The 56,713-nt window shown below is 33.2% G+C and overlaps 2 protein-coding genes across 2 annotated transcripts; both read right to left on the bottom strand.

The window, feature by feature from the left end:
* Window positions 1-3,415: 3,415 nt before the first annotated feature.
* Window positions 3,416-15,671, bottom strand: LOC132737190 (band 4.1-like protein 4A; the record flags this gene model as incomplete). The annotated part of the gene is made up of 4 exons (XM_060724448.1): window positions 15,405-15,671; window positions 6,773-6,877; window positions 5,921-5,963; window positions 3,416-3,497 (listed from the first exon to the last, which is right to left on the bottom strand). Coding segments are annotated over exons 1-4 (359 nt in total), but the record flags the coding sequence as incomplete, so codon positions are not given.
* Window positions 15,672-17,752: 2,081 nt separating this feature from the next.
* LOC132737191 (polycystin family receptor for egg jelly-like) lies at window positions 17,753-56,540 on the bottom strand (the record flags this gene model as incomplete). Its single annotated transcript, XM_060724449.1, is given in 23 exon segments — window positions 17,753-17,790; window positions 20,998-21,561; window positions 23,368-23,637; window positions 24,509-24,662; window positions 26,315-26,500; window positions 26,782-26,891; window positions 27,587-27,668; window positions 30,644-30,818; window positions 32,795-32,936; window positions 33,453-34,066; window positions 34,528-34,687; window positions 36,100-36,220; window positions 36,716-36,946; window positions 37,519-38,078; window positions 40,312-40,462; window positions 40,864-41,121; window positions 46,755-46,857; window positions 48,249-48,340; window positions 49,382-49,507; window positions 50,822-50,913; window positions 52,050-52,173; window positions 55,028-55,176; window positions 56,331-56,540. Coding segments are annotated over 23 exon segments (4,712 nt in total), but the record flags the coding sequence as incomplete, so codon positions are not given.
* Window positions 56,541-56,713: the final 173 nt, after the last annotated feature.

The following is a 56,713-nucleotide window of genomic DNA, read 5'->3' as shown; positions in this document are numbered from 1 at the left end:
CTGACTTGTCTAGGCCGAAAATTATAACAATTCCTACTATTATTTCACTAATTACATGCACTATTTATGAATAATTTCAGTTGTCAAACCACCATATTTTAGCTCATGTCATATTAAAAAATATATACAATTATAGAATTATTCCTCATAGAAAATAAAAAGAAAACCATAATTTGACCAAACAGAACAAAGTATAAAATTCAAAAAAAAAATATCCTCGGTGGGGTTTGAATTAACAACCTCTCATTCTGACTGAAATCTCTGTTTCCCACTTAAATGTGTATCTAATAGTTTAAAAAAAAGATTTTTATATAAAATGTAGATATAAAACTAGAAATGTGTCCATAGGACACGGATGCCCCCACACACCACTGTTCTGTCAATCTTATGACTCTAGGTCAAATATTTTTTGGACTACATGTGCCACAAGTTGAAAACTAAAAATCAATAAAGGGCCATAATTCTGTTAAACTTGGTCGCAGCAAAAATTCCTACCTTTACTACCATCTACACATTAAGGTTGTTAATCCCTGGAAGTTTAAGCAAAATCTGCCATCCGGTTAAAGAGGAGTTGCAATCACAAAATTTCTACATAGTATATAATGAAAAAAACAACAAAGGGCCATAATTCTGTTAAATTTGGTTGCAGCGAAAATTCCTTCCTTTACTGCCATCTACACATAAAGGTTGTTCATCCTTGGAAGTTTAAGCAAAATCTGCCATCCGGTTAAAGAGGAGTTGCATTCACAAAATTTCTATATAGTATATAGTGAAAAAATCAACAAAGGGCCATAATTCTGTAAAGTTTGGTCGCAGCAAAAATTCCTTCCTTTACTACCATCTTCACCTTAAGGTTGTTCATCCCCTGTAAGTTTAAGCAAAATCTGCCATGCGGTTTAAGAGGAGTTGCATTCACAAAATTCTACATAGTATATAGTGAAAAAATCAACAAAGGGCCATAATTCTGTTAAATTTGGTCGCAGCAAAAATTCCTTCCTTTACTACCATCTACACATTAAGGTTGTTCATCCCTGTAAGTTTGAGCAAAATCTGCCATGCGGTTTAAGAGGAGTTGCGTTCACAAAATTTCTTCATAGTATCTAGTGAAAAAAATCAACAAAGGGCCATAATTCTGTTAAATTTGGTCGCAGCGAAAATTCCTTCCTTTACTACCATCTACACATTAAGGTTGTTCATCCCTGTAAGTTTAAGCAAAATCTGCCATCCGGTTTAAGAGGAGTTGCGTTCACAAGATTTCGGGACGTACGGACGGACTGACGGACTGACGGACTGACACTCGGACGGACAAGTGCAACGCTATATGCTCCCACTCTGTGGGGGCATAAAAATGGATCCCAACTCGGGCGCGAACTGACACTTAGTCCAGCATACATAGATGGACAACGCTTTAGCCCACTCGACTATCGAGGACACAGTTGTGTTGACAGTTACAAAACTATTAGATTTAAAAGTATTCTGTTGAAAATGTGTATAAATCGCATACAATATAGGGTTAACGCACGTTTTTCCGTGTTATAACGTCTGCAGAGTCCCGAGGAACGGTTGGTGCCCGAGCCCGGTAGGGCGAGGGCTCCAACAGTTCAGAGGGACTCTGCAGACTTTATAACACGAAATAAACGTGCGTTGACGCTATTATAGCGTAAAATTTTTAAAACAGATTCATGATGTATATTATATACAAAACACAACATAAAATCCTTGTGCTTGAACGGTATTTATCCAACTCTACATGTTTTACGTATGCGTTTTATTTTTTCCGGGGCCAACAACTTGAGAACCGAACGAAATTTCGAATTTTAATTGATTTAACAAAGTTTAACTTTGGGGATATATTAAGTAAAGAAAAACATAACATTACTCTCCCCAAGACAAAACAGACGCCTCAGAAATTCCTAGAGTGATTACAGATTGGCGGTAGGAAAAAGATCAGTGACATCAGATTCAAATTCAGAATCGTTTTTTTTTTAAGCACGCAAGTTTAAAAAAAATCAGGCATAAAACATTATTCTCTCAAAGAAACATACAGGACATTTATCAATATAAACGTCAATAAAACAACGTTTTCTTATATTCATTTTGTGCTTTCCATTTTTGTAAGTTAATCGGGGGATTAAAGTGAATGACAGATTCTATTTATTTACATTGACAACTGTCCGTTTCTAAGAAAGGGCGACAACCAAGATAAGCGGCGATGTCTATAAGCCGTATTGCCGCATAATTACTTGAATGCTGCTCGCCGTTATGCTACTGAGGCCTGGAATTAATAATTCCAATATAACAAGACTCTGGCAAGCAGGCCAAATCGTCATTTTTTTGTTTGTTTACTGGGCCCTGTATGTATTGCGCATAGGTAAAACCGGCCTATAACAAGAGCGCGTGACTATGTTAACGCATGGTTTTGGCCCCGTTATAACATGGGCAAAAGAGGGAAAAATAGCCGATTTTATGCTATAATATCTTAAATTAGAACTTCAAAATATTGTTAAATAAAATATACATTTCATGCAGTTAAAGTATATTTAAATTGTCTTCATAGATTAGTTCCATGAAATTTCATTACTAAGTTTAACTCGTCATTTAAATCATCATTTTTATGGGTCAGGTAAAACGGGTTTTTCACAATATGCTATTTATAGATGTAAAACAAGAACAAAACCAAACAAAATACATAACTATGAAAGAATGTAGAAGCAAAAGACTGGGAACGAGATAAAGAAATCATATATAACATAAAAAAAAAAGGTATGGTCTTGAACTATCAAAATCCAAAGCAAAAAAACTCACTGTCTGTCAAAAAGAAAGGGATAGATTTAAGCACATAGAGAAGAAAAGGCCAAAAAAAAAAAAGGATAAAAAGCGACGCGATCAGTTCCTTGTCCAGTTAGAGTGTCAATAGAGAGAAACTCCATAAAGAGCATTCTGTCCAAATAAAACAAAACCTCATCTAAACGGCAAGCAAAAAAACAAATCTGCTTTCTCAACAAAGAAACAAAAAAACAAACAAAAGACAAGAAAAAAGACAGCCAATAAACTATGAAAAATATGTATAATAATTATATCTCTTAAAAGATAAAAAAATCAAAACATATAAACAGATAATAAATATTTACATACAAAGAAGTTTATAAATAAAATATATTAAACAAACTGTAAACGAGTAGAAAGAAAAATAGAAAACAAACACTAATCTGAATAATAAACAAGACCAAAAATTAAATATAAATAGATTATATTATACAGTGGGGAAGAAAATATAAATTGATAATTTACACATTAAAATATATATGTATTTTTGTTGAAAAGTCTGCCAGAATTTTCAGTGGAGGCGATGACATAAATAAATAAAAATTAGTATTAATCATAGACATGAAAACATTAACTGATTAACCATTACCTTGTATTTCTTCTTTTTAACTTGCATGGATCAGCAGGGTAGAATTTCACACCAAAGTAAAATGTGTAAGGTATTGAACACCCTGTAAATCAAAAATTTAAAATGTATCATGTATTAACGGAACTCCACAAAGGTCTAATATAAACAAACTAAAACCATAATATTCTAATTTCCAGAAAGATATGCTAAAGATAATTAAGATAAATACTCGGAAATAATTGAAAATCGTATTGTACATGTATGCTATTCTAAAACAAATTTGAGTGATAAGCATTTCTATTTTTCTTTTCTATTTTAAGTCGTTTTTTCAGAAACTGAGTGAGTGACAATCTAAAATTAATTAAAAGTTATTGGTCTTGACCTACATCAAATGGAGTATTAATATCATTAATTATTTCCAGTCTCATCATGTAAAAAAACATAGCGGAGTCCCTTTAACATACATATCATTGAATGAATAACACAAAAACAGTTTCTTACATGAACATGAAACAAAACCTGTGTATACAGATAATGTTTAACATGTGACATACAAAACACTTCACACCAATTTATGTACAACATATTTAATATGGAGACTAAAAAATGTAGGATACATATATATGAATGTAATAATCACACGAAGATGGGGCGTATCCGCTTTCACATATTACAAGCTACTGTAGTAAGACCGGCAATTCATGCAAAAAAAAACTTAAATGTCAAGGATAGCATTCTTACAACAATGTTTAGGACAGCATTCTCAACAATGTTAGGACCCGCATTCTCAACAATGTTAGGACAGGCATTCTCAACAATGTCAGGGACAGCATTATCAACAATGTTTAGGACAGCATTCTCAACAATGTCAGGACGCATTCTCAACAATATTTGGATTAAGCATTTCTCAAACAAGGTTAGGACAGGCATTCTCAACAATGTCAGGAACAAATTTCAACAAGGTTTGGACAGCATTCTCAACTATGTTAGGACAGCATTCTCAACAATGTTAGGACAGCATTCTCAACAATGTTAGGATAGCATTCTCAACAATGTTAGGACAGCATTCTCAACAAGGTTAGGACAGCATTCTCAACAATGTCAGGACAGCATTCTCAGCAATGTTATGTGATTGACGGTGGAACAAAAGTAGGTCATCAAAAAATTCAAAATCAAGAGAAAGGGCATGATTGTGTCACATGTCATGACATACCTATGATTCCTTTAAAATGATGCTCATACACAAGTACACCAAGTTTCAAAATAGAAAAAATGGGTTTGGTACAAAAACAACTCAATCATAGTAGATGCTGGTGTGAAAGCGGATCAGAGGTAAAAGGTTACAAACAAAACTATCCCTATCCTTCAAACAGGCAATATAATAATCAATGAGGAGCAAAAAAGAATATTTGTAGAACTTGTATTTTGAAAATAAACTTTAGTTCAAATAAGTGTAATGTGAAGTGGACTTTATTTTTAATAGTTTGACAATAAACTCAAAATAAACCAGCATTAGATGAATGTAGGAATACATTACATTCTTATCTAAATAAAACAGCGCTATGTCAACATTTCATTTGAGAAAAAAAAATGCACAACCTTCCTTACTTATTCTTCAATCAAACTGATTTGAAAGCACAAAGCAAGAAGTGACAGTGTGCATTTATGTGTGACACGATCTCCTTTCAAGTGATATCTCCTGTACTTTATTTAAATGTCCTGCTCTATTTGATTAAAATCAAATTTGATGCTTAAAGACATTTTCTTATTTATCAAAATCCAATCAGATTTTAATGAAAAAAGCATAGATATACAAGATTATCATACAGGTGTTTCAGAAATGGACTTTTTCCCCTTTTTTATTCAATAACACCTGCCTCAACTGACCTTTACATATCTTGAAATCTATGTTCAGTACATGTTTACACTACAGTGATTTTCAAGATAAAATGCTAATATAATGTATATTAAATTGTTGTACTTTTTCACAAGGTGATAAAAGGAAAGTTTTCCTATAAATCAGTTTTTAAAAAGGAAGGAAACAGTCAAATGTGAGCTAAAGATAACCATCATAGAAGTTAGAACAAAATCTTATTGTTTACACCATTTCTTTTTCACCATTTTACCATAATTATAAAAAAATCAAAATTAAACATACTATGGCCAGTTTTTTTCGGTTTATTTATTTATTTTTAGAGTAAACTTTCACAGTAAAGGTTATAAATTATGACAATACAATGTATTACTGAATGGGAGGAAGACCATAGGTTCCCTACATTATTTCATGCACCTGAGTAGAACAACCAGCTAGCTAGGTAGCTTCATGACATGGAAAAATTCAAAGACCCTGCAGGATTTGAACCCACATAGCTGTGAGGGTGAGGGGCAAGTTGTGATTGCCAGTCAACAATGATTTTATATAACCAACATCTAATATCAAAGGCAATTTTTATTAACAAAAAATGGCTTGTACAGATAGGTTTCACTGTACATGTATACCAAATTAATTTTAATTAACAGACATACCTTTTAATTGAGCTGACAATGTCTTATTGCAATCCAGCCAATGCTGAAAAAAGATTCATAGTAATTAATATCACATCAATTAAGGTAAGAACATGTAAGAATCAATTAAAGAGACATTTTTATTTTTTCACAATTCTAGGGCAGCAAATACTCAACAAAATACCTTGATCTCAAAGTGCTAGGGATCAATGAATTTTATAAGAATCAAACACTGCCTTCTCATATAGACCAATTCAATGTTTATATATTTTTAGCCAGCCTGCATAGCTCAATCGGTTAGAGCACAAGACTTTTAATCTCAACATTGTGGGTTTGATTCCTGGGCTGGCCAATTAAAATTACTAATCAGTCTTTCAGATGAGAATTTAAATTGAGTTCCCATGTACAAGTGCTTAAACACTTGGCACGTTAAAGAACCAGAAAAAGCTTCTGGATTGGGGCATCTTTCTGTATCTGTTATTGCACTATCCTCCAAAAATCTAAAATGACTAATACTCTCCTGGTCCGGACTCGCCAAATTGGGCAACCAGTGGCAAGTATAAATTAACTCATATACACACACAAAAGTTTGAATCTTTGTCTTCCACAGATCACAGTTCAAAAAGAAATCATATAAGGTACAGTAATAGTTTAATTTAGCAACATAGCAAAATGTCCAGGGTCCATACCCGACAGCAAAAGCAGCATACTGTGCCTCAACAGACAGATGGACCCTCACACATGTATAGGGCTTGAATACTTGGTTCTTAAATAAAGTCAACAGCATTTCATAATATATGCTTTACAATTAATTTTCTTTAAGGTCAGCCATATAATTATGTATAATCATAACTAGAATTCCACATAACTTACTGTTTGCCCTGAAGTATCAATGTATCGCAACCCAAAATAATCTTTCTCAAACAAATTGAGCTGCTCAAATGTTTTATCAAGGGCAAACTGGCCTTTGAATCCGCCCTGAAATTAAAATTGGAAATCAAATATATGTTTGAACTAGGTAAACATTTTCAAAAAGGAAAAATATGTTAAGTGTTTAAAAAGATTAACTGTATCGGATAAGTACCCCTTTCTACATGTCATAAACATTAAAGTTTTTTTAACCATTGGCTTTTATCTTTATTTTTTTTAACAGATGATATGGCGTATTATAACAAGATGTAAGCTTTCAAAAATTTTAAATGTGGAGGTAATATACTGCAAACAACCTTCTATATATGGCCATTCAATTTCATAATACAGATTTTTATGTTATATGGTAGTATATAAACATTTGTTTGCAGCTGAACCTGAAAAAATTTGTAATACAAATTTATAAAACTTTAAAAATTTCTTAATTTGAAGTAAAATTACTTATAATCATATAATGTGATTTGATCGATTTTATGTGGCAGCATGGCCAAGTGGTTAGCATGTCGGACCAGTCACCAGTAATCTAATGACCTCAACCTGCATGGGGCAAGTTGTTGTTTCCTTTAGCAAGAAATTTTACACTTATTGCGCAGTACTGGTTGGTTCCAGGAACGGATATTATCTTATAGCTTCCTAAACAATCAAACTAAAATGAAATCTGTATAAACCAAATGAAGTGATTCTGTACATTGTACATAGTAAACATGATGATATTGACCCCAACAAAGCAATAATTAACATACATGGAAAAATGTTGATTATTTTCTTAAAACAAAGCTCGCCATACTCGTGCTTAGTATGTTTCATTTTCACCCAAAATGGTGAAAGGTTTTGTCCAGATTGAAAGATGGAAAAGTCCATTTAAGATAATGTAAAGGGTTCAATTAGTAATTCGATATTAAATCGCTTACTATTGAAACTGACATATAGATATAGTAAGTATACAAGTAAAAATAAAATAATGAAATTTTATAAAGAAAAAGCATTAAAATCATCTACTTTAATCTATATTAAAAATCTTGGTGGGAAAATTATAGGGGCATAGAGCAGGTGCTCCTTCAATGAATAGACTTTGTATACAGTAATAAACAGTAATAATAATGTCGTCAATATATACACTGAAAATCTGTTACTGTTTGGTAAATTGGTAAATATTTGATCATTTTATAATCGATAAACTCCTATCCACATCATGCTGTTAACACCTCATTCAAAACTGCCCACTTTGATTAAATAGATAAACTAACATTAAACTTAACAAAATTGGATACACACAGTGACACTTTAAAGCTACTTTATCATACACAAGGTGCAAATTTTATAATACTTTCTCAAATGTTTCTTAAAGGCCCAAGTCAATGGAAGATTTGCAAATAAATTGTGTAGCCTCAATACTTACTTACTTATAAATCTTATATGTAATAGTAACTGTTTTGTATAATATTATTATGTTCAAAAATATATAAAGCAACCAAGAAAGGTCAGAAAAAGGAAATTTAAGATTGATTTCTGAAATGTTATTATTCTTTAAAAAATATCAAAGCTCTTGGAGAACTGTCAGAAGGAAAGGAAAGAATTTAATTGATTTCTGAATCTTTTTATTCTTTAAAAAATATCAAAGGTCTAGGAGTACTGTCAGAAGCTTAAATAGAAACATCTTTAATTAAGTCAAGGCCTGTATGACATAAATTAGCAAGGAGGTTTTCACTGTCAGTAAAGTTTGAGCAATGTGACACTGACAATAAGTGGTCATATATGACAACATTATTGTTCTTTGATGTCGTAATACCTGTAAACAAACAATAAAGTATAACATTATTAATTTAATAACAACTAATAGGAAACATAGAGGAATGAATGTCAAACAGTCTACACAAAAGCTATGGCACTATACAAAGTGGTGATGACAGAGATAGTGGAGGATGACAAGAGGGACAGGGATGGAACACAGAGGGACAGGAATGGAAGACAGAGGGACAGGGATGGAAGACAGAGGGACAGGGATGGAAGACAGAGGTACAGGGATGGAAGTAAGAGGGACAGGGATGGAAGACAGAGGGACATATTTGTTTGGTGGGAGGGGTTGCCTATTTGGCAAATAAAAAGAACATTGGTTGAAACCTGAAACCTTTGAAATCTGGAACCTTTGAAATCTGGAACATTTCTAATTATCATTTAAAATGTATTTGGACAAAATTAGTTTAATATCATTTGATAGTTTGCAATGTTCAACGGAAAGACTTAATTATTATTTTCACTTTTTTTTATTCATTTCCTTACAAAAACTAAATCGAAAACATGATGACAATACTTTCTGATTAGCTTAAATGTAAAATTAAATAAGCCTTAAAGAATGGATAAAATCATAAATTTTTAAGTATCTAGTGTTAAAACTTATATCAGAGACACAATGTTAAGTTCTCTCAGTTCATTTTCTTTTGTCTCTATAAAAGATAATAATTTTAAAAACAAATCAAATTATGTTATGCGAAGACTGCACTGTCAAATGCTATGAGAGCAACAATAGGACGATCAAGTTTTTTGTTAACATGATAGGCCCTTAAGTGTCATCAAAGTAAAACCTGACCTCTACACGTGACCTGTAGGTGACAGTTGGTGAGAAGTCATAGCTTACTTTACCTGACACAGTCAAAACCTTACAGCCTTCAAATTCTCATCAAAAAGGCAAAATAATACAATCCTTTGTACATTTGATATGTCCTCTAAGAAAACAGAGGCATTAGTTCTCTAAAAATTGTGACAAGTTTCAAGTTTGTTCCTTTAAAGTTAAAAAAAAATTCTTAAAAATTAAACAATTCTGAAAATTTCTTCATTATTATATTTAATATGTAAGCATGTGAATAAGGCTGTATTCTAGACTATTGAGTATTGACAGATCTTAGAGAAAGTGAATGTATGTACTGACAGATACTAACTACAAAATTGTAGCACCAAAGTGTGATGCCAACACTAGGGTGACTGTTCAACAGCTCTACCTACTTTTCTAACATTCAAGCAAAAAATCAAACAAAAATTTTGTAAACTGCGGGCAACAGAGATATAGCACATTACACTTTAAAAGGAAAATCCCACACAAGCAAAAAAAATATATGTAAAAATTTCTTCGGTACATAAATCATGTCGGTTTACTAATTTATCAGCATTAAACTTTGTTGATAAGCATTGATATAGTGGTATGCAATTCATCTTGTATAGGTATAGTATTTATAACCCAATCACACAAAGACATATAGCTACTGGGCTTAACAATGGATATAGAAGGGGACTGTCAGTATATAGGATCACTATCTTAATATACTAAAGTATTTATCTGTCAACAATTTGTCACAACATTCTTTTTATGATTTACAAAATTATAAATAAATAACATAAAAGGCAAAGAGGTTTGGTATTAATTCTATTCTCTTGAACTATTTTCAATATACAAAGTACGGCATGTGTTGAAAAAATCAAACTAAACAATATTGTATTTTAAATTAATAAAGAATTTAATTCAACTTTAGTAGTCTTTCTTTATCCTAAAAAAGCATTTGAGTTATGTTACAATGATCAATAAACTACATTGTACACAAAGTGACATATTCTAACATAAGATCTCTTGTTTGTTCTCAACATAATATATGGTTGGTGGTTTTAGTAGTTTACCCTCCGGATCATGGCCGAAAGCCACTTTGAATTCACCAGAGCAAAGTCCTGAACATCGTGTCAAGCAGTTTACTAGTATTAGTGCCTTTATTTTCGCAAAGAAATAGTATTACTTCTGTACATGCCACAGCAGAGGTACATGCAATGCAAATGACGGTGGAAAGGTTTTCATGACAACAAAAAAGACCAGGACCTACACTATTCAGGAATCGGACAAGGGTTGCCAGAATCACAATCAAATGCTCTACCAATTGAGCTAACCGAATGGTTTCAACATACCGGTAATGCCACAAAAAAATTAACTTTTCTAAAACATAGGAAAACAATTAATATGTCACTATAAGTATCTTCTTAACCTATCAAATGGCATTAAACTATGACTGTAACAGCAGGTTGATTAGGAAAAGAATCTGTCTTAAAGAACAAGAGCGATCAGTAATCACATGTGTCGCCTCATGATGGCCAAATTCATGTTGGGACAACTTTTGTGACAGACAGACGGACAGTGCACAACTAGACTTGGTACTGATCATTCCTGTAAAGTTTGGATAAAATTGCACCAGTAGACTAGTTTATGAGGAGTAGTCCGGACAAGCTTTTGCGTATCTGGCAACACAAAGAAAAAAACACCTTTTTATCAAAGGGCCATAACTCAGCCAAAAATCATTCAACCGGAAAACCCTTGCAATATGCGCAAGGACTTGAGCTACAGATCAATCCTATGCACAACTAGACTTGGTACTGATCATTCCTGTAAAGTTTGGATGAAATTGCACCAGTAGTTTATGAGGAGTAGTCCGGACAAGCTTTTGTGTATCTGGCAACACACAGAAAAAAACACCTTTTTGTCAAAGGGCCATAACTCGGCCAAAAATCATTCAACCGGAAAACCCGTGCAATATGCGCAAGGACTTGAGCTACAGATCAATCCTGTAAAGTTTCATTGAAATTGCATTAGTGGTATAAGAGAAGTAGTCTGGACAATTTTTAAAATTAAAAATTATTAAAGGGCCATAACTCTGACAAAAATCATTGAACCGGAAAATGCTGACAATATGCACAACTAGACTTGGTACTGATCATTCCTGTAAAGTTTGGATGAAATTGCACCAGTAGTTTATGAGCAGTAGTCCGGACAAGTTTTGTGACGGACGGACGGACGAGCGGACAGACAGACAGACAGACGGACAGACAGACGACGGAAAAGTGATCCCTATATGTGGCCACTACTCTGTAGAGGCGACACAATAATCATTATTTCATTATTACTTTTCAATTCCAAACACACAAGATCCCTTTTCCTACCATTAGCTTCTGTACTCTCTAAAAGAAGACCAACAACAATGAGTCTCATTTCCAAGACTGGTAAATGGATGGAGAAATGTGGTAAAAAAGATTCCACTTTGAGACATAGTGTATCAACATAGAAATATAAAAAGATTGTTTAGATCAAAGTAAAATATGTACAGATTATATCAATATCCTTAATCTATGTTATCAATTTTTTAGTAACTTAATCACCTTTAGTGTTACATTAAGTCTCTCCAAAGGTATGTAAGTATATTGTACAAAAATACTTAAAATTACACATAGATATCTAATTATTTATTTATACACTGATTATTTATCAGTAATCTTCAACAGGACATGAAATGGTTAGGGGAAAAAAACAGAATAAAAAAGGCCTTGTCAAATTGCTCCTCTATTTACCACATTTGAATCAATTATTTTCTCGTTAAAGTGTCTATAGCTGTCCCAAATCAAAGTTTGTAAACCATTAAACTAGTAATTGAAAGGGCTCTAATTCATTTGCTTTCAGTTCCAAATTAATGGCAATTTACAAGTATGTTTATATTCTGTATTCAAGCAATATAAATTTTTTGTGTGTGTGTTGAACCAAAGGTTATAAATTTTCAATTTTCAAAAGCCAGTTGTAAATTATTTTCAAGACCGATCGTAAATTATTTAAATAAATAGAATGATGACATTATAGAAAACCTAAACAAGGGACACTTGAATTCTGAATCATTGTCTTTTATAAGTTAGTAAAGTATATTTTGACTCATAGGTCTTTTATTAGTAAAGTATATTTCTATTCATAGGTCTTTTATAAGTAAGTAATGTGTATTTTGACTCATAGGTCTTTTATTAGTAAAGTATATTTCTATTCATAGGTCTTTCATAAGTAAGTAATGTGTATTTTGACTCATAAGTCTTTTATTAGTAAAGTATATTTCTATTCATAGGTCTTTTATAAGTAAGTAATGTGTATTTTGACTCATAGGTCTTTTTTAAGTAAGTAATGTCTATTTTGACTCATCTATGTCTTTTTTAAGTAAGTAATGTGTATTAACTATTTTGACTCATAGGTCTTTTTAAGTAAGTAATGTGTATTTTGACTCATAGGCCTTTTATGCTAGTCATACAGACCATGGACTGGCAAGCTCAAAACCTGAGCTTCCGTGTTTATGTATACTTTTCCAAACTTTGTAGAAAATTTCAAAATAGCCTCAGATAGCGTGAAAGTTTGCATTTACATTATTATGTTATAAAATGAATTACCATGGTGTAACTATACATAATCATTGTAAATGTAAATCCACTTTTCCTTATTTTCAAATTATTTTTTTCAAATCTAAAATTATTTCAATTTTCAAATAAATGCTTCTCAAAGATGTCATTTCTGTCATTGAACATATAAACAGATTGCCCATAATGTTAATTTTGTGAAAAAATATTCAGTGGTGTTTTTTTTTACAATTGTAGCCAATATTATTTATATTGCTTAAATTGATCTTCAAGGCTATAAATGGTCACTCAGATTGACTTCTATTATAAATTTTTGACTAGTAAGCAAAAGTTAAAGTAGAGAAATCAATAAAAGCAATATGTAAAATAAAAGCTTGATCAATATTAGCATTCCAATACATCATCCTTCATACATAAGTAAACAAAATCAATACATGTATATGCCCCCTGATTCATAACCACTTCTATATATTATGACAATATCTTAAATCTGTTATGGACTTAGTATAGGGTCAAATAGTTATGGCCATATTTATAAACCATCAATTTTGATAGATCAACATTTTGATGTTCTACTTAATATATTATAAAAGTAGAATAATAAAGTTTTGAAATTTGAAAGTATGATACTGTGATAAATTATAAATACTCTAAATAGTAGTAGTTATATAAAATGGTTCTATTAAATTATTAATGCATGATTAAATGATATATAAAATTGGTATTATAAAAAAAAATCATAAATTTCAATTAAGTCTTGGTCCCTAGCAGGAGTGTGACTACATGGAAGTTAACCCATTACTTCATGAGCATTTTGTGAAAAATGGCTGTTTTCATTGAAAAGTCTCCCGTTACAAGTTCAAATTGCTATAATACTATAAAAACTGCTTCAACACTAATCAAACTTGGCACAAATGTTGACTGGACCACTGCCCTTGCAACAACATGCTCAGGCTTAAATTTTCTGTTACCATGGCAACGAGGGGACATCTCAAAATTGCCAAAAATCACTATTTTGCGTTGATTTTTTCCATCAAAATTGATTTTAAAGTGCTGCAACTTTTCAATGGATTGAGATAGAGTCAAATGCTTTTCAGCGTTGGTTACACGTTACCTTATCATCAATCTGGGGTCATTTACAGCCTCTCACAAGTCCAAAATTTTTCTTGGCGATGAGGGGGAGTCCGCCCCCTTTCAAACCCCCCAAACAGAAGGGGGCACATCCCCCTTCTGGCAACCCCCTGATGTATCCTTTGGTTGGGTGGCCGCGCCGAAAAAGTGGTCACTTTTTTTAACAACATTTCTCAAACTAAAACAAGTGTTCGGGGCCTAAATAAGGCATTTTTCACCATTCTAGACAGCAAAAAGGGGGGGGATGAAAAAGGCGTTAAAAGGCGTCTATATAACGTAATGGGTTAAGACAGACAATAATAATTTTGTATTTAAGTGACTGAGTTTTCCACATTTCTTCCTCAGGAAGGTATTTCAAGGAGAAGTTAATGAGAAATGAAGCTGCTTGCAAGATGTTATAATAACCAAACACTATGCTGCCAGGACCAAAGTGATTAGAAAAGCCCTTTTGTAATCATATAGTAAACGGATATAGCTCTGTCAGAGAAATTATATCAGTACAAGGATTTTTGGGTTTTTTCATTTTTTATAAAATAATTTGTAGCAATAAATAATGATTTATCTCAATCAAATTTGGAAAGATCAATCTATCTGTTTGACAATACTTTTGGACTATTCCGACCAAAGGCGGCATGCTAATCTTTACAACTATCTTTTTAGCTATTACAATTAAAACAAAGACAAATAGTATTTTAACCATTTCACAATGTAAAAAGAAAAATTTCTCTGTTTCTATTCACATGTAGCAGTACACCCGAACATTATACAATATAATACTGTTAATTATGATCAATTTCTAAAATAGCAGAATTGAATAAACACTATTAAAAACAGAGTTCATTATTTTTAAGTCCACTTAATAGGATAATAATTTTGAAAATAATTATTCAAAGGTCAGACAAACAAAACTTAACGCAGGTACAGGATCTGAAAAATGCTCCGCAAGCTGCAGTTCCATTCCCAAGTTCCTTATATTGTAAGTACATGTATTAGCACAATTGATGCATTATACTGGTTTTTACTTGGTTAACATAAAAACTTAACAAGATTAATGAGATAGATGTTTCTTATTATTAATCTTAAATTAGTTGACATGGTGATTTTAATTATATGTGTAATATAAATAATCATAGTGCTAAAATTCATCAAGTTCTACCTCTTTTATAATAGTTTCATGGGAATGAATTATGAAAATAATAAATCTACAAAACTTATATTACTGTATAAATTGTGTGAGGTATATATTTACCTTATATGGAATAAAGTACTCTGTTTCATCAAGGAAAATGATTTTACACTGACTTTTGTCTCCACTTTTCTGTGCAGCAGATTTATCTCCTCTAAGAAACTTAGGTAAAAATCTTGACAATCTTGACATCTTTGTTATCTATTATTCATGCATGTACATTCCAAAACACACCTGTAAATTTTCAATTAAAATTCCTTGTTGATCTGTTAAAAAATACTGAATGACAATTCCATATTCCCGCAAAAAAATGTGTTAAATCCAATAAACTGAAATGGGTGCATAGAAAAACCGGAAAGCACCGGATAGCACCGAAAAACCGGAAAGCACTCAAATTTCTCATAAAAACATATGAAAACGTTAATTAATCGGTTTGAAAGTGTTACCAATCGATTTATTAGATTAAAAATCTTTCAGAAAAAAATCATTTTCTAAAATATATATTGATAATTATTACGAATTATTTTTCGGGAAAATAGATATATAGAGTGCTTTCCGGTCCTGTTAAGATACATGTACATTACCGCCATAGCAATATTGTTTATCAAAGTTATACATTGAAAACTTTATTTTATTGGTTTTGAAAGTGTTACCAATCGATTTATTAGATCAAAATCTTACAGACAAAGTCATTTTTATAAAAAATATATTGATAATTTTTACGATTATTTTAGGAAAATAGTATATATCGTGTGCTTTCCGGTCCTGCTAAGGTACATGTACATTACCGGATAGCAATATTGAATATCAAAGTAAATACATGAAAACTTTTATTTATTATGGTTTGAAAAGTGTTACCAATCGATTTATTAGATCAAAATCTTTCAGACAACATGTTTTTATAAATATATAATGATAATTATTACGAGTATTTAGGAAAACTGATATATCGAGTGCTTTCCGGTCCTGTTAAAGATACATGTACATTACCGGGATAGCATATTGTTTATCAAAGTTATACATTGAAAACTTTATTTATTGGTTTGAAAGTTTACCAATCTATTTAGTAGTTGAAAGATCTAATATATCATGACGTTTTTATAAATATTTTATGTTTCATTACGCGATTTTCCCAAAGTTGTTACAAAAAGTTGTATTGATTGCTTTCGGTAATGCTAAAGTACATATTACTTTACAAAATTTACAATACAAATATCTTTATTTACTTCAGGTCAAGACATTGGACAACATGAGGTAAATAAATATTTAAAACAGTTTCGAGGGCTCAATAGAATGCATACAAAAAATAATAAGGGCATATATAAACATGTAAAGGGAGATACCTTTGGGGTACTTTTAAATACAAAGCATGGATGCAATGAATTTTTACACTTGTTATATGCATTTAATTTTTCAAATTATATACAATTTTTTTCAACTATTCCCAAATAAAACATTACATATTTTTTTATATTTCAAAATTACTATTTGGTTGTTTTATTCATAAGTTTATTTCAAAAGAATAAAAGGTTTCGTCTAATGTAATAATTTGGGGTCCTAAAGTATTTTTTTTCTTTGACGGTCAAATATTTTTACATTTCTAGAAGGTAATTGAAATTCATCTTCAAAAACTGAGGAATTACATAATGTACATTTCTTCTGCATATTAAGTTCTATCCCATGCCAAGATCCAGTTTCTACTGGTAATCTTAGTGGGTTTCTTGTTCTAAATTTAATCAGATATCTAAGTAAATTAGGATGTGTATTTGTTGATATACTTTTTCAAATTCGAATTTGTGTTTAAATAACTTGTAATTTTTACACTTTCCAGACGTTTCTAAGTTTGAATACCAGCTGTTAAGAAACAGGTCTATTAAGCTTTTGTTTAACTGTTGCGGTCAACCACTTTTGATTTGGAAAAAAGATGTGTTGTCCCCTACAATATGTTCATGCCGCATTTGACGGAGTATATCTCTAATACACGTTATCCACATAAAATTATTGCTTTTTTTTTGAGAGGTTTCCCATCTGATTGTTATGGTCGCCCAATGTTTGATAAAGCTACAACATCTGGAAAGCACTCTATATATCTATTTTCCGAAATATTCGTTAATAATTATCAATATATATTTTAGAAAATGATTTTTCTGAAAGATTTTAATCTAATAAATCGATTGGTAACACTTTCAAACCGATTAATTAACGTTTTCATATGTTTTTATGAGAAATTTGAGTGCTTTCCGGTATTTCGGTGCTATCCGGTGCTTTCCGGTTTTTCTATGCACCGAACTGAAATCACGGTGGTCATTATTATATTTAAAATTTACATGTTCATCAGTGGTCATATGAAATTTGCTTGGTAAACAAACATCAATTTTACCATCGCTTCAAAGTTCCCGCCTGTCACCTGTTCAATTCAATCGGGCGGCATCCAACTCACTTTTTCCCCCTGTAATTACATTTTACTGTATTTACTTTATTTCACACAAATCAAGTCATTAAAACATTGTTTTGTTTTTCGTCACAAAACCTTTTGTAAAAAAATATAGCCCAACATTAGTAAGGAAAGGAAAAATTCGCACCGGGCCCAAAATTTTGAGGGGAAACGAAAATTAGCAAACTGGGGTTTTGTTTAAAAGGGGAGTTCGGCCCCATTGCGCTTTCCGTGGCAACGGAAAGAAGGACAAAATTTTTTGGTCACGGTATGCTTTTTTGTTTAAATTTTTCAAGAGGATACCCAAATTTAATTTTGGCGTATCAAAACCCTTTTTATCCTTTGGTAAATGTCAACCTTTTCAACTGTAGACTAGTCAATTTGGCCTTCCTAGTCTAGAGCTGGGTGCCTTACTCTAGGGTAGGGGTTACTTATTTTACACAGGAATAAAACATTTGAATCCTATTATCGAAAACTCCCATGGAACATAAGATATTTGGCATACAACATGGCTTAGTTTACCTTTATAAAAGTTACAATATGAATAATACACCAGTCCTGTTTGATACTTACTATAGTTACATTGAATAATCTGCAAAGATGTTCCTGCTTCTTGTGCTCATGGTGATAAACATCTATATCAAGAACTGCAAAATCATTATTAATCGTGGGGCATTAATTTTCGTGGAAATGTATAGATCAAGCGAAATTTCATTTATTAACTGCTTAACTGTTCACATTATTTAGATCTACATTTTGGAAAAATAAACAGTCCACCAATTAAAGAACGCACATTCTTTGGGGGGACAAAAACCACAAAATTCCATGCACTTGAAATAAAGTAAATTCACAATAATACTAAAGACCACCCATGAAAGGCGAAGATAAATAATAGTGCTTCAGGAAGTCTGGATATTAACGTTGTTTGTATAATGCTGGTAACATTTTTAGGATTGAATATTCCTTTAAGTCAAGACTAGGGTTTCCATACTCACATTTACATATTTGTATCTGACCTTTGAACTTATGTGTGACCTTGACTTTGCCAAAGGGACCTGAATTTTACGAGCAACACCCCACCTCACAATGGTGAACATTTGTGTCATTTAGTTACATGAAAATTCCTTAATGCATGTTTTTTGCTCCAGACAAGCGTTTTCCACTGACATTAAAGTGTGACCTTTGACCATGTTCATGTACACAGCACTGTGTCACAGTGATAAACATTTTTATCTAGTAATATTTAAATCCTTCCACATAATTAAGTATCCTCAACCCAAACCATTTTTCTCCTTTGAAATACAACAGACAAGTAAAATTAACATTATATAACTTTATTAGAAATCACCAATACATGGTTAAGAAAACAAATAAGAAATAAATGAGAACGAATACAACATATTTGCTATTGCAAAAACAAGAATAGTCCTTTTTAATAGTACAGATAATATCATAACAATCAAATAACTAAAATACATGTAAATCATTACAGACATGAGATAGTAAATTATATCACACAGTAAATTATTATCACACAGTGTTACTGATCAGATCATTCCCACATTCTGTTGTTTTACAGTATAATTATTCTAACTGTGAAATATGACAAAAAATTGTAGTGTAATGCAATATTTTCACTCAAATCAGGCTAGGATCAAATAGCACAAAAATACAATTTTCAATTTATTTCTGAGTATATTTCTTAATTATGTTTTGCATATCTTTCTGGTGTAAGTGCCTCAGCTGATCCATGTTAGACATTGATTTTTTTTTTATTTTTAGGCCTATGAACTTCTGTATGTGGAGCTCCTTTAAAGCAAAATCAACAAAACAACAGAAATCATGTTTATTCTACATGTCTACCTTCATCTTTCCAATCTCAAGGCAAAACTTTTAAGTCATGTGACCATGCAAATACATTCCAGAATTTGTACAAATAAGACATATATTTTCTAAATATAAACAATTTTGAGCTCCTGTAAAGAAACCATTATTTTATCCAAAAAAAACTTTATACACCTCAAAATGTGTCAGTGTGGGTGGGGGATTTCTTGTCTTTAAAAAGTAAACTAGCTCTTAGAGTACAGGACATTGTATTGATAGATAATGTCATAATAGCGTTGTTGTGTATAAGTATGAAGACAATTTTAACCCAATATCTTCCCTCCTAAGCCAGGTTGAGTACGACAGCTTTTCCTATAATATAAGTATAAAAGTAAAGATAAAACCTATACTAGCAACATATAGAGCCTGGACACACTGCACATCAGAGCCAGTGTTCAGACTCTAAATTCTTGGCTTCTTAAAAATTTTAAAAATTTTGAAAAATTGGAAAAAACCTTTATACAGTAAATGAAAAAGGAAAAAAATTCAAAAAAAAACAAAAAAGTTTAAAAACCAAAAAAAAATTAGGAATTTATTGAAATTTATTAATAAAAATTTTTTGCCAAAATATTAAAAAATTTTTAAAAAGTACAGTGTATCAAAAGTTTACATTTCATTTTATTTCATTATAAAAAAAAATGTGCACCAAATTTAAATATCACAGAAAATATTTCAAAAAAAGACATAAAAAAAAAAGGGGAAAAAGTTTGTAATAATTTCATAGATTTTTACCCTTGAAGTGATATAATGAAAATAAGGTTAATGGGGCAAGCTTTTTTTGACTTGGGGGGAATGGAGTGCTGGGGAAAAACCCCCTTTTATCAGAATATAGATGCATGAAATTTTGTTACATTTCCCCCAAACTTTTAAATGTTTTCCTAAAATAAAAAATTAAAATTTTAAAAATTTTCTTTGGCTTTTGTTTTTATAAAAATTTAAAAGTCAAATTTTTCCCTTTTTTCAAAAAAATTCTTTTTTTTCACATTTCAAAGTTTTTTTAAAATTTTGCCACAAATTTCTGAAAAAGGAAAAAAAAATGAATCACAAAAACGAAAAAAAACAAAAAAAAGAAAAGGTCCCAGAAATTTTTGTTTTGTTCCTTTTTTCCAGCGAAAATCAAACAACACCTAAAAAGAAAAGTTTTTAAAAAACCCGTCACCCCCGGGCCCTTTTATCATGTTCCCCCTTTGTTCCCCCCCTTGTTCCAAAAACCAAAAGTTTGCCCAAAAAGACCAAAAATTTTTTAACCCCGTTCACAATAAAAAATGCCCCAGGGGGCCAAAAAAAAACTAGCTATTTCCCGGGCTTCCCCCCCAAATTTGGCCCAAAAATAATAACAGCCCCCATGTAAAAAGTTTTTTTTGTTAAACTTGAGCAGTTTTATTGCTTTCAGAGTGACCAGTGCCACAAGAAAAGCCATCACATACCCAAGAATAAAATCCCATGACACAGCTGTATAAAAGCTAATAAATGTACTACCATCACTCTCCCTGAAGTCTTTCATTATGCCATTCACTGAAACCAGTCTCTGGAAAAATAACCCAATAACTGAGTAAGACAATCCTATCTGAATTAGCTCCAGGTAGCTCCAGTAGTCCTCAAAGTATTTCTTCCTACCTAACACTCCAAATTTCTTCCATTCAATATATGTAAAGCTTATATTGAACATTAGGAACAAACATTCACAAGCTAGGACAAAATTAGCAAAGTCTGTAGAGTAATGGTATAGCCTTGTAGAGAAGATTTGATGGTATGGTAACACAGCTCCATTGTTAGAGAACTCAAACAGTATGATGACTACGCTAAACAGGTCAGCGTTTGGGTTGTACAATGTAAACTCCAGAAAAATAGCTCTCGTTCTTTCATCTATCCAGTCAGAGTCCCACATGTCATCAATTGCATCTATTTTCAAATATAAAATGATAAAAGGATATTAAGAAAACCCTGAGCATATGTAATAGACAAATTTTGATAAAAACATTAGAACTTGAAAATTTTGACCTATTTTTAAATATAAAACAATAAAAAGATATAACAGAAATCTTTAGCATATGTAAAAGACAAATCTGATAACAAAAATTTTAGTACTTTTAATCTTATTTTTATTTTCAGTTATTTTCTTCGACTTCAATTCTGTTGTATAGATCTGTAATGCTTGAACAAGACATGAAAGTTCTCATGTTTCTGATACAATGAGAGACTATGTGAACATTTGAAACAAAAACTGGTTATCAAATCTTGTATTCCAGTAATTAACAAAGTTTTGCTCTAAATACTCATCATGGCACTAATGCTTGTCAAACTCATCTATTTAATAGTTTAAAAAACAAGACGGCCATGATGGCCCTGAAGTCGCTCACCTGTATACAGGCCCCCGGAGCGGGGCCAGTTTAAACCCAGGACTTTTATTTGAACAAACTTGGTAGACACCCATTAGAAGGTCTAGCTGGTCAAGTTTTTTCTTTACACATATAGTTAAAAACAATGACACACCTGGGGCAGGGCCAGTTTTGACCCAAGGGCTTTTATTTGAACAATCTTTGTAGACACTTAATAGAAAATGTTTCATGCTTAATATCTAAACTCTAGCTATTCGGGTTTTTTAAAAGAAGATTTTTAAGTTTTTGCTATACACATAAGGAAAATCAATGTCCCCCGGGCGGGGCCAATTTTGACCCCAGGGCTTTTATTTGAACAAACTTTGTAGACACTCTCTAGAAGATGTTTCATGCTTAATATCTAAACTCTAGCTATTTGAATTTTTTAAAAGAAGATTTTTTAAGTTTTTGTTATACACATATAAGGAAAATGAATGACCCCCGGGGCGGGGCCAATTTTGACCTCAGGGCTTTTATTTGAACAAACTTGGTAGGCACTCACTAGAAGATGTTTCATGCTTAGTATCTAAACTCTAGCTATTTGGTTTTTTTCAAAGAAGATTTTTTAAGTTTTTGCTATACACATATAAGGAAAATCAATGACCCCCTGGGGCGGGGCCAATTTTGACCCAAGGGCTCTTATTTGAACAAACTTGGTAGACATCCATTAAAACATGTTTCATGCTAAATATCTTAGCTCTAGCTCTTTGGGTCTTTAAAAGAAGATTTTTTAAGTTTTTACTATATGCATATAGGGAAAATCAATGACCCCCTGGGGCTGGGCCAATTTTGACCCCAGGGCTTTTATTTGAACAAACTTGGTAGACACTTACTAGAATTTGTTTCATGCCAAATATCTAAGAGTTAGCTCTTTGGGTTTTTTAGAAGAAGATATTTAAAGTTTTTTCTTTTGGTTGCCATGGCAACCAGAGTTTTGCATGGAATTAAATTCTTTGAACACTTTTCAAAGGTGACCACCAAAGAAACATTCCTGTGAAGTTTGGATGAAATTGGCTTAGTGGTTTATGAGGAGATGTCATTTAAAGTAAAAGTTTACGGACGACGGCCGGACGCGGACGAAAAGCGATCACAAAAGCTCACCCTGTCACTTTGTGACAGGTGAGCTAAAAAACACAAAAAAAACATAATATATAAACATAATATTAAGTTCTTATTGGTATTTTTAATTTTTTTTGTTGTTCAATAGTAACTAAGTTTACATTTTGTATTGCCAGAAACATGATTCATAAAGTACTTGAAATAATTTATAAAAATATTTGAAGTTAAAGGTTCAGTAAACATTATTTCATCAAACAAGGGGTAAAAAAACCTTCTTGTAGAGAAGTTGTATTTGGCATTGTTATAATGTATCCTCCACCAGAGTATGTTGCAAGCTGTCCCGCGAAAGGTATTGTTTTCAGTTTCCATGCCGACTGATGAGTCCATCTGGTTGGGGGATCAGCTGATGCTGTTACTTCTTTACTCCAAGACTTGTCAAAGTTCCTCTTCTCTTCATCACCAAGCCAGTAAGCTCCGGAGCATTCTTTAACATTCATGTTAAATTGACGAAAGAGGTTATCAGCACCTGCCCCACATGTCCCTAATGTAGAATAAAAAATATCCAGGTATGATTAAAGGTGTACTATTAAGTTAAAACAACAACAACAAATCAAGAAATTTTGGTAATTGCAATGCTGCTATACTGTATTCTAAATACATGTACTTGATCAGTGGCCTTCAATGATAACTGAAAAGACGTGAAATTGCAAGAGAACACCTTACAAAATCTACAAATTAAATGGCAGGAAGGTGCATATAAACCCTTACCAAGTATTTTTTTTATAGTTTACAAAATGATACAAATCGGTACAAATTTTTTGCTAGAGTTACCAGTCTTTGATTGAAAGTGACAAATAATTATGATCAAAAAGACATGTCAAAAATTTTAAAAGAATGGCTATAATGTTATTGAGATGAAGTTGAAAGCAAAACCTGAAGCAACTGTATCAAGCTAAGGCTTACGCTGCTGTAGCCATGGTTTGTAGATAGACTTCACTATCTTTGAATAACTGAGCTTAAAACTGGAGAAATGTTTGCAGTAAAAAGTTATAATCTTTTTGTCACTTTAATTTAATAATATGTTTGATATTTTTTTTACTGAGCATTTAAAAGTACATCTGATACTGCTTTGCTAAGAGCATATTAAGACAACGGCAAAAATACCCCTTAAATTTTACAAGTATATAGGTTTATAAAACCAATAATTGTCATTGTTCAAATACAGTATACCCCCTGTGGAGCAATAACCTCTTCACAACAACAATATCATTTCTTCCCAAAGTAAAGATTTTCACTAATTGTTTTACCACTGCAGGACAACACATCTAAGCAACAACCAAATTAAATTTTTGTCTCCCAAAGGATGTTGCTCTACAAAGGTTATACTGTATTTATTTTAATGAAGATATAACCTTTGTCCACTCTAAGTTGTCTTAATCTCCACGGACCAACCAAGAAATGACTGGAGCCTGGTGTAGCATACTCATGATCTGCTATGGACATGTCAGCTAAATTGGGTACTGCAACCTCACGTAGATATTTGTAGAAAGACTCAACCCTGTCTACCTATTCATGAAAAAATTTAATTTGGATTGCTGTATAATGAGCACATTTTCAATAAATATTTCAAATATTGATGAAAACAAAAGAAATATATCATTTGGGTATTCATATAAAATATTTCTTGAAAAGGAAATGTCAGAAATGTCAGTAGACTTCAAAGTGATTTAGATGTCCATTTATATGATGAATGTTAATATTTTGTTCTAGAACATTCTGTTATCTGCTACACATACATATGTTATACAGGATCACATATCTGACCAACAGCAGTCATATGTATAATGTAATTCTTATGTGTATGGTATGTATGGTATCACACACCTTCCATTACAGAACAAGTCAATGAATTTAAGATTTTGAATTTACTAGCCCAAATTCCAGTTTTGCATTTTATTCTACTATATATTATTTAACTAAATTTTCTTAAAATTTTCACTGGCCCGAACTAATTTTAACTGGCCATGGGTCACCGGGCCAGCCATAAATTCAATGACTGCATAAGTATTCACTTTAAACCAAAGAAAGTAAAGAATACTTAAAATTATCTTGATTTAGTATTTGCAATTTATAACTGAATTGTCCCTATGACTGAACACCTGACTATTTGAAGTTAACATCAACAGATCATAAGAAACTTGCAAGGAAAAAGAATAAGAGCCCTGAATTATGTTGAAGTCCATTCCAGAGTTATTTATTTCATAGCAATGTGTGTGAATGGCGTAAATAAGTATGCATTGAACTTCAAGAGATTTTAAATTAAAACCGTTATCTCAAAAATGTTCAGTGAACTGAATTTACGTAAAAAAACAACAAAAAAACTTGACAAACATTACATAAATCAAAGTGCTAAAAGCACTGGGTGCGACGGACATGTAAAGGGAATTGCATAAATGCTGTCAAAAAAGGACCAAGGTTTTTTTTTTATTATTTACAAAGGGCAGCAAAATTCTATGCCTGAGTTTAATGGAGCTTGGCTAGAAACTTCCAATTATGACTAAAGACAATTGTAATGGTTTCATAGAATAGAATAGAATAACTTTTATTTCCAATCAAGGGTCATGTTAACGCTTTTCGCATTTTTCGACATAATGGGTGTGCTTTAAATGATTAAATCCTACACTATTTGTTAGATGTTATTCGGTTCAGGACACTTTTTTTTTATTGTAGACGTCGAAATTCCATGTGTAGATGACATAGCTCTGAACGCGCCTGAGGGCGCGTCCGTCGAAAAAGGGCCATAAAAGGGCCATAATTCTATATCCAAGACATAGAAATGTTCTCTTATACACAGAGGGTAAAGTCAAAAAAACACATTTTACAAGTTTCAATAGACACACTTTCGAATCCGTTCCTAAGTGAACCAACCAGTAATGAGCAATGAGTGTAAAGTTTCTTGCTCAAGGAAACAACGACTTGCCCCTGTCGGTGTTTGAACCCATGCGGCTAGAGATCATTAGATTACTAGTCCGACGTGTTAACCACTTAACCAAGCCGCCACTTGTTTTCTACATGATAGTTGAAGGGAAATATATATTAACAAGTACAAAATAAAACAATACAAACAAACAGCTCTGTTATTTCTTAATAACACTTTCTTCATCATTCTAGCTTTTCTCCATACAAATCAAGAATATTAAATATTAAAATAATCTTACACTAGCTAAGAAGAAGCACTGGTTGAGTAAAATACAGCCAGGATTTATCAATACATCTTCAATAGCCAATGAATTGTGATAGGCCTCTTTAATGTCACGATGACCATGTACCACAATACACACCACCAATAAGTAAAATATGTACAAAATGATATCTCGTATTGTTATATCCATCAGCCACTCTAACTGAAAACAGAATGACACAAAAAAACATTATTTATTAATATCATAAGATGCAACCTGATGTAACACATTCAACAAACAAGAAACATGCCACGAAACCAAGTTTTCAAACCTGTCCTGAAACCATTTTTCTATTTTATAGTAACAGTGACCTTGATTCTAGGGGGCCAAATAACAATCCCAAGCTAGGTCTCCATATAAGCTAGCTATACAGAAAGTTTGATTACTTTATCTTGTTCCTTACTTGTAAACAAAACATTTTTTTCATAACACAAAGTGCATACCTGTACTCTGTGCTTGATTTTCTTTAATAATTCTGAAGACAAAGGTTTGCTGAATGGTATATGCGACTCTTCCACCTTGTTAACTGAATTCACAAACATTGTATCTTCATCTGAAAGTAACAAATGCAGTTAATATTACAATGAAAAATTCAATACAAACAAATTACATTACAAAATTTGTTATCGTCATTAGCATTATATTGGAAATTGCTTCTTTGAGGGTAAAATTAAATTGCATGGGGATGCAAGAAAGCAAGATGACTCATTCATTGTATGTCCCTATTCCTAACACACATTATGTGTCTTTTGGAATCTTAATAAAATAAGAAGCTGGATATAGTATAAATGGGACATAAGCAAGCAGAAGTCAGTGTGACATTATCTTTTTGTCTAGTCCGGCATATTAAAAGCTGTCATTTTGTCTCTCTTGATCTTTTTGAAAAGGTATCTTTTTGTCCATAATAAATAGTATAAATAAGAAAAATTTAAGAAAACTATATACTAGAATATTTAGCCTAAAATGCCAGTTGGCAGTAATTTTATCTGTTGTTCACTCATTTAAAATACATCCCTTCAACCAATTGCTGAAAGTGGTTATGAAGAAAAAGTTATCCTAAGGCAGAGCAATATTTGTTTCCTTACAAATACTCTTAACATAAGAAACTTGAAGAACTTACGGTAAGACAAGCTAGATAACAATAAATATCACTTTTTAACTACCAGCTGATATATTACAATATTTCTTATATTAAATAGCTGTCATTTAGTTGTCAACTTAAAACATCTATTTCAAATTCTAACTCACCAAGTTTAACTTCTGGCCCATAGTCATCAAACTCAACTGTTCTTTTAAAGACCAGTGTTATTATTATTGCCACAACAAGAACCTAAAATATACAATTATATTGCTCCTATATGAATTTATGTAAACATGGTAAAAGAAACAATTTAAAACTAGAAATGTGTCATCATGCCACGGATGCCCCCGCATGCAGCCAAAATTTCAAATGTTATAATATTTAGTTCCAAATTTGTTTGTACAAATTTTTTATTTCATTCTAAGTTCAAAGCCCTTAAAACTTTTCAATGTTAACACAAACCATTTTTATACAATGTTCAAGCACTGAAATTAGTCTTAACCTTTTGACAAGAGCGATCAGTAATCACATGTGTCGCCTCATGATGGCCAATTTCATGTTGGGACAAATTTTGTGACAGACAGACGGACAGTGCACAACTAGACTAACCACTTTGTACTGATCATTCCTGTCATGTTTGGATAAAATTGCACCAGTAGTTTATGAGGAGTAGTCCGGACAAGCTTTTGCGTATCTGGCAACACACAGAAAAAAACACCTTTTTATCAAAGGGCCATAACTCGCCAAAAATCATTCAACCGGAAAACCCGTGCAATATGCGCAAGGACGTGAGCTACAGATCAATCCTGTAAAGTTTCATTGAAATTGCATAAGTGGTATAAGAGAAGTAGTCTGGACAAACTTTAAAAATAAAAATTATTAAAGGGCCATAACTCAAACAAAAAACATTGAACCGGAAAATGCTGACAATATGCACAACTAGACTTGGTACTGATCATTCCTGTAAAGTTTGGATGAAATTGCACCAGTAGTTTATGAGGAGTAGTCCGGACAAGTTTTGTGACAGACGGACGGACAGACGGACAGACAGACAGACAGACAGACGGACAGACAGACGAAGGAGAAGTGATCCCTATATGTCGCCACTACTCCGTAGAGGCGACACAAAAATAGCATATTGCATATTTGTAGCCAAAATAATGGCTATATACATTTCCACAAAAGTATGAGTGCTGAAACTGAAAGTTCAAAATTTTTCCAACATTCAGGAAAGATAAGTTTGTCCAAAATCATTGAACCACGACCAAATTCAAACTTAAAAATGCTTATTCCTAAGATGTATCAATATTATTTTCAAAGTGAAAGGGACATAACTCTGCCAAAAAATCATCGAACCATGACCAAATTCCAACTTAACCTGCACATTCCTTTGACATATCCATATGTCAATTTTGAGTTGAAAATGTAACACTGTTGGGTTGATAATGAACAGAAACTGTAAATTTCATATCATTTTCAAAGTGAAAGGGGCATTACTCTGCCAAAAATCATTGAACCATGACCAAATTTGAACTTGGCCTGCGCATTCCAAAATCATATCCATATGTCAAATTTGAGTTAAATGTGTAATACTGTTGGGGAGATAATAAACGGAAACTGAAAATTTCATATTATTTTCAAAGTAAAAGGGGCATAACTCTGCCAAAAATCATTGAACCATGACCAAATTCACCCTTGACCTGTATTTTCTCATGACATATCCATATGTCAAGTTTGAGTTGAATGTGTTGTACCATTGGGGAGATAATGAATGGAAACTGAAAATTTCATATTATTTTCAAAGTGAAAGGGGCATAACTGTGCCAAAAATCATTGAACCATGACCAAATTCGACCTTGACCTGTATTTTCTCATGACATATCCATATGTCAAGTTTGAGTTGAATGTGTTGTACCATTGGGGAGATAATGAATGGAAACTGAAAATTTCATATTATTTTCAAAGTGAAAGGGGCATAACTGTGCCAAAAATCATTGAACCATGACCAAATTCGACCTTGACCTGTATTTTCTCATGACATATCCATATGTCAAGTTTGAGTTGAATGTGTTGTACCATTGGGGAGTAAATGAACGGAAACTGAAAATTTCATATTATTTTAAAAGTAAAAGGGGCATAACTCTGCCAAAATTCATTTAACCATGACCAAATTTGAACTTGACCTGTATTTTCTCATGACATATCCATATGTCAAGTTTGAGTTGAATGTGTTGTACCGTTGGGGAGATAATGAATGGAAACTGAAAATTTTATATTATTTTCAAAGTAAAAGGGGCATAACTCTGCCAAAAATCATTGAACCATGACCAATTTCGAACTTGACCTGTATTTTCTCATGACATATCTATATGTCAAATTTGAGTTCAATATGTGCAACGGTTATTAAGATAATGAACGGAAACTGGTGATGACGGAATGACGGAACAGGGTAACACTATATGCCCCTGCCATTATATGGCGGGGGCATAAAAACATTAAGTTTGGCTTCCTATATTGATTAAATATGAATGTTCTTAATAATTTTAAGAAATAGGAAGATGGGATATAGTATGAATGGGACAAGCAAGCAGATATCAGTGCGTCATTACCTTTTTGTTAAATCATTTATCAATTTTTTATGGCTGTGTTTATTCATAATTTGCAGGAGAGCCTTAATGGAAGAGTGGTTAAGGTCGTCAACTTAAAATCACTTGCTCTTCACAGCTGTGGGTTTGAATCTTGTCAAGGGCATGAATTCTTTAATGTGAGGAAGGTATCCAGCTAGCTAAAAGAAGGTTGGCAAGTTCTAATATGGTGTCAGAAGACACAGTAAATGCCAAAGAATGATTTTTCAGTTTTACTGGTGCAGGAAGACATCAGTTGCCCCATGGTTTATTATTTCAGACACTAAGTAAGAACTCAATGGAATCAAGTTTCTTCCCTTAGCTAGCTGAATTGCTGCATGACACATGAAAGATTCCTAGTCCTTGATGGGATTTGAGCCCACATTCTTGTTGTGCTAATTGGCCTTATACCTTTGTTACTTTTATCATCTTACCAGAGCAGTGAGCTATTTATAGCTACTTTTGTACTGTTGTTTCTGGCGATTCAGTCAGATTTATAATATTCCTTATGATTATTCTTAGCTATAGTAATTACAAGATATCATAAATACATATACAAACATAAAGGCACAAATAAATACATATTTTATAACATTTTACCTTTAATGGTTGTGTTATCAAGGCACTTTGTGAGAATCCAGTCAAGAAAGAAACAAGCCATTCCACACTACGCTGGTACCCATACTTTAATCCATACAACATGACAAAGTAAGAGCAAATAAGACAGACAGAGATAACCAGGAACCAGGAAATGTACAGAAACCACCATGGTAGACTGAAAATAAAAAATACCAGGTTTTAAATCTAACACTAATGCCTAGAAATACAAGGAAAACAAGAGCCATGTCAACATGGCCATCCCCCGCCGAATGTGTTTGCTCATTGGAAGAATGTATATGTAGTAGAGCGGAATAATTCCATTTTAAGAGGTCTTTTGGTAATGAAACTGATGGCTATAGTGATTACAGATTTGAAACCTATGTGAATACTGATGGCTGAAAATAACAAAGGGCAATTACTGAAAAATAATGCAGGGTAGGTTATCATTCTTGTGTGCTGCATCCCTCCTCAGTAAAATCTATCCACCTATGAAGTTTCAAGTTGATACCTCAAATACTTTTTGAGAAAAAAATTGAATTGAAAAATTAAGTATGAAATAGAATAAAGGGCAATAACACAACAATTATAAAAAGTATAGTTATCATTCTTGTGCAGTGCACACCTCCTGAGTGAGATCTATGCACCTATGAAGTTTCATTTTATTATCTCAAAGGCTTTTTGAGTTATGTTCTGGACAAAAATTAATTTTGAAAAATAACAAAGGGCAATAACTCAAAAATAATGCAGGGTAGAGTTATGATTCTTAAGCACTGCACTCCTCCTCAATGAGATTCATCCATCTTTGAAGTTTCAAGTTGATACCTCAAATACTTTTTCAGATAAGCTCTGGACAAAATAGCATGAAAAAAAACAAAGGGCAATAACTCAAAAATTGTATAGGGAAGAGTTATCATTATTGCGCACAACATTCCTCCTCAATAAGATCTATCCACCTATGACATTTCATGTTGATATCTCAAACACTTTTGAGTTATGCTCAACTCAGGTGAAAAATTAGGTATGAAAAATAACAAAGGGCAATAACTCAAAAATTATGAAAGGTATAGTTATCATTCTTGTGCACTGCACTCCTCCTCAATGAGATCCATCCACCTATGAAGTTTCAAGTTGATACCTCAAATACTTTTTGAGATAAAGTCTGGACAAAATAGAATGAAAAATAACAAAGGGCAATAACTCAAAAATTATGCATGGTAGAGTTATCATTCTTGTGCACTGCACTCCTCCTCAATGAGATCCATCCACCTATGAAGTTTCAAGTTGATACCTCAAATACTTTTTCAGATAAGCTCTGGACAAAATAGTATGAAAAAAAACAAAGGGCAATAACTCAAAAATTGTATAGGGAAGAGTTATCATTCTTGCGCACAACATTCCTCCTCAATAAGATCTATCCACCTATGACATTTCATGTTGATATCTCCATACACTTTTTGAGTTATGCTCCACTCAGGTGAAAAATTAGGTATGAAAAATAACAAAGGGCAATAACTCAAAAATTATGAAAGGTAGAGTTATCATTCTTGTGCACTGCACACCTCCTGAGTGAGATCTATGCACCTATGAAGTTTCATGTTATTATCTCATAGGCTTTTGGAGTTATGCTCTGGACAAAAATCAATTTTGAAAAATAACAAAGGGCAATAACTAAAAAATCTTGCAAGGTAGAGTTATCATTCTTGTGCACTGCACTCCTCCTCAATGAGGTCTATCCACCTATGAAGTTTCAAGTTGATAACTCAAATACTTTTAGAGATATGCTCTGGACAAAAATGTCGGACGGACGGAAGGACGGACGGAAGGTCGGACGGACGGAGACTATTTCTATATCCTCCGCCGAAATTTTTCGGCGGGGGATAAAAATGGGAACACATCTAGTTAAGCAGACCCAGGAAGATAAACAATATTAGCACACTTGATTATTGGGAACTGCAGACTGAAACTTGTCACACTCCTTCTCCACAAATTTTGGTTAGCATATTTATTTTACTTAAAATTAAGAAAAAACATCTAGTAACAAATAACAGCTTAATAACAAAAAACATATTTGTCAATCATATTTTATATGTTGGCCAAACTAATGTTGAGCCTTAAACAGTCAGTGTAAGTACATGTATGATTATCACTTACATTTTGCCTGCTTCTTTAGTTTCACTTAAGATAATAATTTTGTCCTTTTTTGTGTTTTCATGTTCTGTAAAACTCTGCGCATCAAACATAGTGTCTTCTAGTGATTTAGTATCATCTACAGAGTAGTAAGACATTCTTTCATCTAAAATATATCAATGTAATTCTTCAAATTATACTGACCAGGTTAACTGTAACAAGAGCACTATAATGGCCAGGCAATATACACATGAAAACAACTTTATTTGAAAGTAATCTTTCAGTCAGGGAAGGGATACATAAATTTGTCTAAAATCACATTACCCAAATTACAGGTCAAAAACCAGCACAATTTTAAATATCAAATCATGTTTTGCTTTATTAGCTTCATCAGTTGTGTAATACAAGTGACAAGAAATTGTCAAAAAACTGAATCAAAATTTACATACATGGATTCAATGGGTTCAAATCCCATTAAGGATTTAGATACTTTCATGTGAGGAAGCTATCCAGCTAGCTTAGGGAACTTCGATTGGTGGTTCTACTGGTTGCCTGCCCGTGCCTGAAATAATGCACAAAGGACCACCAGAGGTCTTCCTCCTATGTAAAGCTAGAAAGTTCCTCTATGACCTTAACAGTGTTGGTGTGACTTAAAAAATCTAACAAAACAAAGCAAACAAACCTAAGGGACTGTGACTGTGATGTTCCTGATCAGATTGCTGTACATCAGTTGACAGTTTAGGTAGGAAGTCTGTGGTAACACGGGATGCTCTATCAAATAATGACCGTATGACGGTCTGCATCTTCTTGTCATAACGTTCCTTCTTTGGCCGCTGTTTCAGTTTAAGAAACATCTGCATGATGATAACATTCACCGGAAACATTATCAGACTGCTCTGTATCCCTATCACGATAGATGATAACGATATGACCACGCCCCTAGAACCGCCCACCTGGTCATCAGGGTCGTCAGTAGGTATACCGTAAAACATGATGTTCGTTAGCATGGTAGTTAATAACAGAGATAGTGCACATGTTACACGCTGAACTCTTGTGAAGGAACTTCGAGCTGGTTTCGAGAAAATGCTGATCCAGATATGAGAATCTCTAAGGTCATGTGTTGTCTTCACCATAAAGTTGTGTTTCTGTTTAAACTTAAGTTCATCTTTACTTACTGCTGGTACACAAGCTGTGGTAAGCAAAGCAGATCCTCTGTCCACTGCCAACCAGTCATTGTAGATGAATGTCCATGATTTTTTATCCTTAAGGTCTTTCACAAACAACTGACTCAAATACCTGTAACCAATAAAACAAGTTAGAGCTTGCATGATATTTAGGAGCTTACCCTAGTAGCCTAGGATAAAAAGATAATATGAATTAAAGGTCACATTACCCTTGTCTTTTTAACCTCAAAATAAGCATGACATACAGAAATGATCAACATGCATTTACGTATCAAGTTTCAACGTCATAATTATTATAATAAAAGTTATTGACCAAAAAAAAAAAAAAAACTGAATACAAAAAAAATATTCTTTGTGATCTCAACATTTTGACCTTTTGTTCACAGCAAATATCACAATAGCAACCTTTAGGCCTCAATGAATATCATATAAGCAAGATTCATAGACTTGGTAACTTGGCCTTTGTGAATATTACATTACCAATAACTGTATTATAACACAAAGTCTGTGTTTTACATACCAACATTCTAGGATAATGTAACATTGTGTGAAATCAAGTCAATGTTTATATACCAATGTGGACTGGCTCCAGAATTATCATGCCACAGTGTAATATCATGCAAATCCCCCAATGATTCATCAGTAGTAACTAGGAACCAGTCTTCATATCCTGACTGAAAGCAACGCCTTGCAGGAGTTGTCAACTTGATTCTTGCACTTGACCCATTCATACCTTAAAGAAATATGTGCCTTAGCTTTTGAAATAATTTACTTTCCTCCTTGTAGCATATACACTGAGTCTGAACCACAAAATGTTTCAAAGACAGTTATATACTAATTAACAATTCTCAAAGCCAACAAAACAGCATTTTACGTAGGCAAATAGGAAAGGCAGAGAATTTTCTTTCATTTTGAATGGTTTAAGGGTGGAATCGTATTTTTAACAAATTTATGAAAATAAAGTTGGGGGTCCAAATACTACTTTTAGAGTTATCTGCCTCTGAAAATGTCAGTTTCAGCTCTTTTGGGTCATTTCCCAGAGCAAATAGATTAAAAAAATTTGAAATTGTGGAAGATTTTGTTCTATACTTGCCTATGCAAAATGACAGTTTGCCCCACTTTTTGGAAGCAATGCAGTATGTTTACTAATTGAAGCATAATAAAATGTTTGTTGAATAGAATTGTTTCAAACTTTGCAAAATGACTAAAAATCTAATAACAATAAATTACAAATTTGTGATAAAATATAGTGGCGAAATAATTGATTATGGGTGTTTTCTGCTCTTGAAAATGACCTTAAAGAGAAAAAGTCACTTGAAGGGGCAAATAATTATTTTTTTTATTATTGTTCTGTTCAATCATGCAAAGTTTACAAATTTTTTTTCAATAGCTTAAAATTTCAAAGTTCACAGTGATGTCAATACAAGGCACCAAGAGATTCGAACGGCATGGCCCAGTTCCTTTAAACACATTCTTACCACATATTAAGTATTCAATGTAGATTGAATTTATCCTCGCATTTGATGCAAGCATCATTTCCTCAAGTTTCACATGATTGAATTTTGTTCTTCTTCAACCTTGGTCACACATGGTAAATTCTTAATAAGTAAAATTGATTGCCATATGTTGCAATGACAAAGATTACTCTAAGAAAATACAGACTGATATAGCTACAATTTTTCAAAACAATTCATTTTAAAATGATGACCAATTAAAAATGGTATCAGTATATACTTTAGATGATTTTAGTTTTTTCAGGCTTGCTAAATAACAAATGCAACTTTCAAGTCCTGAATTTAATTTAGTTGGTCTGATTGGGTTTTATGGCACACCAACACAGTATAGGTCATATCGCGACTTTCCAGCTTTACTGGTGTAGGAAGGTGCCCCTTTGTGAATTATTTCAGGTGAGTAGAACAACTGGCGTTCTGTGAGCTAGCTGGATAGCTTCCTCACATGAAAGAATCCATGTCCAAATTCAAACCCACAGCAGTAAGGGGCAAGTGGTTTGAAGTCAACAACTTTAACCACTCGGCCACAGGCGCCCCCTAAACTTAGGTAACAATTTAACATTAATTTATGTCTTTAGTTGAATTTGACTCACAATAATTATGTGTAATCATCAATGTTGACTACAAAGACTACCTTTCATGTAGAAGAAGACGTTAGCAGTGGTCCCTGCATCAGTCCACCATCCTGTCACCACACAGACAAGATACATGTGCTTGTTTATGGCATCAATATCACCTACAGGAATAACTCCAACCTGTGTAATGGTATACAATATTAATCCAGGAATTATATATGAATATTACTGGAATTATTACAAGTGTTGATTTCAAAGGTAACGATAACCACAAAAGGTCATAGATTGGCTTTTATGTCGCACCAACACAGCAGTTGTCATACGGTGACTTTCAAGCTACATGTATACTGGTGGAGTAAGACTTCAAGTGCCCCTCCAAAAGTATAAATTAAAAAAATAAATAATAAAATATATATATATATACATTGTATCATATTTTATATGTATTATTGTGATCCATTTATTCACAAGAATGAGGCAGAAGATACTGTTGTTTGATACAATGAAGGTAATATATCACCATATCACTTAAAATAGACTGTTTCATCCCTTTTACAATTTCCCCTTTCTCCCCTCTGTGACGAAATTTTCCTCTCTCCAAGGGCCCTGCCACAATTTCCTTTAAATGTGAGAAGAAAAAAAACAACAATGATTAAATATAAATCAAACTCAAACCTGCTCTTTATCCTTTTTATCGTACATACGTGCCCAGTGAATGAGGAAGAAATAGAGGACCCAGACTATGACAACAGTTGTCACGACAACAGGGTTATCAAAGAACGTCAGGAACAGTTCCATGTCATCAATGGGATCCACAATATTTGGTAACACAAACACACCTCCAGAAAATGCTGTCAAATGTGTACACAGACATTCCAATTTGTCTTTGGATGAAAGTGGGGACACCTAGATATAAAATCGTACTGTCAAAATTATACTGATTCCAGTATACAAAATACAATTTAAAGTGATAAGTATCAGCTAAACTTAGCAACAATACTAGCATAAAGATTGATATCTTTATCAATAAAAATTATCCTCTATTCTAAAGGAAACATTAAAATAACAGATTTATACACATATGGTTAGCCCTTATACCCAGCTAATATCTTAACCCTTTACCACATGAGCAGATCGTGAAAAATGGCCAATTTCAATGAAAAGCCTCCTGTTACAAGTTCAAACTGCTATGAAACTATAAAAAATGCTTCAGCTCTGATGAAACTTGGCACAAATGTTGTGTGGACCATAGCCTCTGTAACAGCATGCTCAACATTTTTTCACTATCTTAGGCCTAAAATGGGGGAAGCAAAACCAAACACTTTGATTACTTTTTTTCACATGGGTGAATATTGAACAATTTCATGAAAAATATATAAGAAAGGCCACACATAAAATGAAGAAAGCTATAAGTGATTATTAGAAAAAAGACAATTTAAGAAGCATGTCAGAAGATAAGCACAAAAAAATGTTATTACCTCACAACCCCTATTACTCCATGTCTGTGTAGATGTGTCCCAGTATGTGCATGATAAAGTTACTGTGTCCACTTGCACAGTCACTTCCACAACAGTCTCACAATCTGCTATAGTATCATTTCCTATACACTTGGCATCTAAATCTCTCAATTCTTGAACACTCAAACTGTCATTTAAATCAACAGTTACTCCAAGGTAATAGGTTCCAGTATAATTTACAGAATTCCTACTATTATATGTTAAGAATATAAGATTTGCACTTTCAGGAGTTTTATCTGTTAGTTCAAATTTTGAGAAATTTTGGTTAAATTTTTCAACATCACCAGGATATGTCAGTCCTGCATCAGAAAGCTTATCAAAATTTGGTTTTTCTAGTTCATCGATATATATCTTTAAATTACTGATCTGAAAGAATGTATTGAGGGAGAGAATGACAGTTTTGCCATCAGGGATGGTGAATTTGGAGATTAACATGTTAGTATTTGAGCTGTTGTAGGTCAAATTTCCATCTGATTTATTGACATGTAGAAATAAAGTACTGTATGGTGGCTCCTGCGTCTCTGAAATGGTTTCAATAAAGTCAATATAGCATCATATGGTTAAAGTTATAAATAACACTGTATCTTTTATTTTTTACAAAATGAAGAAGCAATAAATAAGTTGACAAGAATTTGTAACTGAGTTACAAACGTCCCCCGCCTTGGGGAAGTTTTATATGAAGCATAAAATTGTGATATTTCAAAAGATTGAGATATGGATCTCAGGACTTTCAGTCCAAAATTATGATCAATGCTAGATCTGCAAATGCAACAATAAATTTATTAAAGAAATAAAATGAAACAGAGAATTTAAAAATCTATCATGTTAAGCTTTGACCTCTTAGTGTGACTTTGACCTTGGAAATAGGGGTGCAGGTGTTGTGCATGACATATCGTCTGATCATTGTAACTATTTGCGCCAAGTAATTCTAAAATCCCTTGATCTATGAAAAAGTTATGGACTGGACAAACAATATACCCTATAACAGACTATGTAAATCTTTGACCTCTACCTGTGACCTTGACCTTTGCGGTAGGGACACATGTGTTACACATGACATATCATCTTATCATTGTGACTAGTTGTGCCAAGTATTTTCAAAATCCCTTGATCTATGAAGCAGTTATGGACGGGACACAAAATATACCATATAACAGACTCTGTTAACTTTGGACCTCTATGTGTGACCTTGACCTTGGAGGTAGGGGTGCAGGTGTTGTACTTGACATATCATCTTATTATGTGACTATTTGTTCCTTGTTATTTCAAAATCCCGAAGAAGTTCTAGATTGACACAAAATATACCCTAAAACAGACTAACTTTTGACCTCTAAGTGTGACCTTGAACTTGGAGGTAGGGATGCAGGTGTTGCCCATGACACATCGTCTTATTATAGTGACTATTTGTGGCAAGTATTTACAAAATCCTTTGATCTATGAAAAAGTTATGGACAGGACACAAAATATACCCTGTAACAGACTATGTTAATCTTTGACCTCCATGTGTGACCTTGACCTTGGAGGTAGGTGACCGGTTGTTGCTCATGACACATCGTCTTATTATTGTGAACAATTGTAGCAAGTATTTACAAAATCCCTTCAAAGATAAGAAAGTTATGGACTGGACAATATTGACCTTGAATGAGCAAGTGCGACCTTGACCCTAGAGTTAGGGTTCTGGTTGCTGCGCATGACACATCGTCTTATTATAACAAACATTTGTGCCAAGGTATTTCAGATTCCTTTGATAAATGACAAAGTTATGGACCGGACACGAAAGTGTAACGGACGGACAGACAAGGTCACACAAGGCTTAAAAAAGACACACAAGTAAAAACGGAAGGAATAGGATCAAAGAGAATTTACTGTTACCCATTGTTCTCCAAGTCACACAAGTACCTCTAGGTTCTTAGGACGGACAGACGGACGGAGCCTATTTCTATATCCCCCTTTTTTCTTCGAAAGGCGGGGGACAATTACAGGAAAACTTTGTAAGAAATTTTCTCATCATATAACAAAGTTTAAAACATGCAAATGTCATTGTAATGTCATTGCTATATTGTAGTTGTTGGGCAGCATGGGTAAGAAAGATTAAACATCTAAATCTAAGTATTTACTAATGAATACAACTGGGAGGTGATGCCAGGTGAATTAAGGTTGGTCATATAAGCTTAAGTGGCTAATACTAGCTGACCAATAGGGAGTCAATATATTACAGTCATGCACAAATAGGCTCATCACTTTTTGTAAAGAATTCATTCAAATCTAATGCTGGAGATGAAGCACTGACAATACTGGACCAGACAGACAAAGCAATGCACATCAAGGCTTAATGACAACCATTTCAATGATAGTTAATTTAAAATAGGCTATTCAAAGTCACTAAGTGGAGATGAATTGTGGACAAGATTGTACTCTACCAACATGACAATAGTACAGTAGATTGAATCATAAGAAAACAGTTCAATGCAAAGCAGTCAAAAATTGATGAGAGTAGTGTATGACAATATAATTCATACGGTCAGATAAGACAGTGTAGCTTTAACCTTCATGTGAATAATTTGTCAATCAATACTATATTTAAGTCAGAATGACAAAGACTTAAGCATAATACTGACAAAATTACATAAGTCACAAGCATACTTGTTTTACTTGTAAGCGTGAGACTCCAGTTTTTATCGTAAGATGCATTTAGATTTGTAAGGTTTATCTGAACAACTTGAAACAATGTTAGTTAATACATGTAATAAGTACCTGGTGCAGTCAGAGACACTTTAATAGGTTCACTCAGATTGGTCACTTTCACTTCAGAATTTTTTGAAGTGAGTTCTACAGATAGTACCTCCATATTGACATCTACAGCTGACCTGTCCCATATATAAGGATTCTTCTTCATATGTAAAACCTTTACAAAGAAAACAAAACATGTCATAACATTTTAAATTGTAACACTTAATGCTAGTATCAAAATCAAGTCAGCAATCCATTAATTGCAATATATATTATCACATTTTCATTTCTAATCAGCTACATATATATCTCAGTTTTTGTGTTAGTATAATAGTGAATCCTGTGTAAGAATGTAAATTAATTAATTTGTTAAACCAAAAGCAGCAATACTAGCTGGAACTCAGACTGCCTTTGCTCATAACAACTGATCAGTGATGAAGAAAAACACGGGCTATTGCATATGAGAAATTAATCATGCACAATTCTGATAAATAAAGGGAAATAACTATGTCTTCACATAAAAGCATAATTTGCAGATTTAAAAAAAAAAATAAAAAAATTATTCATGATATTTACCTGTAAGCCTAGATCAGGCATATTTTTATCAACACCATCAACAACTGCTGGAAATTCTACTGTAGCTACCTCTGTGTCACCACCAGTACCCATAGTAAGATGTCTACCACCTAATGCTGACTGTTCAATTTTTTCCATCTGAATATTGACACTCTCTGTCTGAATTACTACAGCTGGGTCTCCAACCGTCTGCCCTGACAATATTGTGTTGCTAATCTTATCTATTGTATTAAGAAGTCTACCAGCTGATTTTTTCATCTGAAACAGAGCAATTACCTTACTAAAGGCTAATATTTGCTTTTCTGTTTCCCATTTCTATCTTTGCATTATGGCAAAACTGAAACTCAATCATATGGCAAAATCTAACCATCATACTAGTGGAAAGAAGTATTTCATGTCTTTTTGCTTTTTTTAAGAAAAATCTAAATTCCTCAACAAAATGGCTGACCTTCTCTAATTCCCAATTTAGTTAATAGTTTATGAAGAATCTCTTTTAGTTTGTTTGTGTAAGAAACTAGAATCCTGGAGACACACTCTCAAATCCCTTCCTAGAACAAAGTAGTACTAAGCAAAGAGTGTAAAGTTTTCTTCTCAAGTTAACAACGGAAGTCCTTGATGGGATTTGAACCCACATGTCTAAGGATCTTTAGATTACTAGTCTGACATGTTAAACACTCCATGCCTTCACATGAAATAACTAGAACTATCGCTGAATGCGATTGATACCCCCACCAATGTCCTTGACAGAAGACAACTTGGAAAGGTGGTTAAGGGAATAACTTTAGTGGCACAAATACATATACATAAAAAGAAATTATCTCTGATGAAAAAAAGACTAATTGTACAGGTAATAGTATAAATATATATTGTCAAATCATGTTCAAAACAGTTACAAATAACCTTTATTTTCCAAATATACTAAACATTTTCTAAGTCAATTTTTGACCTAGTGTGGCCTTGACCTTACGCTGGCACAAGGGTAAGATGGGTTCTGCACATTGCCTAGTTGGGGTGAACCTTTGAGTAAAGTTTGAAGGAAATCCTTCCATTAGTATAGAATTTATAGAGCGGACACAACATATTGTCTAGTATTGATTGTATGTAAATTTAAAGACTTAAAAAGGGGCATAACTTTGTCAAAATGCAATACAGAGTTATGAAACTTGACCTGCACATCTTATTTGTGACATCTCATATATCTTTTAAGCAAATACCTGTGCTAGTTTCAGAAATATTCAAGTACATGTTAAAATTTAAGAACATTTTCTAAGTCAATTTTTGACCTTCAAGTGTGACCTTGACCTTTAGCCGGCACAAAGGTAACGTAGATTCTGCACATAAACCTTGTTGAGGTGAACATTTGAGTAAAGTTTGAAGAAAATTCTTCCATTAGTATAGGACTTACACAGCGGACATGACATATTGTCTAATATTTGATTGTATGTAAATTTGAAGACTTAAAAAGGAACATAAATTTGTTAAAATGCAATACAGAGTTATGAAACTTGACCAGCATATCTTAATTGTGACACTTCATATATATTCTAAGTTTCAAGCAAATACCTTTACTAGTTTCAGAAATATTCAAATACATATTAAAATTTAAGAATATTTTCTAAGTCAATTTTTGACCTTCAAGTGTGACCTTGACCTTAAGCCGGCAAAAGGGTGACATGGGTTCTGCCATAACCTTGTTGAGGTGAACATTTGAGCCAAGATTGAAGAAAATCTTTCAATAAGTGTAGGACTTCAGTGTTTTTTTTGGTCGAAATATTCGGCGTTATTCGGCCCCTTTCCCCACCTCTCAGAATATATATTTTCCCCCATTGAAATTGAAGACAAACAAAAAACAAAAAAGAAAACACACAAACCATAAGTAAAGTATGCCAATTTAATAATGTTGATTCACATAGCAAATTCATGAACACTGCGTGTGCATTCAATCATTATCAGGTATGTTTAATTTACGCTTGCTTTGCGACATATTTCGTTCGATTTACCGCGGCTGTAAGACAATACGGTAACGCGACAATCGGTTATTGACTTTATTATTTACCGTTGGCTTTTATGAGAAAATACATGCAAATGTTCAAAAATAAACACTCGCCTACTTGGCAAGTATAAAATAAACAGAATATTATAATATGAAAGAAAAACACGCTATGACAAAGAGATTACTGTAAACTACCGATGGGTTGAATTGCCGCTGTATCTTTACGGCTTTTACGACTATCGCATTTACTGTATACTTTTATAGGCACTGGTGTTTAAAATGTCACACAATAGTCGGTGTTACCGAAAGATAATAAATAAACAATTCTCAGCAAAGAACAAACGTATCAATGTTCTTTTTAAGCAGCAGGCACTTAATGAGCTAGGTTCAAAAGAAAAATCTCTAAAATCAGACCAATGCAAGTCAGTCGAGGTACGCTCGATTTTTTTTTCTCAGCGTATTTTTTTTAGTAATAATATATATATGATATAAATATGATAAATTTAAATATCCCGATCAATTCACTAAATAATTTGTCTGCCAGTGCAAAGAAATGGGTTTAATGAATCTACTGTGCACTCCTCCCATAAATAGACTGGGACAAAACAGTCTTGACAACCTGATTAGAATATGCAATTATGATGGACACTTAAACATTGATGACCTGAATGCTGTCATCAATTGAGTTTGATAATGACAGTAGGGGATTGAAATTACACTGAATCAAACTGAAGTCACTCAGTTAATAAAGTTGTTTAGTTTTATTTATTTTATAGGATTGAAAAAAATCATGTTTTTTTTAGTCTTTTTATTGAATGTTAATTAATAAAACTGAAAATTCCCCTTTTTTGGCATTTACGCGCTATTTTTCCCCACCCAATGGGCACTGACCCCCTTCCCCCAAAACTGAAAAAAAACACTGGACTTACAGAGCGGACACGCCATACTGTCTAATATTTGAATGTTTGATATTTGACCTTCAATTGTGACCTTGACCTTCAGCTGACACATGGGCAACATGGGTTCTGCACATCCCCTTGTTGAGGTGAACATTTGAGCCAAGTTTGAAGAAAATCTTTCAATTAGTGTAGGACTTACAAAGCGGACACAACATACTGTTTAATATTTGATTGTTTGATATTTGACCTTCAATTGTGACCTTGACCTTAAGCTGACACATGGGCAACATGGGTTCTGCACATCCCCTTGTTGAGGTGAACATTTGAGTCAAGTTTGAAGAAAATCCTTCAATTGGTATAGGAATTATAGAGCGGACACGAAAATGGAGACCGACGGACCGATCGACCGACTGACCGACCGATGGACGCAACAAAGCAATCCATTATAGCCCCCCACCACATTTTGTGGTAGGGGTATAATTAGTTACTAAACAGGGAACTAGACCTTCTGTAGATTACTTCTGTCAAGATTAGTTAGAATTTGTTCTGCAGCTTTAGCGGATAAATTCACACACAGGATTGTATATTACAACAGACTCTAACCTGTATACACCACTTACGAATCTGTGCTGGGGTATAAGAAGCATAACAATTTTTTTTTTTTAAATAAAATATTATTCACAAGATTTACTGAAAATAACTCAACTGGTTCAAAACAAAGATGCACCTTGATATGTGATCTTGACTAAAGCTTCAAAGGTTCTGTACAAGTTCAAAGGCAAGTGGAAGAAAAACAATCAAAGGAATGAACAATTTGCTGTATTTTCTAAAAGAATGAGAAGAAGGAGAAGAAGAATCTTTATAAGTAAAAAGGGACACAACTCTCAGTTTAAGGGAAAAGAGTTATGGAACATAGTATGTCAATTTATAACTAGAACTGCCACTGTCATGGTGAGAATACCCCCGCATACCACTTTGTCAGAATCAACAGTGGCCATTTAGAGCTCAAGGACAACCTCCCTGCCAAATCTGAGGTTAGTGCATTGCTAAGTTATGTATTCTACATGCTTCAAATGTGAAAATGTCAAAATCAATACACTGCAGACAGGCATTCTTAAGCATTTGAGCAGACAAACTTATTATAGTAAAAATCCCTGTGACCTTGACCATTGACACAGTCAACTAAAAATCAATAGGGGCCATCTACTACTCATAAACAACCTCAATACCAAATATGAAGACTGTGGGTCAAAGGTTTCTTAAGTTATTGGGCAGATAAACTTTTGAAGTCAAAGTCCCTGTGACCTTGACCTTTGACCCAGTGACCTCAAAATCAAAAAGGGTCATCTACTAATCATGACTAACCTTCATGCCAAATATGAAGACTGTGGGTCAAAGGAATCTTAAGTTATTGGGCAGACAAGCTTTTTTAGTCAAGGCCCCTGTGACCTTGACCTTTGACCTAGCAACCTCAAAATCAATAGAGGTCATCTACTAGTCATGACTAACCTGCATGCCAAATATGAAGACCATGGGTCAAAGGAATCTAAAAGTTATTGGGCGGACAAGCTTTTTTAAGTCAAGGCCCCTGTGACCTTGACCTTTGACCCAGCAACCTCAAAATCATTAGGGGTCATCTACTAGTCATGACTAACCTGCATGCCAAATTTTAAGACTATGGGTCAAAGGAATCTTAAGTTATTGGGTGGACAAGCTTTTTTTAGTCAAGGCCCCTGTGACCTTGACCTTTGACCCAGTGACCTCATATTCAAAAGGGGTCATCTACTAGTCATGACTAACCTCCATGCCAAATATGAAGACTGTGGGTCAAAGAAATCTTAAGTTATTGGGAGGACAAGCTTTTTTTAGTCACGGCCCCCTTGACCTTTGACCCAATAACCTCAAAATCAATAGGGGTCATTTACTAGTCATGACTAACCTCCTTGCCAAATATGAAGACTATGGGTCAAAGAAATCTTAAGTTATTGGGCAGACAAACTTTTTTAGTCAAGGCCCCTGTGACCTTGACCTTTGACCAAGCAACCTTAAAATCAATAGGGATCATCTACAAGTCATGCCAAATATGAAGACTGTGGGTCAAAGGAATCTTTAGTTATTGGATGGACAAGGAAAAACCGACGGACGGGGAGACGGACGTCCGGAACTCTGGTTTGTCCGGACGGACAAGCTGATTCCAGTATACCCTATAAAACATATATAAAAACACTTACAAGATTGTATACAAGTAAAATGGTTTCCTGCGGGAAATGATATAAAGATATTTCATTTAACTATTTTCAACATTGTTTTGGGAGAGGGGAAAAAATAAACATTTGTATCAGGAATATAGTTGACAATAATCGATCAAAATAGAAGAAGGTCTTTGGAAACTGGTGACCGTTGATGACCGGAGAAGGTCGAACATAAAACAATTATTTCTTTTCAAGAAAATGATTAAATAAGCCTACCATTTGATGAAAAATACAAGCAAAAAATAAAATAAAAGTAAACACACAAGTTTACGCAGAAAATATCTCTATTTATTATGGCAGATGCCACTACGAAATTAAAATTGTAGATTTTCAGTATATAAACAATTTATTGATTGTAAAATTTGAGATACAATGATAATTTTCAAATACATCATTCAAGTTTTTCCACCTTAAACGGTAAAATAGTTATAGAAAATTAGAAATATCACGTAATAGTTTTTTGTTCTTAATTAGGTGTAATTCTGACTAATTCCCTAGAGGTAATTCCGTAACGTACCGACAAGCGGTATTTAGCCAGGTTTTCGAACAGGTCAATTAACCAATCGTGTACGGTTTACAGATCACATGCTCCTCCGTGTACCGAAAACAGGTCACGTGCTCCTCCATGCGTCAAAAGTGAAATGCGTACCAATACCCTGCGGTCTCCAGACCGCAGGGAATAACCAGAATCAAATGAATCTACAGCTTCCAGAAATATTCTAGGAAATGCTGACTTTTTAAACATACCTTTCCCAAGTTAGCATTATTTTGTGATTGATCTTTCATCAACTGTGTATGACCCTGATCTGCTTTGATATCAAGAAGTTGTGTCACACCAATAAATATCTCTCTGAAAATTTAAAAACTTGGTATTAACAATATTTTTACTTCTTCTGATCTACATTTCTATTGATAATGAATTTTTATGTTTATATATATATTAAATAATAATAATAAATACTACTAATAATAATTTTACTTATGTTATAACCTAGATTTCTGACTTAATCAGTGTCCTTAATTTAATATCAGTCCCTACAAAGATGTAAATTTATTTATTGCTTCCAACCTTACTCTTTGACAAGAAATTACTTAAATTAAGACACAGCTAGAGAAGTAAATTGGTCCTAATATCATGACTGTTTGGATCCTCATTTTGTTTAAGACAAGTATTTAAACCAATTAAAATAGCAATCATTGTATGTCTGACTTTTAAATAGCATAAATTTCTTGCTTCTTATGTTATAACTTTATCACATAAACCAAGAGGCAAGAGTGTAATAAAGCCATTTAATAAACACAATATTACACCAGTGTAATAATGAAATAACACTTTGATGTGCCACCATTTATGTTATATACAAACATAGCATTAAAGCATGCTAATGTTAGCATTACACTATAGGCTTAGGGGTGTAACAATACAGCAAAAACCGTATTGCAATATATTGCCATTTTGCTGAAGCGTATTGCAATATATTGCAATACGTATTGTCGTGTATATGTTTTGATGTAAAGATGGAGTAACATTTATATATTATTATTAGATGTATATATTTTTAGTAGAAACTTAATAAAAATGTAAGGAATAAATAGAAAGTAGTGTCACACAATTTGATAAACAAAACTAGTCGCGTGTGACCTTTCACATCTGGGCTGCTTATGTAAATTATGCGGCCGCTTATTGACTTTTAAGTGTACTAGTTGTCTGATATTTTTATCTTACGTTGACGCCAATAAAATTCACCAATTAAAGATTTTATGTGAAATTTGTACAAAATTAGAAGGCAATTAATTGAAAATGATGATTTTTATAAAATACCGGTTTTCCAAAAATCGTACCGCGGTTCGAAATTTATTTTTTCATATTGCAATATATCGGTATACCGGTAAACCGTTACACCCTTATATAGGCATGTCAATAGAATATTTTATTTGTGTAGATTCAATGCTAAATTTATTGAACTTGTTGAATAAAACAATATCATGCACGGAAAAGAGACTCATATGATATAATATTGTTTTATTCAACAAGTCCAATAGATTTAAAATTAAATCTACACTCATTTAATATCCTCTATTTTCAACAGCTTTCTCATTTGGTATGATGGTAATAATTTATATCAATTTCTGTTTTATTATGAACCTAATGAATTTGAATTGAACAACATGTTATCTGAATCTTGAAATATTACAGTAAAGAAATTCTACAACAATAGTGATAACACATATAATACATACTCGGCCGAGTCTACAATATCTGCTGTATTTGTCACATTAGTTAAAGTATCCAAACTATCAGCTAAATCATCAAACAGCTTGGCAGCATCTTCCTACAGAAAATAATAATATTTTTTGTTACATTTGTAATATAACTAGGACAAATTTACAAGACTTCATTAAAATGCATTTTCATTGATGCAATTTACATTTTACAGTGATTTTTTTTCCAATTTTAAAAACAACCTGTGGCTTTCTGAAGGGGAAAATATAGCGCTATAAATCAGAAAAAGGGGAACCTGAAATCAAATTCAATTTTATGAAAAAAAATAATTTCAGTTCAATTTAACATGCATGGTACATAGCTATCTACAGGGACAGATTTCTGTTTTCTAGCTCAGATGCTGTTTAGTAATGGTTCTGGTTAGAAAGAGCACGAGGCATTTTAAGAGAAAATATTAGCATTTTAAGGGGAAAATATACCTATTTTGGGCTAGGGGAAACAGCCTTTGTTCGGCTGTAAAATACAGTAAAAAATCACTGTTTTATTCGATTAAAAGTACTGATATATTTATCTAATTTCTTGATAATTGCATACTTTCAAAACAGATATGTAGTGTATATACATGTACCTCTGGTTCATATGTTTGAACCTCAGTTAAGTTATACTAAAATCAATTCATAATGGTAAACGTCACTGCTTTGCCTTAACTAGTAACATACATATAAAAAACATGATTTTTCTTACATCTTTGGCAAAAGACATAATAAACAAATTTTTTAATAAAAAGTGATCACATTAAAATGTAGAACAATTTCCACAATTAACCTTGAAAACATGAGAATAAACACTCGTCTGTTAAACTTACCACTTTTGACAAAAAATCTAAGTTAAAAAGGGGAATAACTCAAAAATATAGCTTTCACAATAATACCCCTTATCTAACAACTGCACCTTGACAAGATAAGCAAGAATTCCAAGCTTCATGTTGATATATACTTTTAAAATGTTTGAATACAATAAAGTTTTTTGCATTAAAACCACACTGACGGCAACACAGCAATCAAAATAGCTTCACTTTTTCTTCAAAACAGACAAGCTAAAAATAAAAGTTTGACCTACAACAACAACAGCAATCATCGTGGTAACTAACCTGTGTACTTTCAGTGAGTTCAGATTCCACTTTTGTAACCTGTGTCAAAGTTTCAGCAACAGATGACAATGTATCAATACTGCTAACATTTACTTTCTTTAAACTTGTCACAACTGATGTCCTTATCTGAAATAGAAAAAAGGACAACATTTGGCTGTGATAACCTTATACATGTATTGCTAATAAGAATTTTGATCATATACAGTCAAACCTGTGAACAAAAGTCATACAAGAGAGAGACTGAACATGGCCTGTGTAGACAAGTTGACTATTTGGAGGTCATTTTAATCAATGAATGATTGTCATGAAGTAGCCTTTATTTACAGGGTGATCTTTATTCGGAGATGGTCTTTAACACAGGTGTGACTGTATTTTTACAGCACAGGTTCTTAATATTTCAGCAGTAAAAATTAATGACAGTTAAATAGATCGCAGAGAATAACACTGATGTCGAAAGAAATAATCAAAGTGAGACGTTACTTAATCACAGTGCTCCTTTAACCGGCTGTTAACAGAAAATTCAGTCTTTATATTTTATCTTTTACCGTAAAATCTCAATTTAACGCCCCTGGGGCGTAACATTTTTCAAAAGGGGGCGTTTAATAAAAATAAAAAAAATCTCAAAAAAAAAAAAAATCTTGGAAAAAAAAAATCTTTCTTTAACCGATGTAAAAAAATCCACAAACACATCATCACCCTGTTGACACTTTTGATCTTGCCGACAATCTGACGTAATCGATGCTACTTTCCTAATTTACAATGTGTGTCAACAGGCCCACTTTGAGATCTGTGTAGTTGTACAGGTGCATAGCTATATCGATTGTGTGTACTGTAAATATGTTTACCGTTTTGTGTTTTCAAGCAGACTACACTCTGTTTTAGTGAACTTTAAACTGTTTTAAGTTTTGATTCACAGATATTTTTCATAAATTGAATGATATTTGACATACCATAAATTGCCGAACTAGTATGAGAGTTTCTTTATTTTCTTTGTTTAAATTATATACAAGGTAAAAAAAAGTTTCAAAAGTGGGTGGGGGGCATTAATTAGGGTGGGGGCAATAAATTGGGATTTTACAGTAAATTAGATTGAGAAGATTTACAACCAGTTTTTTATCCTTCTCTAGCAGGAGCCCTTCAATAATGCTTAAACTCATGCACTATACTACTGAATTTCAATTCACACTAAGGGTTTTTTCATCCCTTTCAGCAAAAATAGTGGATTTTTTAAGCAAAATTTAAAGGTAGAGCATTTTCCAATAAATTTAAAAAAGAGCATTTTTCCCAGAGCATATTCCACAATCTGTTAAAAAGGCCTTGACAACAGATAAAATTATCTAGCACCTAATATATGATTGTCTGTAACATAGGGTTTATGCCACACTGACAAAACTCATTTGTTTCAATTAAAACAATAATGGATAGTCCCTTAATATGTACCGCAGTTTTCTCTGCCTTTACAGTGTCATTCACTTCAGTGCCATTTACTGGGTTTAGAGCTGAAGCGATGACATTCAAGTTTTGAACAGCCTCTGAAAATGAAAAACAAAACAACCATTTTTTTGCTTTTCATCAAAAATTATTACAGAAACAAACAAATTTAAACAGATAGCAAACATTTATTCATATAAGAAATTTATTAAGAACTTAATAAATAAAAAATGGCACTTGCACTCATGTGCTCTGGATTTAAGCTATCTATGATTATACACATAATGTGAAGTTGCATTGAATTCCAACCATTAGTTTTAAGTCAAGCACTGGACAAAAAAGTAATGAAGGGCAATAACTCTGTGATAAGTCAAGATGAAGTTATTGTTCTTGTGCACTGCACTTTCTCTCAATGTGCATGACCATTGCATAAAGTTATATAGAATTTCAACTTGTGGGTTTTCAAGTTATGCTCCAGACAAGGAAAATGCAATGGAAAAGTAACAAAGGGCAATAACTCTATAATTACTTTAGACAGAGTTATGGTTTTTGTGCACTGCACTTCCTCTTATTGTGCTTGACCATTGTAAGAAGTTGTTTTAAATTTCAAACAGTACTTTTCAAGGAATGCTCTGGACAAAGAAAAGTATCAAAGGGCAATAACTCTGTAATTAGTCAAAAACGGAGTTATGGTTCTTGTGCACTACACTTTCTCTCAATGTGCTTGACCATTGTATAAAGTTATATTGAATTACAACTAGTGGTTTTTAAGTTATACTCCAGACAAGAAAAAAAGCAATGGAAAAGTAACAAATGGCAATAACTCTGTAATAACTTTTGATAGAGGTATGGTTCTTGTGCATTCACTTCCTCTTATTGTGCTTGACGGTTGTATGAACTTGTATTTAATTCCAGTCAGTGGTTTTCAGTATGCTCCAAAGAAGGAAAAGTAACAAAGGGCAATAACTCCGTAATTAGTCAATATGAATTTATGGTTCTTGTGCACTGCACTTCCCCTCAATGTGCTTGACCATTGTATGAAGCCGTAATGAATTCCAACCATTAGTCTTCAAGTTATGCTCTGGACAAGGAAAATGCAATAGACTGCTGGACCCACTGATCAACCCACCACCACTGGGTCACTCCTAAATACCCCCTAAACTTAATATGGTGCAAAAACAGGAAAGATGGTTTTGGCTAAACTGCAAAGCAACACCAGAATAGAAATTATAGAGACCTTCCTGATTTCCTGCTGCTATCATGTCATCTATGACAGAAGACTGAGAATCACCTGATGAAACCAGTACGGATTTAGCAGTCTCTAAAAGATTACCATTTGGGTCTCTGTCTGCTGGTTCAACCTTAAAGTATTGTAAACATCTGATATACACACACACTAATGTCATTGGTCTACTATTTTTAAACACCTCATAACACTAAGCATACTGTTTAGTCATTATTCATCCATTTCTCTGACTTCAGAACATTTTTTTTTTTCAAAATTGGATATATATTTATAAAACATTTCAAGGTCATAGTGGGTAAAGAAAAACTGTATCTCACCCATATGTTGCAGATGTTGTGAATGTAGAGAATAATTTAGTGTTCCTAGACCTGCCAGACTAAACATTAAACAATGGCAACATTGTCACAAAATACGCTCGTCATAAAAGCTTTTGACAGAGATGTCACAGGGCATTATAGATATGCATTTAGGAGATAGGTAATATCCTGACAATATCTGGAAATTTTATCGTCTCTAGTGACCTTCACCTTAATATATTAACCTAAATTACATGTGTCACACTTCGTCATGATAGTTATCATTTGTGTTATATTCCATCACAAGAGCCGGTTTAACCCTGTGTTGCTCCCCGAATAGGTTTTGGACACAGGAAGGTATACCTCTTGTAGTGTCAGAGTTATGTCATAGACAAAATTCAAAGTGTAAAAACAACCCAAATGTTGCGTGCGACACTTGGTCTCAATATGGTGATCATTTCTGTGAAATAGTTGTAAATTCCAACTTCTAATAACGAAATTATTGGCAGGACACGATTTTGCTGCAAGGTCATGCTGTGACCTTGACCTTCAAGGTAGCGACCCAAATGCTGCGTGCGACACGTCATCTCAATATGGTGATCATTTCTGTGAAATAGTTGTAAAATCTGACATCAAATAAGGAAGTTGTGGGCCGGACACAATTTTGCTGCAAGGTCATGCAGTGACATTGACCTTCAAGGTAGCAACCCAAATGTTGTGCTTTACACGTTGTCTCAATAATGTGATTATTTCTGTGAAGTAGTTGTAAAATCCGACTTCAAATAAGGAAGTTATGGGCCTGACACGATTTTGCTTCAAGGTCAAGCTGTGACCTTGACCTTCAAGGTAGCGACCCAAATGTTGCACGCGACACATCGTCTCAATATGGTGACTATTTCTGTGAAATAGTTCAACAGTTGTAAAATCCAACTTAAAATAAAGAAGTTATGGGTAAGACATGATTTTGCTGCAAGGTCATGCTGTGACCTTGATCTTCAAGGTAGGGAATCAAATGTTGTGCGCGACACATTGTCTCAATATGGTGATCATTTATGTGAAATAGTTGTAAGATCCGACTTCAAATAACGAAGTTATGGGCCGGACACCATTTTGCTGCAAGGTCATGCTATGACCTTGACCTTCAAGGTAGCGACCCAAATGTTGCACTTGACACATTGTCTCAATATTATGGTTATCATTCCTGTGAAATAGTTGTAAAATCCGACTTCAAATAAGGAAGTTATGGGCCGGACATGAATTCGGAAAGTATGTACATACGGACGGAAACAGACGTTCTTACATTTGTATTCTTGTTGTGTATTTTACTGTGTAAAAAAAGTACCCAACAATCAATGAAAATACCCAACAATACATACGGAGTAAGCAGGATTGGTAATTGTTGGGTATTTAGTACCATTTAGTACATAACAACTACCCTCTCATGCGCTCGGACTGACGGACCGACAGACAACCCGACAACTATATGCTCCCCTCGAAATTTTTCGTGGAGCATAATAAATGATGAAAAAAAGGGTCCCTGTACACATCTTTTGTTTTATATTAACTTTGACTTTTTTATGTGACCTTGACTTTGGTAGCAAGGAACTAAATAAGTGCACAATACTTGGTCTCAAAATGTTGAACATTTGTGCCAAGATACATTCAAATCCCCAGATGAATGTAGATGTTTTTCTCCAAACAGGCATTTTTCATTCACTTATAAGTGTGACCTTAACCTTTAATCTAAAGACCTGGTTCATACATGTGACAATGCTTCTCATAGTGGTGAACATTACTATAAAGTTTCATTAGAATCCCATCATGCATGTAGGAGATATATTCTTGACAAAATATCTATATTTTATCATCTTTAGTGACCTTGACCTTGCATATATTAACCAAAATTACATGTTTCACACCTGTAGTCATGTCAATGACCATTTGTGTTTCAATCCCTCAATAAATAAACTAAATGGTCCAAATACACATTTTCATATCTTCATCTGAACTCCGATACCTTTGTGTGACCTTGACCTTGGCAGCAGGGACCTGAATTTTGTACATGACACTGTCTGACAATAGTGAACATTTGTGCCAAGTTATATTGAAATCTCTCTATGCATGTAGAAGTTTTGTTCTGAACAAGCGATTTCCAATGACCTCTAAGTGAGACCTTGACTTTTGATCTGGAGACCTGGTGCATGCGCACGACACAGCTTCTCATAGTGGTAAGCATTTCTATTAAGTTTCATTAAAAATTTTCAAACGGGACCTGATAAAAGTCAAGAATCATGGCAATGCTATGAAACCAGATTTTTCAAACTTGAAACCATTTTTCTATTTTTAGTTATAGTTACAATGACCCTAGATGCCAAAAAGTAATCCCAAGCAAGGTCTCAATAATAGCTTGCTCTATACAAATTTTAAATTAAGAACTTTAGTTCCCAACTCTACAAAATAATTCATGAATAGTTTCCTAAAGAACAACCTGTTACAATGGAAAGATATAAATCAATGTGATGAATCTATTCAAAGTGATATACCCAGGTTTTTTTATACCTCAGTTAAGTGCCTAAATATCTTTATTACAAAACCATTCAAAATTGTCCTGAAAGTCAGTGTTTTGAATGGAATTTATTTCTTCATTTGCACTTATAAACAAGAGATTGCTACCTGGATAATCTGTGATTTGACTGTGTATGCCCCCGACTCTATTAGTCTGGCTCGCACCAATATATACAATCTGTATTCCTGTTCTGGATCTCCTAATCGCAACTTCACATTTCTCACTGTATTATTTTGTCCTATGTAGAACTTTGATCCTACATTGAACATAAAAAGACAAGTCAGTAAAATAGTTAAATTTGACTCTTAAAATATACAAATCCTGTCCTGTTTAAAATTTTAGAACTGAGGAGCTCCAAACATCAAGATTTTATCTTTGACCTCCATGCGTGACCTTGACCTTAGAGAGAGGGACCTAGGTCCTGTGCATGGCGCAAACCATCTCATTATGCTTATAACATTGGGAAACTAACTTCAAAATCCCTTGATGCATGACAGAGTTATAGGCCAGCCAATATTTTCTTACTGCTGACTTTTAACCTCTTAATGTGACCTTGACCTTGGAACTTGAGGTTTGGTCTTGTGCATGACACATCATCCATTTATTCTTAACATTTGTGCCATATTGTTTCAAAATCCCTTAATGCATGACATACTTATGGACCACACTAGATTTTCTGCTGGTCTTATGTGTGAACTTGACCTTGGAGCTAGGGGTATATGTCTTGCACATGACATCATCTCATCATGCTTAACATTTGTGCCAATTTTTTTCCCATGATGCATGATGGAGTTGTGGGCAAGACAAGATTTTCTAACTGCTGACCTTTAACCCTCTAAATGAGTTCCTGACCTTGGAGCTATGGTCTAGGCTTCACGCATAACAAAATGGCAATGTCTCATCATGTTTACCATTTGTGCCAAAATGTTTCAAAACCCATGACAGTTATTGCAGACAAGGCTTTCAGACACATGCATGGATGATAGGTGTTACACACTATATGCCTGCCCTCTTGCCATTATTATAGTTAGAGCATGAAAATGTTATTCTGCATCATACTGCCTAGATTGGTACTTTTGGTGCCTTTTGAATAAAAGAAATCAGTTGTATCTCTAGACGTCTTCAAGAGAGTAAGTAATTTATTCCAAGTTTCATCAACACAAGCAAAGGTATAATATAATGTATAATATACATCATAATAAAATCTTAATTTACTTGGTTTATTTGTTTGGAGTAAGCATCAATGTTAAGTCATAAACTGAACAGCAGTTAACTAGAAATATCTTTGCTTGGAATTATACATTTACCCAGTCTCTCCACATAAAAGTCATTTGTATCAGAGACAAACCAAACCAATCAATGTCATGAACAAAGATTTACATGTTGACTTTTCATCTAACAATTACTTACCTTTTCGCCATTCATTAATGGTTTTAGATTTCATTAAATATTGAAAATTGTAATTTCCTTGCACAGTAAAGTCAATGCATGTAATATTAAAGTTTGTCGTCAAGGTATAACCCCCATCTGCAGGCGTAACAGTGCACTCTCCAGGTTCTGGTATAGGGCTATACTTGAACTCTTCATATGCAGAAGCTTTACTACTATCAGGCAGTGTCACTGAAATCAATGTAGAAGTAATCAAATTACATGTATTTTATTTAAAAATGCTTGTTTTTAAATCTATCTAATACATAAATAAATTGAAAACAAGATCACTGACCCAATTTTTGTTTGGCTACTTGTAAATTCTAACAAGAAATTGACAAAATGACACAATACACCCTGTCCAT

Source organism: Ruditapes philippinarum, unplaced genomic scaffold (genome assembly GCF_026571515.1).
Source record: "Ruditapes philippinarum isolate M1 unplaced genomic scaffold, ASM2657151v2 ctg10306_1_1_1_1, whole genome shotgun sequence".
Classification (NCBI taxonomy): domain Eukaryota; kingdom Metazoa; phylum Mollusca; class Bivalvia; order Venerida; family Veneridae; genus Ruditapes; species Ruditapes philippinarum.
Note: the sequence above shows the minus strand (reverse complement) of the source record. Positions and strands in the feature narration are given on the sequence as shown.